The 62022-nt window shown below is 32.9% G+C and overlaps 3 protein-coding genes and 2 long non-coding RNA genes across 5 annotated transcripts; 1 reads left to right on the plus strand and 4 right to left on the minus strand.

The window, feature by feature from the left end:
* Nucleotides 1-1634: 1634 nt before the first annotated feature.
* On the minus strand, nt 1635-28325 carry LOC106120073 (uncharacterized). Its single transcript, XR_001227981.1, has 4 exons — nt 28247-28325; nt 26111-26152; nt 9595-9691; nt 1635-1693 (listed from the first exon to the last, which is right to left on the minus strand). It is a non-coding gene; the product is annotated as an uncharacterized LOC106120073 (long non-coding RNA).
* A 6661-nt stretch (nt 28326-34986) lies between these two features.
* Nucleotides 34987-36552, minus strand: LOC106120077 (uncharacterized). The gene is made up of 4 exons (XR_001227983.1): nt 36485-36552; nt 35916-35968; nt 35342-35423; nt 34987-35091 (listed from the first exon to the last, which is right to left on the minus strand). It is a non-coding gene; the product is annotated as an uncharacterized LOC106120077 (long non-coding RNA).
* Nucleotides 36553-54988: 18436 nt separating this feature from the next.
* On the minus strand, nt 54989-57478 carry LOC106119992 (JNK1/MAPK8-associated membrane protein). The gene is made up of 4 exons (XM_013315140.1): nt 57172-57478; nt 56776-56985; nt 56175-56344; nt 54989-55753 (listed from the first exon to the last, which is right to left on the minus strand). Exons 1-4 carry the CDS (start codon nt 57402-57404, stop codon nt 55473-55475), a joined length of 894 nt encoding a protein of 297 aa, XP_013170594.1. The 5' UTR covers nt 57405-57478; the 3' UTR covers nt 54989-55472.
* A 259-nt stretch (nt 57479-57737) lies between these two features.
* Nucleotides 57738-59884, minus strand: Ugt2 (uridine diphosphate glucosyltransferase 2). Its single transcript, XM_013315149.1, has 4 exons — nt 58961-59884; nt 58623-58845; nt 58248-58467; nt 57738-58117 (listed from the first exon to the last, which is right to left on the minus strand). The coding sequence occupies exons 1-4, from the start codon at nt 59777-59779 to the stop codon at nt 57817-57819; spliced, it is 1563 nt and encodes a 520-aa protein (XP_013170603.1). The 5' UTR covers nt 59780-59884; the 3' UTR covers nt 57738-57816.
* A 409-nt stretch (nt 59885-60293) lies between these two features.
* Nucleotides 60294-61855, plus strand: LOC106119917 (cyclin-dependent kinase 20). The gene is made up of 5 exons (XM_013315043.1): nt 60294-60558; nt 60739-60927; nt 61146-61267; nt 61355-61469; nt 61610-61855. The coding sequence occupies exons 1-5, from the start codon at nt 60325-60327 to the stop codon at nt 61853-61855; spliced, it is 906 nt and encodes a 301-aa protein (XP_013170497.1). The 5' UTR covers nt 60294-60324.
* The last annotated feature ends 167 nt before the right edge of the window (nt 61856-62022 follow it).

Below are 62022 nucleotides of genomic sequence, written 5' to 3' on the forward strand. Positions count from 1 at the left end.
GTTATTTATTTAAACATTTTATGTTTTAGACGCTTGTAATTTATGAATAAAAATATTTCAAACTTGTAAATCACAACGAAAATCTAAAATGAATGTGTTAATGATAATAATAAGCTTTTTAATACAATGTATCATATAAAGAATAAGACAATAACTGTAGGTTTCTGAGACCAAAATCATATAAAATATAAAACATATTTTCATTGTCCTTATCTTTGACGAATTAATTTTTTTAAAGGGAAGTTTGACCTTAGAAACCCACGGTAAATTGATGATTAAAAAAAATGAAGTAAGGGTAATGATTATTCTAACCAAATAATAGATGGAGTGACCGTGTCAACGTCATAAGGCATAATCTCGACGTTCGGGACCACGTCACTCGACCGTTTCGATTGCAATTAAATTTGGGGCTAAATTGAATCGAAGCGGATCCCGCGCGGGTCCAGAGTGTTTGACAAATAATCCGCCTCCAATTTATTTCATCGTACATAATGAGAAACCCAACGAGAATGCTTCGAATAAAGCTTTCAATTTCCGTTATGGTGTTTAATTGTGAAATAGGTTGATTGTAGATCCCAACCGCGGTCTAAATAAAAATGTTTTGTTTTGCTATTTCGTTTCAATCATTTTCTCCTTATTCTTCATTTTCTTTTCCTATTTGAACCTTGATATTTTACGTTAATAATTATTATTTTTCAATATTCTAATGTCCGAAAAGTCTTATTTTGTTGTACTGTCACGCGTTGAATTCTGGTTTGCGCTGATTATTTTTTTATTTTATTACTTTTCTAAATCTACATATTAATATAATAAGTCTGCTTAATACATCGATTTTTTCTGAGAAATTTAATCGAATGTAAGAGAATCGAAAAATCGTCTCCATTAAGCATTAGGGTTGTCGCAGAAAATTTTTGTTCTTGTTTAATTCTGCATTCGTCAAGTGGATATTACTTGCATTTGCAGTAGTCAGTCGAGGCGCAGAAATTATGTTGCACTACCGTAGGGTTGTCCCACCCCAAACTACGCGGAACTCGTTTAATTCCCGCGGCCGCACTCTTTATAATTCCAGCAATTATTTGAAGCCGTATTTTCCGCTGACAAAACGTTTTAATATTTCGTAAATGCGTTTAGTGTAATTGTTCTCGTTGTTGGTTGTTATAGGGATGGGGGAGGGGAGGGGATGGGGTAGAGGATTTTTGTTTTAGAGATGTTTATAAATAATTTGAATGATTAGCTTGTCACATAACTGCTAATTTGTGTAAAATACTTGCACTTCAAATCCTATTTTTAGTCATTATCGCGTTATGTAAGCTGAAAACCAGCTCAGGAACGGCCTTGACCATTGGTGAGCTTGCAGCTTTATGCCACAATTATAATTATTTACTAGCTGACGCCCGTGGCTACGTCTGCGCGGTATTAAATAAATATAAATAATATATAATAAACAAAATATATAAATAGATGTTGGTCGATTCTCAGACCTACTCAATATGCTCACAAAATTTCATGTGAATCGGTCAAGCCGTTTCGGAGGAGTATGGGAACGAAAATTGTGACACGAGAATTTTATATAGAAGATTAAATGTTTGTTTTATATTGAATTGGTCAAAAAAGTAAAAATGGCAAATCATACTTACTGAAATCGCCGAGCATTCTTTTACCAAATGTATTATCATTCTCCAACCAAAGACACCTGTAACAAATAAATAATTTAACCACTTTAATAACATAATTAAACTTAATTAAAATACTGTTTAGATTTGAAGAAATAAATGAATACTCGTAATACCAAAATTCTCAACGAAAGAACGGAAGAAATAAAACAAAAAACGTCAATGTAACACGGAATTCAATCCGACAAGATACAAATACCGAACGTATTTGCATGGAATTGGATTTTTAATTAAAAAGTAAGAACGTATGCAACGTGTAATCAGTTAATTTTGCAATTAACAACATGCTAATGAGTTAAATCGTTCCTGCTATCCAATTTAAAATCGGAAACCTAATTTTAATGCGGCTTTGTTGCAATCGTTCGAAAACCTTTTCATTTGCGGTACTCGTAAATATTTCCTTAAATTATTCTATTATATAAATAACGATAAAGATTTTCAAACAAAAAACATTTTGGCTAAATGATAAAAGACTTTATCATATAAATAAAATGTTCTTTCTGTTCTTATTCCAATTATTATCAAAAATTAAATTTTTTATACAAAAGTTAAGAAAGTTTGTAGCCTGTAGTACCAGGATAGCATAAATTGATAGGTACATCAATAAAGCCCTTATCGTATCAAAGTATCACTTTAAGAAAAAAGGCTCGAGTACACTTTACATACAATACATTCTCAGACAATGAGGGTATAGTGACATGCTTTTAGCAAACCATATTCAAGCACCTACTTCGATGTAACCACCCTGTCCTATAAAGACATTGTTCGCACTCAAGCGAACCTTTTATAGACACTGAACTTTCAGCGTATGTTTCAATATATTAAAGCGGAAGTTTAGGCATACTTGAAAAATTGCATTGAAAAGGTAATCATTACGAAACAGTTTTTTAATATCACCATTCGACCTAAAACGCAGAGCGGAAACGAAAGGAATAATAACTAAACAAGGAAAATATAGAGAAATGAACGCATTAGAATCTATTTAAAATATTTTAATAATTTAATTTAATTTAAAAATTGGTTAAAGGGCCCGATACAAAAGGCTGTAACTTTAGAAACCGCGCGCATTGTGAGAAGGTCCCTGTCTTTATAGCCCTGACTGGTGGTTTCCTGAGTCATGGGATTCCCCAGTCGGTGTACACAATTTTTTAAAGTGTAATATATAAAAATAAGTAAATAAATGAGTATGAGTTTTATGAAAAATATCCATAGATAGAGCGTCCATCCATAGAGCGTCGGTGGCTCAGTGGTCAAACACTTGACTTGCAATCTGCAGGTCCTGGGTTCGAATCCCGCCATGTACCAATGTGTTTTTCGATTTCCGATTTACATATGTACATTTATCCGACGTTCTTACGGTGAAGGAAAACATCGTGATGCAACCTGCACATATCTTAGAAGAAATTCAAAGATATGTGTGAAGTCAACCAACCCGCATTTGGCCAGCGTGGTTGACTATGGCCTAATGATCCTAAGTTAGGATAGGCTCCGAGCCCCTCGGTGGGGACGTATAGTGAGCTGATGATGATGATCCATAGATACTAAAAAAAATACGTAAATGTATGTATGAAGTAAGAAAATAAAATATAAAGTAATAAATTTATTCCATTTTGTCGAGTAGAAGTTCCATTTTATATCGTTGCTGGCACTTTACAATAAAACCTACGAAAGTGTATGCGGAAATATAAAATGATACAGCAAAGATGCAAACGCTACGAGCTTTCATTTTCAGGATTGCATGATTTTACATACAATGAATTCGCTTGCTGAAATTTTCGCCCGCTATGAACGGGGATGACTGAAAATATTCGAGTTTACGGAAATTAGTATAGCAAAGAGACTCTTTATTATAGTAGTTATAAGGTTTCATTTCCCACATTATATTCTTATAAAATAATACTGATCCATTTAATAGAAAAGAAATCAATATAACTTGTTTTTTAATTTATCAAAAATTGATGTTACGCGCGGAAAAAAAACTTGATTAATAGACGATGTGTTCTTCCAGATTGTGTTCTACATGTATGTCTAATTTTAGCGAGATCCATGCAGCCGTTCTGGTTGTTATAAACATCCATCCAACTAAACATTCGTTTTTATAAGATAATTGCACTAGATATATTTAACTTAACACATCACAGATTATCACTGCACTAAGTAATTAAGTTAGATATTAATAAATATGATCTACATTCCAGATTATATTTATGGGCACTTCGCAGCATGAGTTTTACGGCTTCTATTAACGAGGCTGTATTAAACGCTGAATATACCATACTAAACGACCACGTACAGGAACTATATTTGCTTATTACTGTCAGGAAGAAAATCCGACAATGTGTCGGTGTACTGGTGCAACACTAGCCTTACTAAAATTTCGAAGTTTATGTCCCCTTACTAATCATTCTGAAACTTGACTTAGTAACGAAAGTGCGCAATTCGCGCCAAATTATTCTAACTATAATACTTACCTACCATATCTTTAATTCTCTATACTATGCAAAATTCAAAACTCATTATGTACCTTTGTGTTTTTCCAGACTATGTTCTACATGCCAAAAGTGAGTGAGATCCAGGCAGGCGTTTCGGAGATAACTTCTAACAAACATCCATTCATCCATTCGCATTTATAATATTAGCAAGATAGCATAAATACCAAGATGCCTTCCTACTCTGTAACATGTATGTCGTCGAAACTTGAAAAATGTATTTTTTATCGAGTCGTTTTAGCGTATGTTGTAGCGCTCACCCGCAAGGCATCAAAAATGTATGCCAAAGATATTGGAAGCTTTTGTGTCGGACTCGATGATAGATGATATAGGGCGTGTGATCGCTAACTTATACCGATATATCAACACTCTGACTGCCGCACATATTTTTATAACAACCCTCTCGCTGCCACAGCTGCGGTTATGTTAAAATTGATACTGGAGTGTAGATTGGTTTGTTCGGAGTTTCCAATATTAAATGTAATTTGATTTAAAGTTTTGAAACAAAAAATACTGAGAATAGATGAGCTACAAATTTATTTTGCAATGTGCAAAGAGATGTTATAACTGTCAAGAACAGAATGTACAATGTTGGTCTTGAAAAATAAATTGTATAAAAATATTTTATAATAGTTTTTTTTTAAATATTCAGCCAAAGGGTCCATCGGACTTTAGGTCACAACTATGAAATGAGAATTGTTAAGGTTCATTTATGTGTCAAATCTCAAACCAATGTTTTCGATTTGCGATTTACATATGTACATTTAACCGACGTTCTTACGATGAAGGAAAACATCGTGATGCAACCTGTACATATCTGAGAAGAAATTCAAAGATATGTGTGAAGTCAACCAATCCGCACTGGGCCAGCGTGGTTGACTAAGGCCTAGTCACCCTTAACTTAGGGTAGGCCCCGAGCCCCTCAGTGGGGACGTGTAGTGAGCTGATGATGATGATGAAACCAAATTACATTTATAACAATTTACTTTTTTAATTGCGCAAACTAGTATAAGTCTTAGGACGATACAAATTACCCAACTGAATGTTTAAAATAAATAAATAAATAAATAAATAAAAATCGTTTATTTAGGCAACAAAAATTATGATAAAATTACATAGTAATAATACGCCTGACTAGGTTCTAGACCCGTATTATAGGAGCCAGGTCTCTTTCGTCTTAGTGCTATAGTTTAAGTAATATGTTAGTGACATTGTGAGATTGCTTGCCTTACTTAAGAATTACAAAAAAAGAGAAAAAATTATAATTAAAATAGCTTAATATTGCATGTAAATATTTGAGCGTGTTTATGTATGTACGAGTGGATGTATATGTTCGTGGGTGTATGTGTTTCTGAGAGAAAAATGCATGGGTTTAAAGGATTCTATATAATAAAATCAATGAGTTTTTCAGTATCTGCATAGTTTAGATTTACAAGTATATGGAATAATAAGTTTTTACATTTTAAGGAGGTAAGATTGAGTATTTTGTTTTCTTTGTGTATTTTGTTATATAGGCATGGGCCCAGGAAGTATGGAAATTTTCCAGAAAACATGATTCGTACTCTTGGAACTTCACATATGCTGTGTAAGGAGCGCTGCGTGGAGACTAAATCTTTATTGCATGTCATTAATGAGTGTTGATGCAGGATAAGAGTCTGTATGTATAATTGTCTTACTGTAAGAACTTTACATTCCCTATACAGATTAACTGTTGGGTATCTGTATGGACGGTTTGTACTACATTTTAGTATACCTTGTTGGGCTCTCTCTAAAGGCAGAAGATGCGTTTTATTTGTACCACCCCAAGATGAAATACAATAACATAGCACAGACTGGCACAGAGAGTAATATAATATTTTAGTGACGTCTTTATCTGCACAATCTCTGATGTTTTTAAAAACTGCTGTTAATTTTCTGATTCGCTGAGTTAATTGGTCTATATGCTCCGTGAAGGACAATTTTTTTATCAATAATTACGCCAAGGTATCTAATTGAATCAACTTTTTGCATGGTCTGACATTTACACGTGACACTCGAGAAGGACTTTTGACAGGTAGATGAGGTGTGTGCAAATAGGGGGAAGGACTCAAAAAACGGAGGGTTCTTAATGGAAAATGCTATATACTTTGTTTTTTCTATGTTTAATGTTAATTTATTATTTCTGAGCCATATCGAGACGTTGTTAAATGCTTCCTGGGCTGCTGCAATAGCATCAGGCCATGAGTCTCCATGGACTACTAAAGCTGTGTCGTCAGCGTAAGTTATAATAATTCCCCGACCAATTGGGAGGTTGCAAAGCTCGTTTATATAGATAAGAAAGAGGGTAGGCCCTAGTATACTGCCCTGCGGAACACCACAGCTAACAGTTGCGGGGTCACTTATATGAGGTCCTATCTTTACGCTCTGTGTCCTATTCGTAAGGTAATCTTTAAATAGGTTAAGTTGTGTACCTCTGATTCCAAGACCCTCTAATTTATTTAAAAGTATCGGGATTGACACCGTGTCAAATGCCTTTGCAAGATCTAAAAATAGAGCAATACTCTTCTTTCTAATATCAAGATTTTTGGCGACAAATTCAGTTAGGGTAAGTACAGCATGAGAAGTTGACTTATTTCTACGGAAACCAAATTGATTGGAGGAAAACATGCTGTTCTTTTCTAGATAATTGACCAATCTATTGTTAATTATCTTCTCAAAAACCTTAGATATAGATGTTAAAAGGGAAATGGGCTTGTAGTTACCAACAATCTTTTTATCACCACTTTTGTGTATAGGAATAATTATGGCATGTTTGAGAGATTTAGGAAAAACTCCAGTTTGTAAGGAAAGATTAACAATGTGTGTCAAGACAGGAGCAAGTAAGACACTATTCTGGCGAAGCACAGTAGAAGGAATATTATCCCAGCCCACCGAACTACCTGCTTTCAACGAGTTAATGGTGTTAAAAATTTCAGATATATTTGTATCTGTTAGGACAATAGAATTTACTGTTTTGTTGATTGACTGTGGACTATAGCTACCAATGTCAGGAATAATTTGATCTGAGAGAGCTTTACCTATATTAGCAAAATAACTATTCACGTCGTTGACTGCTTTTTTACAATTTACGCTATTTTGTATAAGATCTTGTGATACTTTGGGAATTGTTTTAAAGTGCGTTATTTCGTTTAATACTTTCCACGTCAATTTCATATTTCTCGTTTTACTAGCTTCCTTTAGACGTTCTCTTAAAATTGCACAATAAAATAAATAAACTAAAAACTAAAATATTCAATTCAATTTAAATATTTATAACAAAGACTAACCCGGAACATGTAAATAAAAGCAGTATCAATAGACTGCGTCATACAAACACGAAATTGGTCAAATTCACGGCTGGTATTTATGTACGTTGCAGCTGTATTTGTTAACTTCTAAACAGTAAATATTTAAATGAACGAATTAAATTAATATTGTAAGCCGTTGGTTCAATTTAACCATATCAGATGACGGTAATAAAAAGTGAGTATCTACGAATGACAAAATACTGTCCCTTACGCGTGCAACATTGTTACAATTGTAAAACTTACTGTCGCCCGTGACTCCGTCCGCGCGGAATTAAAAAAAAAACATAATAAGTAGCCTATGACAGATTATGTTCTTTATGGAAGCTAAATTTGATCAAGATCCGTTCAGCCGTTCTTGAGATATGTACCTTCAAACAAACATCTATCCATTCATCCAGCTAAACGTTTATAATAATAGTAAGATATTAATAAGTAACGTCACAATTATTTAAAAATCTGTTTCAATTGTAGTTTAAAAAATAGAGCGTATAATAGACCTAGTAAAACATATGACAAACAAAAATGAAATTTGCATCCCATTTCAGCTAAGTTTAAACAATGTAGTGGAGCTGTATTTACTCAACGCGCGTTGTGTTGCGCGTATTTACTCGACGCGCGTTGTGTCGAGTCCCGTGCGCATAGAAATTTGACGCGTGTTTTAAGCTGTAAATGGTTTTCAATTGATTTTACCGTATTATCGAAACTTCATTATCATCGGTGCGATGGAATATGTATTTCAAAATGTATTATCACGTTGTATAAGTTTGTGAGTAAGTGTGTAAACATATGTACTACCTAAATATTATATACGTATCTGAATATCGGTGCCCATGATACAGGCATTGCCTAGTGTGGGCATAATTAGATTATCCAAATTAACCATAAATGGTAACTTAAGTTTAATTTAATTTCTTCTTCTTCTGCTAACTCTACAGCCCTTTGTGGGCCTTGGCTTGGTCCAGCAACCTTTTCCACCTCGGTCTATCTCTGGCCACGGACTTCCAGTCATGCCATGCCAATTTAATTTCTTAGTTATGTGCAATTTTTATAATGTTAGTTATTGTTTTGTTGGTTTAATCTTTGTTACCTATAATAAAAACTTTTCTTTCTTTCTCTTTCAAATGAAAAGTTACAATTACATATGCATTATGTTTTCAAAGATTAATCGTTTTCCGAACATCGATTTTCACTTACATATTCAATTTGCAATAAATTCAAACAACTCGTTTTCATGACAATACGAAAGGGGATTTCAATTGATGTTAAATCGCATAGTTTCAAAACGTAAATGAAAATTCCTGAAACACTTTTTTTGTGTGATCCATTAAATTGTACGTACAAAAATAAAAATCAACATAACCATTCTTTATCCAACAAGGTTATGAAATTGTAGGAATAGCCGAATATCATTTTCATAAAGAATTCCCTGTATATTTCGTATCAAATGAAATTCCTCATAAAGTGTCAGGAATCCATCAACGAATACAGACGCAGGATAATCCTATAAATATGAATAAACGCATTATATATAATGTGATACTATTTGATGCCTTACTGCTTTAGTAATAAAGGTTATATTCCTATGCGATTCATTAATGTAAGGTGTGATGGTCTGGTGTAAAGATATTCATTTTCCGTTAACGCTTTTCCCAAATTGTTTTTACATGTCTTGTAAATGGTTACCTTTGTTTGTTATATATTTGCAAAAAACTATTTAAAAGTTACAAACTGTTAAGAAACTGCACTAATGATCAATTAGTATTTCAACGTTGGATTTTCAAATTTTTTTCAAAGTTCTGGACAAAATTTTTAATTTTTTTGTTCTCACCCGTATTATCGGGTTCTCTCTCTCTCCTAAATCTATTCCTGTCGGATGATGCAACAAAAATTATCTAGAGAACTTACATAATATGTGTAACGTAAACATATTTTGATATTCAGTTACGCATAATCGAATTGTCTACAAACTTTCACGAACGCAAAACCATTACGCTGCGACAAAAACAGAACATCGCCTTCCGGGCATTTATCTCCCACGAAGTGGTATAAAGGACATAAATAAAGCAAAACCTATAAGGCTTTAAAGCAACAATGAAAAATACGAACCGTTTTACGTGGAGCCGAGAGTTGGGGTTGGGCAGCGGCGTGGTGGTCGCGGGGGGCGCCCCCTGGCGGGAACAATGCCGCCCCGCCGGGAGCACTGCTGCAGAAACAAAAAAAACACATGAACAACCGCTCCAATTATTGACGTGGGCATGAGATGAGAACCTCGAGTTACACGCCTGTGTGTGCATTCTTTTAACTACGTACTACACTGTGTCGACTTTTTGCACCAGCAAATTGAAACTAACACGATTCTTTTTTTTTCGCGTCCGCTTACTCTTTTCGTTTGTGCCAGTAGTTGTTCGTTGTCATCCTGCAGTGTCGCATATAAATAAAAAGTCGCGTAGAGATAAAAATGTTAAGGCATTTTTCCTTTTGTTAAATATTTAGTTTCAGTTATGAACATTCCTGACTAAAGTAGAAATATGTTAGTGTGCTCTTTGTGTCAAAATGCGCGGAATATTCCTAGAAATAGCATACGTAGCAAAAACTGCTGGTCTGTTCAGCATTAAAATAAAGCGTAAAATATTATGGAGCAAAGAAAAATGGTAAAAATATCAGAAGTATAATTTCAAGAAAAAGATTCGATGCACTTTTGTGGAATGTACTAATTCAAATAAGAAATTATAATCATATAAAAACAGTGAATAATTTTTTTAAATAAAGTAGCAACATAGTTAACATATAAAGGAACGTCGGTTGTAATTTCTATCATCTAAATAATTGCGTAACAAAAAGTGACATAATGTAGCCTTACAGCACGATTACTCTTGCCATTGTTATTTTTTTTAAGAATCCTTAATCATGTCTTTTATTTGAATTTGATATTTAAGTTAAACTTTATTGTGTTCTATGGCTATTTTTTTTTTTATTTGGTCTAGCCTTGCGAATAAATACACACTTTAAAAGTCTTGATTGATAAGTTTCCAGACGCTACGGGAGCTCCTCCTGCTCGGTGTGAACATTTGCGCAGATTGGCGGTAGATTGATGGATTTAACCGGCTTTGTACAATGCTTTATGCAAGTGATGTAAGGGCAATATTCAATAATAGCCTCCACAAAATCTAGATAACTAGCTTGAATATAATCTTATTTTAATAAATGCGGATATTTGGATGGATGGATGTTTGTTGGGTATCTCCAGAATAGCTGTATGAATTACAATGAAACTTGGTATATGGATGTAGAACAGTCCGGAAGAACACATAGACTACATATGATCCGGGAAATGTGGACGGTTCCTTGAGATACGCTTGATTTCCATATTTACTATATATCTCCGCAACGGTTCAACACATCTTATTGAAATTTGGCAAAGATATAAAGCATAGTCTCAAGTAACACATGTGATTTAATCCTTTTTAGGGTTCCGTACGATAAAGGAAAAAATCCGAAAACCGTAAATTTTTAGTTCCATCGTATAAAAAAATATTTTAATTGCGTAAAGGGGTAGCGAGTCTGGCTCGCACTTGTCCAGTTTTTTTTTTACTTTACACTGCCGAAGCCGCAGGCAAAAGCTAGTTATACAACATGAAAAAATTTACATTGTTTATTTCCACATATATTACAGCTACCCATAGCAATGAGGAGTACAATGAAAATATGTTTTATGTTTTTGGTCTATTAGCATGTTTATGTAACACTAGGACTATACCAAACCAAAAAAACGGTTCCATTAGATAAAGCTATTTGTAATAATAATAATAATAATATACCAAAGATCACATGGAAAGTTGTAAAACAATTTTTGCAATAAGTAATAAACACAGTAATAATCTACAAAAGTATGTGAGGTCCGATCGAACAAGTCCATATTGGCTTTTGTTAATATACATTCCAACAGCGCTTGAAGGCAGAATATTCCGCATGCAAATCCACATTCAAGTGATGTATACAAAGCTGAATTGACTTTCTACGAAATACAATTTCGTAATTAACAATTTCATTAATTCCCGATATCGGAAATCGAAATCTATTAGAACTAACTAGAATTGGGACGGACTAATAAGTGTTAATAGGTCCGTTGAGTATTTTGGTCTGGATCACAAATCCTACCAATGATGGGAACAGCAACTTTAAATGATAGAGTCGAACTCTCTCGTAGTAACATAGTTTAACAAAAAAAAAAAAAGAAAAAAAACACGTCTTTTAGCTTCAGTATCTAGTCGTATGTAATGCAGTCTTATCACAACAGCAATGATGATTAGATTATTTGAAAAAAAAAGCAATTAAAACGAAGAAATAAAAAAAGTCTTAACTTAGCTATCGTCACAGTCCATGTTGCTAAGAAATAAAAACTCGTTGCTCGTTTGCCACCTTATGATATAAAATAAAACTGTTCTAGTATTGAATATCGGTAATCTTTTGAATTTTGTTCATCCATTTCGTAATATATTGTACGAAGCACGTACAATTCAAAGCAGGATGCAGACATTCGTAAAAATAGACATACAGTGCATAGTTCATTATGTAGGGGAATTTCTTTTGGAGCTTATCTCTCGCATCTCCGCTTGGCTCGCAATAAATCCCTATTGGATGCGAAAATCCTCTGTACAGAGGCACCTTAGTATACGAATGAAATCCTTTCACATTGAATCCTGACTTTAATTACAGAACACCGGGTCTTTTTTGGATAAGAATCTGATGAAGTGAATATATGAAGGACATAACTAAAGAAAATAGCGTCTATTAAAAACATTTTCCCCGACATCTCAAAACACCCATTAAAAAATCTTATTTCAATTCGTATGTAATTTTATTTCTATGAAATTGTGTAATACAAATATGTACTTATGTTAAAAATGTTGATCATCACAAGTGTATTTCGTTATTCCCCTATATAACAATGTGTTTACAATTCCAAAGACTCCACCGAGAGCACACAAGACCGTCGTTTTTTCTATTTTCCATATAGTAATGGACGAATATAGAAATCGATTTCCGGTCTCGAGTGATGTCAAAGTTACCTCGTTTATGTAACGTAGTTTGTACGACATTATTTCACGTAATATTTTTTTATTTTCTGACAACATCGTTGTCGTTGTTTTAGTTTGTAATCTTGAAATACAAGACTTAAGGATCAGTGTCTCTTTGAATGCCATAACAAAATATTAACTATGCTAAAATGTCTTCTTATTACGCAAATGTCTAAAATAAATCTGGGTAATTATTATAAACATCTTATATTGGCTACTTTACTTTTTAGAGGGATAAAGACAGGATGACTACCTTTCGTTTATACTTCAAATCACAAGGTCTTAACAAAATTTAAGCCCTTCGTATATAAGGGAACTTAAATCTTCGAAACTAATATTGTATGTATACTTGAGTTCCGAGCATCGCGTAGAGCGCGCTTCGTACATACAATGTCGAGTCGTCGACGCGAGTCGTCTACTCATTCAGTCGTATTGCGACTACAAGGTTAACACGAATTTACGAAATGTCAACTGTATAGAATTGTTCCACCATCTTGAAAATCACAGGGACTTTTTTCGCGATGATCGTTACAAACAGGTGACTTTGGTGACCAAATTTTAACAACGCGTGCCTGTTTACGAACATTTGTAGCATTGTATTGCGTTAATCGCTTAGCGGCTAAAATCGCCAAGATACAAGTTATAAGTCCTGTGTTTGAAAGGCGTGCCTTTCTACTCTTATACAACTGTAACATTAAAATATTGATGTTTTAAAAATATGTACAAATACGTATTCCATATGAGCGGGGACAACGAGCGAAAAAACGAACGACGAAATCCATTGGAAATCGGAGTGAGGGTGGCGAATGGAGGTTGGGGGTGCGAGCCACAGCCGGCAGGGGGCGCTACATCCGCCGGATATACAGTCTGCCCGGGATGCGGAGCCTCCTCAACATATTTCTTACTCATGTGTAAAAGTGACTTTAGTTGTATAGGGCGCACAGTAACACAAAATTACTGGCGATTTTCACAGCATTCACAAATAAATATTTATCATTTAAAAGATGACGAGAAAATATTTTGATGAAGTAACTTTTATATTTTTGTTGACAAAAAAAAAAGAATTTACAAAAAGAGTGAAAGCTGCACAAAATTAACACATTATGTGCCACCGACTTACCTTGCGTAACTGATACGTGAATCGCAATAGCATTGAATGTGTTAACACAATAAATGTTGCTGAGTGAAAATAAATTTAAATAGCAGAAAAAAGGGATACTTAGTCCAAAATACTGGTTTTACAAAGCACATCTATAACGCGTAAACACCTTACTTCGTTTATTCCAATAAAAGCAATTGAACAAACTCTAGTGAACTTTTTGCCCTCGCTCGCAAACATTGTAAAGCTTAATTTCTTTATTTTCAGCGATAATTGGCGTAATGCAAAACAATTGCACCAGCGGGAACGAGAAAACGGAACAAGTGCCTCTTCTCTTATTGTCTTGAATCGAGGTTAGCGTTATATCTTTTATTTTCTTTACAACTTTTATGTATTTAAAATCAAGTTACTATTCAGAAAACGAACTAATAAAAATTACAAATTGCGCAAATGTTTTTTTTTGTTTACATAATTATAATACACATACATAATTATAATTTTCATGAGCAGGCGAAACGAATTAAGAAAAGAAGAAAGACGACAAAGAAACTATGCTAGTGTTTTAGAAAAAGCACCTGATCGCTAATTAAAGTTTCCATTTTGGAGATTGCTCTGCTGATCGCCGAATTTCGAAAGGAGAAAATGATTACATTTTTTTTATATTGTTTTATTTACTGCATCATCTTATTCAGGAAGGCCACATAACATTTCATATGGAATTAGATGCATATATTTGTATTGTCGTGGTTTCAAGATACAAAGAGCTAATACGACAACATAAATTTTGTTTCTTGACTATTAGTTTAGCACATTGTAAGTATTTACTTACAATGTGCATCCTTTACATCATGTTGACTAAATCCGAAATACAGATAGATGTGATTATACAGCATTTGCACAAGTGTGTTTTTGTATATGTGTTTTGCACAACTGTGTTTTTGCATAAATGTGTTTCAACAGTAGCAATTGAACGTAAATCTGTCGTGCAGAAGTTCCAAAATGATTTTAAACCGTTAGTTTAGCGGCGTTGTAATCAATGAGCCAAACAAATGAGACTGCACGTCGGTAAATCAGCCTAGCCTTAGCTTAACGTGAAGCCTCAAATGACGACAACTGATGCTGTGTTCGTACAACGAATTTTCAAGTTAAACTAGATATTTTGGAAATTTTCAACTCTAATGTAAAATTTATAAAAAAGTACATGATGCCAAATTGTTTATTTATACTGATAAAATAAAAATTAAATTTTTATTATATTTTAATAAGAAAGCATCTTTATGAATAATATTATATGAAAAATAATGAAAGTATTAAACTAATTAATTAACAACAAACATAAAGTAAGGGTACATTTAAGCCCGACTTAGTAAAACAATTTGTAAACTGCGTTAAAATGGCGAGACCTTAAAGTATCAGTGATATAATAACTGAGTTTTAAGTGTTTCCACTCAGCGGGAAGTGCTACAAACTGTGTCGCTACGCGCTACGCCGGTGTACGGGCGACCTCTAGTGGCGCATTTTTGTCCTGCAATATTTACACACACACACGTATGCAATTTTGCGAGGTAAATTGAAATTGCTCAACGTTTATTGCGTTTTAAAATATTTAACAGTCAACATACAACGTAACTAAGTACATTTTTCTGGTATTGTTACGGTCAGTTTTAACTTTCATATTTGGCATTTTTTTATACGACGTTTAGTAATCACCAGCTGTCAGCCGCGACTATTTCCGGCCTTTAAAATAGATAGTAACCGATTTTCAGACTTATTGAATATGCATATAAAATTTCTTATGAATCCGTCAAGCAGTTTCGGAGTAGCATGGTAACTAACATTGTGACACGAGAATTTTATATGTAAGATACTGTCAAACTCTTTAATTGATTCTTAGTATTAATTGTACCTGTGTTATAATTAATAATAATATTAATAATAATGGATTAATAATTAAGAACAAATTTTTCACCCCTAACCGATCCGAGCCCCTCGGTAGTGACGAATAGTGAGCTGATGTAACATTTTTTAAAGCATTTTTCAGACTTTTATCTTCATCGACGTGATTACGATGATTTTAAAGAAACCGAGTTATTTTATTTAAAAATATTTCAGTTCGTGACATGAATTTTAGGAAAGGGGGGCTTCCATGTGCAGTGGAAACGGGGTTAAGAGGAGGAGGTCAAGAGTCAGGAGTAAGTCGGCGCTGATTTTAAAACAGGCTGCCGACACACGTACGAATTCTGCCATGACTATGTAATACACTCTTTTACATGCAAATTAGTAGCGCTGTGTAGTTGGTTAGTTATGCAGTTATGCTCGTAAGTACGGAAAAGATTTTTAATTAGAGTTGAATTATGCTCTAATGAGTCTAATATTCACACTTAAAATCTTTATATGAATATATTTTAAATTTACAAAAAATCTACAATATTATCGCTTATTCCGAAACAAAATTATCAAACAATACTTTTATTCGTAATTTTAAAGGTATGTAGCCTGTAGAGCACTTTATTTTCAATATTTAAAATATTAAAATCTAAGTTAATTTTCGCACGTTTTATTAATATAACAGTCAGAAAATAAACCTATCATCTCATATTGTTTAAGCCTATTTTAAAGCATATATTTATTTTAACGTCTATTTTGAATGTCAAAGTGCTTTTCGATTATAACACTTATGTATAAAATGTTTCTTTTGGATCAATCCTTGCCATTTTCCATCACACAATATATCGAGAGTCTTTTGATTTTTTGTATCGGTGTTATTAAAGCTATAAATAGCAACAATACATAAAAGACATTATGAAATGTCTTTGAAATAAGAAAACAAAGATTTGAACAATTAAATATATAAATCAAATTATTTATAGAATAATTATAAAAAAATACGAAATTGTACAGTAGTCTTATATTAATTTTAAGCCAAAAGCCAAGTAAAATATGAAAATTACATGTCTTTAATTTTATTTTATTCCAAAATTAAAAATATGTAACTATATCTACCGTTTCTTAAATGTTTTTGAGGTTAAAAATTTAAAAGGCTTTCGTCATTCATCCTTCTTTATACCCCAACTGAAATGACTTTATCATTGGCACGGCATCCTTATAAAAAGGGGTGACATCTTTTGTTGTCGATAAAACCCCTTTTAATAAAAAAAAATCTCTTTGACACTGATCTTAAAGATAATTAAATAACGTCAAATATTACTATAATATTGTGTTTTACTTCATAAAATCTTTATAATTTACCTTTTGATAGTCTGGTAAATGATAACAGTAATACAGCAAACTGGGTCAGTAATCAAAACGGTTCGCTGACTTAGAAAATTGAAAAGAGAAATATCTTACAAAACAAAAACCCCTCAATCACGTGTTTACACTCAGTATCAGATATATTCATTTCGAGCGACTGGAATCCGGTAATGCGTTGCGAATGGCACCGTTTGATAAGGAAAAACGGGTAAATAAGGAATCGTGAGGCGACCGGGACCGGAAAAGGTCAGGCGGGGCTTGTGGAGGTGGGGTACGCCGGATATACAGTCGTTTGGCTTGCCCGCTGTAATGCCGGGAGCTAAGAATCTGCCACCTCGTACAAATAACTTTCTAAGCATACCTATACTAAGCACTATCATAAACAAAGACCACGTTCCTTTATACAATATTAAATTCAATCTTTCAACACCTATTGTTGTGCTTACCACTAATAACATGAAAGTAATGACTCCGTCCCAACAAACGAGTTTGATTCGTGCCCGGTGCAGTCAAAGGAGCTTACCTCGCTACAAAAAGTGCAGAAAGAAAAGAAAGGAATAAAAAATTCACAGAAACACGCGGAGGTCGGAGTTTTTCCTGTCACCGGGCACAAACAATGCCTCCATTGTAGCGCCGCGGCCCCTGCCCCCGCCACGCCGCCCCGCCCCGCGGCGACCTCTGCTTCGGAACAGTAGAGGAAACGAGCATCTTTTGTTTCCATCCCCTCGCCCCCGCGTTAACGAGACTTTTGAACCCGTGGTCATCTGTTTACATCACGCCGACTGGAAGAAAAGGCTTCCGATTATTCGTTTCCCGATATTAACTTGCGAGTTTTCATGAAAATCGATTATAATAAACGATTTTTTTGCATATTTTTTCCAAACTAGAATCTTAGTAAGTAATTTAAAAAAAAAACTGCATTTAAAAAAACTATATTTCCATTTTCAATGAGTGCAACGCTAACCATTGTTTTTTTTTCTAATGCGCTTCGCATTGTATTTATTCAACTTTTTCCATTATTCTACAGATATTGTTTTTTAATATTAATCCATATTGTAGAAGTTATTTAGTGGATACCTGTTGTATTTTTGTAGAGTTAGTGATGCAACAAAAATCCAAACAAAACGTACAAATATTAATTTTCTGATTTAAAGTCGTGCATATCTCCGTTTCAATCCAAAGCCGAAATAAGGTAATCAGTGGAAGGTTAAATTCCATCATCATCGTCATCATCAGCTCACTATACGTCTTCACCGAGGGGCACGGAGCCTACCCTAAGTTAAGGGTGATTCAAATTCCATACGTGCAGGCTATTATAATCTTTGAACATTTCTAATTATTTTGTAAAAAATTTAAAACAAAGTAAACAGATATTGTAAAATGAGGCTACGAAATTGTGACCAAGTAAATACTGAACATAATTAATATTCTATACGTCGTCTTTTAACGTCTTGAAAATAATTTCTGTTTACTTTACATCATTTTCGTCTTTTAACAATTCTTCAAAACAATAAAACATACACGCGGAACAAACAACAGCAAGATATATATTCATTGTATTTTTATTCAGTCTTGGAATCGCAATGTATGTTTCGAGTTAAATTTACGGTTCGCTTGTTGTTTATAGAACCAGCAACATTGTACATATTCTGAGATTAATAATAAAACGTTTCAGGAACAATACTGCAAGACCTACGATACTGTAAGAAAAAGTGTTTTTTATGAAGAAAATAAGATTTTTTAATTGATCCTTGTAGTGATGTAAATTATGTTAACCTTATATCATTCTTAATTCTTTTAATAAATAAGAAGGGTTAGAAAATGATTCACTATTGTAATTAAACGGCAGATTCGAACCTATGATTATACAGCGTGTCCTAAAATTCAACTATAAAACGATAATATAATGATGTATAGCCAGGATAACCACATGGGGTTAAACACTAAAATATCCAACTCTTTTTGTTTAAAAGTTGCAATAACTTTTTATATTTTCTTATAATTTGATACCTTATACTATATGATTAGATTTGTGGCTACAATATGACCATGCTCTAATTTTTTTTGTGATACCTTTTGATCCACACTCTCTACTACCTAACCAAATGATTTTTCAAAGGTAGAGTCTTACGTTAATATGGAAACAAATTATAATACTATTACTATGTTAAGAAAAATCAATTAATAAACATCACTAACAAACTTTCACGAGATGCAACCAAACTCTATTATTACTGTTAAAGAAAAAAAACATTTGCACAAGCAAATAAAATCACTGGCCATAACAAACACCCGTCGAAATCGCAAACAAAATCAGAATCAGCTCCTCAAACAACGGTCGAAGATAAATATTTTTTAGCCGAAAACCCGACTCATCCGAATCCAATGTACCAAGTAATGTATAAGAAAGTTTTCATTCCGCACATCAATAATGTATAGGGGGGACCTTCCTACAATTTCAAATGAATAAAGGTTGAAGGTTGGACAGGTAATGTGTTTACTAAAGGACGAGGGAATAAATTTGACCATAGAAGAAAAGACTAGACAACGAATCGGCGTTCTACAAAATAGCTGCCAGTTTGAACACGGGAAAAAATAAAAATTACAATCAGAAATGTGCCAGATCTGTCTTAACAAATGCATACTGCATAATTAACACAAAATAAGGACATAAGCAAGTTTAGATCATACTGTTAGTTATATTTGGTTGGGGAGAATGCGCAAGCATGACAAGTCTTGTCATTTAAACGTCAAAGGGGAATATAATTTGGAATTTTTCCATTCCTCCTGTAGCTCATTTAGATATGAAAAAAAATAACGGTTGGAAGCTCGACGATGTGCTCAGAAGTAATCTTTTATTCATACGGTGTACAGTACTGACACTTTTGAGTTGTGCTATGACGGCACAAATGTTTGATCCAACTTTCTCTCGGTTGGTCATATTCGTTGGGCGTTGGTATTAAAAATTCTTTTGTTTAAGAACTAAGTCTGCATAATGGCCTGGATTTAAATCCGTCACATTAAATATTAAAGAGTTCGTTTTAAAATAGACACACAGAAGAATATTATGTCTACGTATGTAAGTATAATATAATAATAATAAAATATTTTATGCACAATTTTATAGCAACTATATTTTAACAAATATTAAATTAAATTACGTTACTTATTCTTTGTACGCATATCGGTATCTAAAATGATTGATTGAAAAAAGCAAAATATGCATTTTTTTACCGAAATATTTATCACTTGACACAATTTCATCCGATTTTAATTAGCGATGAAGTGGTAGAGTAGTATCGAACATTTCGATCAAAAAGAATTTAGTAGAGCAAACATTTTTTTTGGTTATTCATTAAATTTCAAATTTAATTCGAAATAACTTCTTACAAAATGTTTAGCACCTCTTCTATTATAATAAGAAAAATAAGATTTATTTATTTCATTTGCACGTCTGTTTTCTTATAATATAGTGTATGATTATACCATTCATTTGTTTTCTACAAAAAAAAAAGTTTAATAGTCGAAGGAACAAACTACATTATGATTGGAAATCTTTGTTTACGAATATCATTGAATTTTCACCTGCAACTTATTCCTTTATTGCACGTACAAATTGAATTATCTCGATGTAATTCGGCTTGGTGTAAATTAAGTTTGTGCTACACGAAACGAAATACATAAAGTAATAATTTTCTCCACGTGAATTTTTGTCGGAATGATACGGTGCGGTGTTACGCACCTTTATTGAATTACCTATTTACCGGAGAGATGATAGCGAGAGGAATATTTTCACTCGCGTGTGAATTCTTTTGTTATTTCTGGAAGTCTGTTTTTTTTTAATATGTTGAATTAAACATGGCTAGGATGAATGAAACTAACGAAGTAAGCTGTTCACATAACATTATAAGACAGCAGGGGTGACTAGGAAGAGAGACAGAGAGATGTTGAATTAGTACTCATCAGATCACTATTCGTCCCCGCAGAATGGCTCTACTTTAAGTCAGGGGTGATTAGGCCAAAATTAGAGCGTCGGTGGCCCAGGAGTCAAACACTTGACATATACTCTGCAGTTCGTGGGTTGGAATCCGGTTTTTTTCGATTAACGTATGTACATTATACAACCTGAACGTATCGGGTCTCGTACTGGGTCAGCGTGGTTGACTAATCACCCCTTACTAGGGGTAGGCTCCAAATTTCTATTGTAATAACTGAAAAATGTGAGCCTACAAGTAAAACAGTTTTGCAACTAGATTAAAAAAGTATAAGGTTTTACTAGCCACATTTATCAATACTTAATTGATTACCAATAATCTTTTATTAAACTTGGTCTCGATAAACATATATAAAGACATTAAGTTTGTACATTCGATTGATCGTAATGACTTTCATTTTATGATGAAAGATTTCAAATTTCATTTTCACAAACGATGTAAGAAGATACTACGAGTTACGTAATCATTTCTGACGTCGACTTGTGTACTCACATTTATTTTCATAATAAACGACGGTAAAGATATTCAACGAAGTCATTACGAATGGAAAAAAAACATTTATTTTGATAAAATATTGGTAAATATTGGTATAGAGTTATGAAATAAAAAGGGATAACAAATGCGAATATTTTAATTAATTTAAATAAAAGTTCCTGATGGTTTTTTTTTTTATAAATTGTGTTTTTTGGAAATTATATTTAAGCACGAATTACTAATAAAATGATGAAATATGAATAATATTTCTCAATCGTACCGATAGAAAAAGTTAAGTTTATGTTTAAGTTGATTATCGATAAAACACGAATAAAATATCATTTTCTAAAAATAATTCCTAGCTAGATTGAATTATCACCCCCGAAACCCCATATACACTAAATTTTATGAAGTCGTTGGAGCCGATTGATTTGCTTATTTAAAGATATAAGATAAGATAATTTAATAGATCAACAGATATGCCTCATAGAGTTTAAACGTTAAAACTTTTTGTCAATATTTTTACGATTTTTCATATTTAAGATGTTTTACGAACAAATTATATTAGACAAAATGTTTTTAGGGTAAATAACTTAAGCTAAACAATATTTTTCGATAGAAAAATCATAGTTTTAATTTAAACAAAATGATTAAAATAATAAAAAGCTCTATTCTCTTCTATTAATTTTCTGTTCATTGAAAACTAGGAAAGCTATAATAAAGTTCACGAACAATAGTAATAATACAATATAATGAACATTTCAATCGTTGATTGGGAGTATTTCAATAAAATTAACAATCGAAATGCGCGAATTTACCGTATTTGAGTAACCGGTAACAAAGGCTGTATTTGTGCTGAATATTGTTGTGTTTAGTAAACAGTTATTATCTTTCCATTAGAGAGCGGGGCTCCACTGTTCCATCAACTTGAACGTAATAGATGAATAAACGCCTACAACGAGGAATCGACACTGGAAGCAACATTAAGCACTTTGTTTATATCAAGCGTTTTACTTTTCTGACTTCAATTAAGTAGGTTGCTGCCACACAACATTGCAAATCGTAAATTGTTTTTTTGTTAAATAGATATTAATAATTTTGGGAATCATGTGTAAAGTCTTTGAGAGTAAAGGAAAGACGACCGTGTATATCCAATGTCTGTCGACGAATAAATAAATAATTCAATAAACATTATTTGTGCTCAAATTTCAAAAGTTATAGCAACCCAGATGTTTCTTTATTAAAGTAAACATAAAGTTCTTGAATCTGAATGAGCAAAAGGATCTTGCGTTTAAGCGAACGTAATAGTCGACGTAGCACCGTTATCAAATTTTTAAGAAGTTAGGATTACTTAGTCTTTGACACATATTTAGAATAAATATTCGTATAATGGGTATGGATATATCCATTCATACACATCCCTAAGACCAGATGGGATCGTGGTCTAGGACTAGTTTATCTTTATGTCTTTATATCAATGTCGGTCTGATTCGAATCGTTGAAAATTATAAATAAACGTATTGAACCGTATTTCTTTGTTGTATATACCTATGAATTATTTTGTTTAAAATAATTTTTTTTATAATACAATTACTTATAATCAGGATTTAAAAAGGCTTTTAACTAAAATACTTTAGCATTACCTAGACAATAAACACGAATAAAATTACGGATATAGACAGATATATGACGGATATGAAATATAGTGTTAAAATCTTACGTAAATTTTGGCTGCGCGGATGGAGTCGCGTGACAATTAGCTCCTCTATAAATATTCTGGACATTGATGATTAACACAAACACTACTATTAGGTTACCACCATGGTATAAGCATATTCTGCTATGAAAATAATCGACGTATGTAGTTAGCAACAGCCGTGTGCTAAAGACGGGGAAAAATAGCAAATTAGTTAAATGGCTTTCGAAACATGTAATGGCTGCTCTCGTCTAGTCGTTATTTCGAGCGTCGCAGCCAGCTGGCGAGATGCGAAGCGAAAAAACAAATGAACAAATAATAGGGGAACATTTTTGCGGAAAAAAGGCACGCGTGTGCTCCCCGTCGCCTAATTTGTGATAGACTACGAAATGTATTTTATCGCGAGTGAATCAAGGGAAGATTATTCATTTTATATTAACTAATAAATATAACAAAGCTTAAGAGTTTGAATACCATTAGAATTTTAAAATAGTACCTATTGTATTTACTCTCTCATTGATGAGCTAAATTGTTCCGATTACTGATATTAGAAGTATAATTCCTAGGACGGACAAAAACGGAATCATCCTGTATCTTACAAACCTAGACGTTTAAGAGTACTCCAAAAGTACGGAGATAACTTGTTTTAAAGATAAAGCACTCGATGAGTTAAATCAAACAAAAATAAATCTTTAACATAGATAGCAGTAATAGTTATTTTACGAATAAGTTAAATATAAAGTGTAGAAATTAAAAAAACTACCATATCCAGACTCTAAACTAAATCTATGATTAATAAACAATTAACGAACATTAATAAATAATAAATTTATGTACAATGTTTGTTTTTAATTACAGCCGCGGCTAAGTTAAATATATAATTAAGCAACTTAGCAATTGTGCTGTATTCCCTTTATACCATTTGGTCTTAGGTCCCCAGTGCAAAGAGCTGATTGAATCCTACAAAGCGGACAACCTTTGCCGCCATGTTTGCTCAAATAACAGCTACATTATAGAGAATTTCTGGAAGTGACATCTTTAAAACTCGGATAGGAACTCTAAGGTTTTCTAGACCAATTCAAAGGTTCAATTGAATCACGAAACTTATTTCTAAAGTGAATGTAGAAATATATTTTCTTTCATAAAATGTCCATAAATATCAAACACTGATAGACATTTGAAAGAATTAGTCAAAAAGTAAACTATGTGTGGGTAAACTAACGAAAGACGAGAATTCTTATGTTGACCATAGACACTTTTTTATGCTATCTGTACTTTTTTTACGAAAATTTTCCTAATATGTATATTAAAAACACATATTTATAAAAATCACTTACTGGTAAAAATATCTAAGATATTTTTCCGCTAATGTTATTTCCAGTTCCCGATACTCCAATGTTCCGGGGAGACAGCAAATAGCTTGCAGCGCCCTGCAACGGGTGACTTGATCAACATCGCCTTTGGCGGACTATAGGAAGATCGTCTCCGATTTCTTTTTTATTTCCTCTTCGATAATATTGAGTCAAAAGTATTAGTTCATTCTAATGATAGTAGGAAATTTAATATCTGCTAATATATTTAAATTAAGACAAGTAAAAATATGGTTGTAATTAAATATAATTAATTAAAATCTTTGATTGTTTTACTTCATATCACTCTTTTGTTTCTGCTGCTTTAATGCGGAAAGAAGCAGCCTACGTCCAGCGGTCAAGATGATGATGATGATGATGATAATGAAATAATGGTGACCATGATGGTGGTGATGGTTATGATATGACTTTATCAGGTATCACGTGCCAATACCCTACACATAAAATTTCATGTTTCAAGTACATTCTACGAAATCAATTCATCAGAAATGAATCAACGGTTTTGAATAAAGTTCGTGAACTTTAATTATATTTCTTGGAACTTAATTTACACCTAAACCCTAATATTATGTTACAATGGACATTGTCTAAGACATAAAGTCTCTTAGTCGATTTTGAACAGACATATGACGGAAGAAAGCCGAGATGCCGTCGTTTGCGGAAGATATATGATTATGTCGTACATGTTGCCGCAAACACGGAGACACAAGTTCCGTCATCGCTTATCTGATGTTACAATACGATAGGTAATAAGAATCTACATATTATGTATTCCAGTCACTGTCCTCTATACATGGAGATGCTATAAACCGTGGTATTTTGTGCCTATTTGATTTTCACCAATTTGACGCTGATTGATTCCGATTGATAGCAGTAGTGAACAACTGTCAGGAACTTCTACAGGCATGTTTAAGTAGGAACGAAGATAAAGCTGTCATTCCAAGCAATTACCTATCCATTTATAGAGATCATTATCAGTACACTTACTGTCTATTTGTACGAGAGTAATTGAAAAATATTGTATGCATTTCGAATAATATTTTGCTAAGACACAAAGTTAACAAGTAACTTTTAGGGACATAATTAAGGTTTGTCGAAAATTGTCTGCAATGAAGACATCATACCGTTATCATTATTAATCTTCATATAAAAAGGCGAGGTTAAATACATAAATTTAAAAATAAACAAAACAAGGTTTTGGTAAAATCCAATAAACTCACATTTACTGCTTCATTCCACACTGACTATATTGTGTTAAAGTTAATAATAATAAATTTATATGTACGTAAAACAATAATATTTAACGGGAAATCCGCTAACATTGTTATATGTCCTAAGTACACAACTGAAGAACAAATAAAAGTTTGTTCGTTAAAAATCAAGTCCTTGAAATTAGAAAAGGATCGGAAAAAATATAAGTTGTTGAAAGTACAATACAACGTTTAATATTATTAGTTTAAAAAGGAGAAGAAAAGAAAAGAAAAAGGTTTTACTAAACAAAAAAACCATAAAATTACACATAAAAATAAAAAATAAAAAGAACATTAAAAATACTTTTTAATTGCATATCCCTATTTTATGTAGGAGAAACTCAAATATAGTCCGTGAGATCTAGGACTCGTATTAAAAACTTATATACAAAATTAATTTGTACTTACCGAGTGTAAGGGCGAATATGATAGGCCACATTTCCAATGAACCTGTAACAATATCGAAATGTAAATTTAATTAAAAATATAGAGTCCATTCTTATGTGGTATAAAAAATAGTGGTGCTTTAGGTGGACTCGCGAAGCTTTCTACCTTGTCATTATCCTACTAATATTACAAATGCTAAATGTTTAGATGGATGGATGCTTCTTTGCAGGTATATCCGGAACGGCTAAACGGATTTTGATGACATTTTGCACAGATGTAGAACATAGTCTGGAAGAACAAATAGACTACTCATTAAGTTTTTTTTTTTAATTTGGGTGGCGGGTGACAGGTTGTTTGTATAATATAACTTTATAAATATACTAGCTGTCTCCCGAGACCCCGTCCGCGCGGTATTAAAAATAGATGTTGGCCGATTCTCAGACCTACTCAATATGCTCACAAAATTTCATGAGAATCGGTCAAGCCGTTACGGAGGAGTATGGGAACGGAAATTGTGACACGAGAATTTTATATATGTATAAGATCTTTAAATATACATACATATTGGTTTTATATTATAACTTTAAATAGTATAATATTAATACGATACATAACACATTTAGAAATAATTTAAGATTACTGTGCCAAAGCCTAAATCTAAATAAGTAATAGTTTCTTAATAAAATGTACCACAAAACTGTAAACATACGAGATAATAAAGGACTCAAAGAGAAAGGGATTCTATATAATAATATATCTATGAAATACATAGTACATCGAATGACAAGAAAATTAAATTCATAAGAAAAAATTTCAGTTTCACACAAACATAATTCAATTTGTATTTCGATATTTCAGTTCAAAGTTTGTCGTTACTTATTGAATAGGCTTCATCAGTAGCAATTGACCAGCTATTCCCTTTGCGTTATTGAATATATTATAGGATATCAAAACTCCGAAGGCAGGATTGTAAAAACCTTTTCATGATATTGTATTTTTAAGACCGCTGCGGCCTTTTTGGACAATAGACTCTTTGATTGTGTAAGTTTTTTTTATGTTATTATTTCATTCCATCCTCAACCAGGCATGAGAGCTATCGAGAAAGCCTTATTTTGTCTGTATTAATTTAAAAAATGAATTAACGAATGTCCAAGTTGAATAAAAACTGGCAAATGAGTAAAAAGTTTAAGCCATTATAAAGAAAATGCAATAAAACGTATGAAATGTAATTAAAACATTTTATTTGCAAAGATTTTTTAATGAATCTTTTGAATCTACGGAGAAAGCTATCGTAATGAAAAGTCAGAGTTTTATTTAACTGTAACATAAAACCTTTTAAATAATATTAAGTATCAAAAATTAATAGCTCATTTTTATTTTTCATAACTATTTTCAACTGTAGATATATATTTTTTCATTCTTCATCAAACACATTGTAATGTCTATTACTATATTAAATATTAGCCAAATATTTACAGAAGTCTCATTTATTTCCACACTTCGTTCTAATTTAACTGTCAGACGTAAATTGTTGGAGTAACAAATAGTTCGGCACTTATTGAGAGTGTTGTATTACTGATACTAAGGATTGATAAAAATTTTCTGTATATCTTACTGATAGCCATTGTTCACAATATTAGTTGAAAAAAGAACCTAGCAACTCAACGGGGTTTTTATAATTTTGTAATTGGTAATAATATTAAAAATAACAGTAGTTGTTTAGTTTGTTTAGTTAAGTTCTTTACATTACAAATTCAAATTCAAAAAACATTTAGTCGCTATATCATGCTTTATTTTTTAAATAAATGTAATACGAATATTTTACCAATCAATATTTTTTAACTATAATATACCAAAGCGAAAAATTATCACTTCTAGATATTTATTCTTTTTTCCACGGGAGGCAGAGTCCTAATGAATTGTTAAGTTATTTTGAAAAAAAAAACTAAATATTTGTAAAATTCAAAGCATGATTTCCGAAAATAAAGTTTTACCCAACTTAGTTTTGCTTTATTTCACATGCCTTAAGTGTGTATAAAAATTTATTTTACATGATAGCATTTTTTTTTAATTTTAAAGTTACCAGAACCTACTTGTGTAATATCAAAAAAGTTTTACACGTAAAAGTTTATCTAAATTGTAATTTGATTTCCTTACCAAGTTTCTTTAAATATAAAAGTCCAAAAGTAAAATATAACGTTCACAGTAACACAGTTCCATCAATAAAGTTTTAAGAAAAGTTTATGGCGGCACCACTGTTTGGAAAACATGATAACTCGTGTCAAAGTCCGCTCCGCGGCGCGGCGTCCGTCGCATGCGGGAGTGATGCTGGAAGGACCGCGAGAGACTGAGCCTCGGAGCTGAGCGCGCGCTCTCACCTATTTTATATAAACGCTTTATATACCGATTTATATATTTACCCGCACTCATACATATTTAACTTTTTTCCCATTTCACATCGTTTATTCGCCGTATGTGAGACTCGCGTGTGTGCGCCGGCCCGCTATTCCAAACGTGGAGTACGAAACGAACGCCCGACTCTTCTATTTACGTGTTTTTAGAAAGGGTGAAGCTTTTATACCTTTCCTTTCTACTATTCGGTCTACGCTGAACGCAACGCTCTGAATGCCGGACCGTGAAATATTTCTTTTCGATTTATGAGTTCCATTTTTTCACTCGAATCGTGTATTTTTTCGTTTGGAAACTTTTATCAATTTTTGCACAGCAATGGGGTGTAGAAAATGAGACAATTCTGAAATATCTGTAACGAAGAGGGTAAATAACATGACTATCATAAGATTTGTTGAATGCCGTTTCCTAGATTTTATTGTTTGTTTGCTTAAATAGGTTCCGAAACTTACCGATTTGGATAAATTCTTTCATTGTTGGAAAGCTACGCTATCCGCTAGTGCCATATACTAAACTGTTTACTATGATAGATTTTGTAATTCCCCGCAGACGAAGTCGCGGGCAACTGCTTGTTATTTATAAGTCACCTGATATGCATAAAGGAGTAAAGTTAAATGCATTTGGTTTTACCATATTATGTAAAATCTTAGGACACAATATACTCTATTAAATTGGTAGTGAACAATACCTAATCGTTTTCTTTTTATAAAAAACCATGTAAATTTTAGACATAAAATTACTAATTTCTAAAATCGTTCAGGTAACAAAGTAAGGTGAAGTGTTTCAAGTACTATTCAATTGTCTTCCATTGTTCTTTAAAAGTAAATCGAATATTTTGTATTCAAGAAGATCGAGGATTGTATATAAAGCGCACGTATATTTGTTTCCTTTTTAAAAAATGCCAGCAATCAAAGCAGCCATTGTAGAAGCGATTACTTTAAAAAATGCCGCGTCGCTATTTAAGCGTGCACCATTTGCAGCGAACGATGTGTGCCGAGTGGGATCGAGTGGAGCAGCTAAGAAAATCGAGTTGCCATCTATCATTATTTATAACGCCCGCCTCAGCGAAGCTCGCACCGACTGTCTGCTGAGAATCGATTATCGACACTATATTTAACAGCTTCATAAATGATATTCGACATCCATTTTGTATAACCCATTACGGATAACCCTCTTGGGTTATAAATGTGAATATGATGAATGTACATACGTACGTATTTAAAATGTGCAACACATATGAATATAGTCAATGTTATGTGATAACACAGATAATCTATTGCTTCCTATCGGAAATATTATCTATTTAGCGGTCGCCAGCTAGTCCGTCCGTAAAAATGAAAAAAAAAACTTCATTGGTAGGTTACGTGTTCTTCTAAATGATGTCATCTATTCTTCTACATCTATTCTAAATTTCTGTGAGAACCGTTTAGCTGTTAATAACAAATACCCTTCTATCCATCTAAATGTTCACATTTATAATATTAGTAAGATAAAACATATTTGTAAAAAAAAGTATAAAATATTCGCGGAATCTCAAACTCATATAGTAAAACAACGTAACAGCGTGAGAGTAATAAAAACTTAAGAAAAACTTTAAGAGCCAAAGACAATATCAACGTATTAGGAAAAATACTCTCAGGAAAGTGTCTTTCAAAAGTCCATTAGCTAAAAGGTAAGAAGGGAAAACTTCCTGATGGGCCGGAAAATTGATCTCAATTTTTATCATTTTCTTTTGATCCTGAGGCATATGTATAAATAAACTTTTATGATTTTGATAAGAAAACTTCATTGGTACTATAAAATAAATGAAAAAACAAGAAAAAAATAAAATTAACATTTAAACATTCAACATTATATAGAATATTTTTTTATCGTTTAACCCTTATTTTATTATTCAATATACATTTAAATTACTGCTATATATAGCAAAATTAAAACAATTAGATAATTTACTAGATGGCAAGACGTATACTTTAATGAATTCACTTAATAAGCAGTCTTCTAAGTTGTATTTTATTTACAAGACTTATGCAGTCTCCGTTTATTATTCACAAGGTACTACGTCAAATTATTCAACGTTTTGACGCCGTGTTTACTTTCGGCAATTACTTATCCCGCACCAAATTAAGTACAAACACACACAAACGTTTTAGGCATTTTGTTAGTATTATGTTTAAGTTGTTATTTTGCGTTAAGGTTTGTTTTATAACAAAAATTTTATACCACACTTGCTAAAAAGTTTACGAAATGAAATATGTTAAATAGGATAGTGCCGATTAGATATACTTAATCGCTATTAAATCCTGGATTTCATGATTGCTTATTTGCTTACTAAAGCCTAAAAATAAATATTCTAAAACATAAAGTATTCAAAGAAAAAAACATATTCATAAAGAATCAATAGAATATTCAATACATTATAGACGAATATACTTAAAAGGAAATGTTCAAATATATTTTCTTTGGCTTCCGCTGGGTACGTAAGGGAACCGCGACACGATTGAAATTATTCCGATGTGGTGGAATTAAGCTCGTAGAGCGAGCGTCTACGTCGCTTCTACGACGAGCTACGTAACGCTACGAAAGCTACGACATGCTACGGATGACTGAAGCCGCCACTTTTGTCGTATACGCTTATAAATTTAACTTTCGACAGAAATTTCAAAATTTTTAAAAGTGCTTGTCTTTTAGGAATATACTCTAACATTAAAAAAATAACTTTGGTACAAAAATTTATGTTTTATTTAAACTACATATGCCGGGACCAACTTAGTTTAGTCCAAGTTTCTCTTGTATTCGGTGTTGTATTGTGTGTATGTTTACGAGTATTGTACGAATAAGAATACAATATTCTGATAATGGGAAACACAATACCCTTCTGTCAATAGCCCTACTAGTAGTAGAAATATTCCATTGTCGTCTTAACATACATTACTCTAGTATTACATAATTCATAGAGCTAAAGTAAACGTTAAATAAGCAGAGCTCATGTAAATCATACTGACCCACTTCCCGCGCAATCGTAAAGTGTTCAGGTCGATATTCAATCACATTTGATTGAGTGACGTGTGTAATTAAGTTGTTATAAGCGCTTTAAAATTTCATATTACAATAAGGTTTTCATGACACGGTTTGTTAAAGAGACATTACATTGTCTCTTTATTTAATATAGCTTTTGCTCGCGAATTCGACCGCGTGGAATTTAAAAAAAATAGCCTATATTGCTCAGTGATAATGCACCTTTTTAATGACAAATGTATTTTTAAAATTGGTTTAGTAATTTGCAAGTTTATTCGTTACATGTAAAAATAAAAATAAAATTCTAATATGCAAATATTTGGATGTATGTATGTTTGTTTGTATTAAGGTATCTCGAGAACGGTTGTATAGATCTCGGTGATATTTCGCATAGATGTAGAACATAGCCTGGAAGAACACACAGGCCACAAATTAAGTTATTTTTTTATTACAGCGTGGACAGAATCACGGGGGAGAGCTAGTATTGATATAAAAGTTATATAGATAAGGAATGGAAAAATATGCTAAGTTCAATTGTTAAAAAGTACAAAAATGGCTCTTTCGTAGTGATTATTTTTAAGCGTCTGCGACTGGCATTCCAAATGAGCTTTTTATTCAAATGAATGTCATAAAGTATGAGTAGCATTCGCACTTACTTTCTGGTAAAAATAATATTTCACATTAATGCCTCGTTACCAACTAAATGTAGGTTAATCGATTCACTTATTTGACCTTGATTCCCTAATACCAGTTCCACTCACCCTGATGAAGGGCCTCCGATGGGCTCGGAACTAGTCGGTGCCGACACCGGACCAATATACGTGAGTGTTTAGCCGTGTTTATTATAATGTGTCACGAAAGTTTGAATAAACAGTAATCAAGTGAAAAACTGTCTTCAAGAGTTAAGTGAACTTTCTCTTAAATTAGTACGTACCATTTTTCGACCACAGAAACACTTATAATCAGAATTGTTGTCAAGCACTTGTTTATTCATTACTAACAGTCGCTTTCGACCTCGCCAGCGCTGAAATAAAAAGAAAGTAGTTGTCAAAGTTTCATCAAAATCTAATAGATTTCAAAGATTACCCGGAACAAACGCGGTTTGCAGAAGCAAACCAAAATTTGGAAAATCTATTTTCCCTTATCATCAACTCAAATGAATTACGTGTAGGAAATATGATTTTTTCTCGATATCACATATATAGACACTAAAATTTTATTTAAAAAAAAATTAAAAAAGAATATACCAGCTCTACGAAGCAGACAGCAGAGTCATATAAAAGCAATATATTTATAATTCTAAAATCGCGTAAAACTATGGAATATAGAAAGAACAATTGAAATCTTGATTTAGTTTTAGGAGAAATCCTAAAATGTTATTGGTGCAGTAGGAAGTTCTTGGATTAACTACTTGAAACATTTTTAACTTTTATCAATTCAATGGTTTATTAAAGAGAATCATTCAGTTTACAGAACAAATAATAAAAAATTATCTTACCAATATTATAAATGCCAATGTTTAGATGGATGAATGTTTGTTCGAAGGTATCTCCAAAACGGTTCATGGATCTCGCTGAAATTTGGCATAGATGTAGAGAATCTGGAAGAACACACAGGTTACTTATGAATTTTTTTTTCTTAATTCGGGGGTGACAGTTATTATATAATAAAGGAAAAATTACTTAATATTGCAATACTTAAATATTTTACCAATAATATCAAAGTAACATGTTTCGTTGTAATAAAAGTAGTTTAAAGTAATCAAAGCGGCCGCGGCGTAGCCAGTGCTTGTACTCGTAGCTGTAGCTTCGAAAGCATTTCTAGGTTTATTTTCACAGCAGCCAGCGGCCGATCGTTTTTCGAATTTTACTGCGCACTATTTCAGCAAATAATCCGATCGTGAGAGAAAATCTCTCTGCGTATATACGATTCTACAAACATTGCCCACTCTTTATTTATTATAAGCTCTTCGAAGGCTTTGGTAAATAAATAGTAGTGTATAAAATTGTGGTTTGATTATTAATTGTCTCGTCATAGTTTTCTCATATGAAATAGACTTTGATATCATATATAATTGAGTTTGATGTAAACAGTTCATTAAAACCTTTACGTAAAGAGAGAAATGATTTCTTCTGTAAATAAAGGGAGAAGAAATCTCGGTTTCTCTTTATTCGGTGGGATAAAGCAAAATTAGCATTTACCACGTCAGTATTAGTAAGTTCGTATTTGAAAGACGTTTATTTTATTTTCCCAAATGTAGTTAGTACATGTTCTGCGATTTTATTGCACGATTTCTACAAATAATCAGATCGAGAATAGAGCTCATCGAGCACGCGCAGCGCCCTCACTTCCGATTCGGAACATTTTTCAATCGCGCCATTGATTTGCTACTTTCCTAACTTATTTCTTCAATTGTAAAAACTTTGTAATACTTGTACAGTACTGTTGTCTCTGTTATTTCAAAAAGAGTAAAAGAGATGACAATATGGAACACTACAAGAGGAATTTACAGCAGTCTAAAACCACTATAATTTCACTTGTTTATTATAAAAAATTGATAAAATGTGTAAACTTATTAAGAAGAATTCAACCTGTGAATTCAATGTAGGTCGTTTAGTACTCGTGTACCTTGCACTTTAGCGATAGTAAGACAAACATCGTCCGCAAGTCTGGTGTAAATTAAAAGTAAACTCGGATCTCCCCGGACGCCGCACTGCAGCGAGCTTTTGTTGACTTGTCTAGCTTTAAATGTTTTTCTCAGTGTTTCTTCTGTTGTATATGTATTTATTTTATATAATGTTTACTCTTAATTTATTTACATTACATTTTAGTGATAAAATTATAGTGTACGATTGAGAATTTTTTTAAGACAATTTTAAAAATAATTATAATTGCAATATGTCTACGATTGTGTAGTCGTAGACATTGACGTAGACGAAGGTATCTTTGTCTACGTCTTAATTTATGTCTACGAGTAATGAGATACGGTTCCCGTGATATTCATTTTTTTAACTTTTTACAAAATTGCTCATTATAAATATTTTTTATTAGAAGTCGCAGGAAACAGAATAAATTTCAAATTGGCTAGAATATTGGCGGGTGACGTTATTAAAACACATGTATGTTTGCCGCGCCGCGTTACTGGACTCGCTGCGAGCCAAGCTGTCCAGATTAAACGTGAATACTTATCTGGCGCACTTCCATTGCACAAATATATATACTTTTATATTACAAAGAATTTACAACAAATATACCAATGAGAAATATACTATTAGTAGTACAGCGTCGGTGGCTCAGGGGTTAAGTACGTGACTTGTAATCTTGCTGGTCCTGGATTCCAATCCCGCCATTTACCAATATGTTATTTGAAGTACACGTGTACATTTATCCGACGTTCTTACGGTGAAAGAAAACTTCGTTATGCAAATGTGAAGTCAACCTGTACTAGGCATCAGAATACTTACACAGATTGTAATGTAAGACGTGCCCCTTGTAAATCTGAGATCCGGAACAGGGTGAGTCCATGCTGCACGTAATTATCGACTGCCCACTGTATGCTGCGTATAGGGTAAATACTGAAAGAAAAAGAAATGAAGGAGAAAATAAATATGGAAAATACATGTAAATTAATAAGAAATAGGAATACTAAAGATGTCTTTATTAAATACTGTATATATAGATAGTAAGGTAATTCATAGGAACATAGCCTCACCATAACCCTAGTCATTTTACTTGTCATTTTAGTCATATTAACTGTAATCTAGTCACCTTATTTTATTTAGTAATTATATTAAGTCTAGTCCCACTAAGGAGCTCAGAGCCTACCTTAAGTCAGGGTTAACTAGACCATTGTCAACCTGGTCTAACGAGGGTTAGTTGACTAGCTCACTTGTAGCACGATATAATCCTGCACAATAGGAATGTCGGATAAATTTAATGGATAAATGTAAATGTACGACCAATATTTAATTAACAATTTAAATGTAAATGTTAATGACATTTTTAATTTACCACTAGTAATATAATTTATGAGCTTGAAAATTATTCTTAGTGGACGTAAAATTGAAAAATAAATTGACGCTTCGGCAATACAGCTCTGGATTTAAGCGAATTGCCCGCTCGATCGGATTATTTGTCGAAATAGTGCAGGATAAAAAATTTAAATCGATCAGCCAGACGGCTTGCCGCTTGATAGCTGATCTTAGTTGGAAAAAACAGCAAATGAAAATGAAAAATACTATTTATGGGGTGTAATTGACAAAATAACTGACTTAAGAGATACTAAATAAAACATACGTAATTAATTTTTAGTTATTTTGCACAAAAATACTGGGTTATATACTTAATATCTTAAATATTAAGCCTACGAGATGCTATTAAAGATTTTTAAACTAATTACCATTCTATATCCCTCTCAGCAGATAAACATTCTTCTTGTTTCCTCATTAAGCGCTGCACAAATAATATATGAGAAGTATTAATTAAAATTCACGAATTTTTCAAGCAACAAATTCAAACAACTCTGACATTTCTTAATTCTTAATTAAGTATATGCATTTTGAAATTACTCAGGTATTTTCAAAAGGATATGAATCCATTTATAATACAAATTATCTTTTGAGACTACCTTGATTACATTCTACGCAACATTTTAAACTTAAATTTTTATATCAATGATATTTTTAATTATTTTTTTCTAAATTTAAAAAAATAGATATGCATAAATAACAACACGTTTTTTCCACGATGAAAACACAAATTTGATCAAACATTTAGTTGTTATACAGGCGAAAGTAGCGCACAATATGGTGCAATGGCTTACTGTATAGTACGTTAGCATCGATTTTCCAACACTTTTTTTTCAGGCCATAAACTGTCTGCACCGCCCTGGTGCGCCATTGAGTATTGCAGTGAATTTAGTCCTTTAATTGACAAGATGTATAAAAGAAAGTAGTAAAATTTACTTACCTCGGCCACGTGCTCAGGCACGACAGATACAATTTGATCCAACTCATCTTGCTGGGTAAAGTTCCCGGAGTTTTGATCGCAGGAAAGAATCCTGGTTGCGCAACATCCGAGAGTGGACAGGGGTTGCGAGTGCCGCCCAACTATTTCGCCTCGCAAGAGACAATAGAAAATATGGAGAACTGATCGCCAACCTTCGTTAATCCGGAGAGGCACCTCAATAAGAAGAAAATTTAGTCTTTTCTAAGTTCCAAACCTCAAGATATCCGTCAAATTAATTCGACGTATTGAATAATTATTATTATCAAACTTTTCCTCGAATAGATAAAATGATTGACCTGTATTTGGCAGACGAGATTGTTCTCCGTATGCCGTATACGTACATATGTGAACATTATGTGTCTTAAGAGCTATGTTTGTATAGATATAATGTCACATTCTGTATCTTCTTTTTGCGGTTGAATTTGACAAAAATATATTTTTACTAAAACATTTTTGTAGAAACGCATTACACAAAGCTTTCAGTAAAGCGAAATAAGGGTTGGTACAGACCCGGATAAATTTATTCACCGTCGCAAAATTGAATTCTCAGGTGGCCCTTGTGACAGCTCAACTCTCGGGTGACCAATCTAACTTGACCTGTTTCATTTCCTATTCACTTCCCGACGTAAGCCGCGACAGGAAGGTATACGAAACAATGGTAGTTTTTAACGGTCTGGTCTTTAAAAACCTTGGATTTTTATTCTGAATCGCCTTACTTGGTGATATGTACACCTTTGTTATTTAAATAGGCCACAACTTATAATATTGAATATCTATTTCGAGCGAGATTTCTATTACAATAAAAATGTAATCTAATACGTTAAGACTTATGAAGTAAATTAAAATTTAACTTTACTATTCTACTTTTACAGACTCCGTGTAATTGACGTGTTTAAGCAACATAACTGTAAAAAGTTCTAAGTTTTATTAAAGACATTAAAATCTCCTAAATATATGTAATAGGGAAATGGATTTGGCGGAGGACGGGACCCATAGGCAGGGGAAATAGCCTCTATCACTGCGTCAGTTCCCGTGTACAGTCATAGGCAATAGGTAGATCGCTAAAACAAATTTTTGTTGTTTTTAGGTTAAAACATCAGCAGTTTCCAATCTGCGGGGTTAGACAAAGTGCATTCGCTCCGAAGCGATTCCATTACGAACTTATGACGAACGAATGTACTTTGTCTAACTCCCCTGTATAAAAATACATAAAGAAATGTTTTCTAATCGCTACATGCTGTCATAATACGTTATGTAATACAAGACTTTATTAACTGTCGGAGACGCAGCAGTACGCGAATGGAATTCATTTATGACGTCATTCCTCGCAGCTCTCAGCCGCTGAATAAGCCAATAACCTGTCTATCAAAACTCTCATATTCCTCCCGCTGAATATTACTCACACAAATACGCTTCTATGTTTCCAATTTTCGGAAAATGATTAACACATAGCCACCGACTCACGGCGAGTTCACTTTCGTACGGCACTGAACGTGTTAAACAAGGAATATCATCTTCAGCATAAAGTATGAATAAGTATTACAGCGGTATTTCCAAACAGTTACGACTTAGGGGCCTTCAAGAAAAGAGTACACCTTCCTTAAAGGCCGGCAAAGCATCTGCGGTTCCTCTGGCGTTGCGGATGTCCATGGGCGTCGGATCAAATAATATTAGGCGATTGCTCGTTTGCCCCCTTCTCCTATAAAATAAAAGTAATAATGAACTTTTTTGGTGTGCGGTTTGTACTATATTTACTTGTTTATATTATTAGAATAAAGTCATTGGTGATAACCAACCGTGTTTTTAATTTTACGAAAACAGTTTCGAGATGTTGAAAATTTAAAAAATGTCTAAAATTAACAAAAGTTAACGTGAATTGAAAAATAAATTGCTACGCCGCTGATAGAACTCTTGATTGAAGGATGTTGCTGCACTGAATTGGATTTTTCGCAGGAAGCTGAGTTGATTTCGAAAGCCTTTTTACTAAGCTAAACGAAAGCGTGCAACTGTTTTACGAAAAAAATCTGAAAAGCTGACAAGTATTTTAGTCTGACAACTAATGTAAGTCGTGTTTCTAAAATAAAACAAATAACAAAGTACTGTATATTTTCATGCAAATCTTACTAATATTATAAATGCGAATGTTTGGATGGATGGAGGTTTATTTGTCAGAAGGTATCTCCAAAACTGCTCAACGAATCTTGATGAAATTTGGAATAGATGTAGAATATAGTCTGGAAGAACGCATAGGCTACTTATCAAGTTTTTTTTAATTCAACTATCACATTCCAAAAAATGCTGTCTATATTAACGTTCTGCAAAAATATTTATTTGAAAAGGATAGATATTTAAACTTATCTAAAAAGTTTCAGCCGCAGCTCAGAAGTATTCCATAGACTACATCTTATAATGGAACTAGTTAGTACACTCGCACAATGCACTATTGAAAACTTTCCTCACAGCTCCCACACTTCTTTAGATCGTAAGCCTTAAAATATAAAATTTCCAATAAATTTAACTTTAAAAAATGTGAATATAAAACGCACTTATATAAGCTAGAATATTTATAATTACTAATTTCACATTAGATTCGATTAAATTAACAAAACTAAAGTTGACTCAATCTTACTAATATTATGTTTAAATGGATGGATGTTTGTTTGAAGGTATCGCCGGAACGGCTGCATGAATCTCCCTGAAATTTGGCATAGATGTAGAACATAGTCTGAACCTATAGGCTACTTATTACGTGTGGTTTTTAATTCCGGGCAGGGTCACGGGCGACAGCTAGTAGACCATAAATTAATTAAACAGTTTTATACCATCCTTTACAAAATATTTTTATATACATCATATTACTAATCATCATTATCATGCACAGCTTTTATTTACTCACTGCTGGGCATAGACCTTTCTCAATGCCTTCCATAGTAGCGGACCTCGCTTTCCGCATCCAATATTACTTATATAGGCGATACTTGAAAATTTAATTCCAATTTTTTTAGCTCACAATTTCCTCAATAATGGGTCAATAATAATCCTATCTGGAGCAAAGCTTTCCATCAACTCCAGCCATGTTGATGCAAAATGAACTTATATTTAAATAATTATTTACGTTTAATAAATCGAATATTAAAATCAAATAATTAAATTTCCTTCATATGAAAATGACAAAAAACAGTAACAGACAAAAATTAAAGAAACCTTATTTTAAAATTAATAATTAATTAGTTTTCAAGTTCTCGTTAAATTCTAAGTCGAAGTATAAAAGTTAAGGATTAATTAATTCTTGAAACTCCATTCATATAATCCGAGATGCATTTCTAAAATCGCAATAATTTGAGCAAGTTACAAAATAAAATATTTAAATGAAAAATTTCTTTTGAAACGCAACGCAGTAAATTACAAGCTCTTAGTTCGCTTTTGAGACTTTATTTAAGCAAAGTAAAAAGCAAGCCAGAAGTTGCCGACTCCTTTAACGGTTAAGTACTTCATAATACCGAGATCCCGCTGACTTAATTAATATTTACACGAAATACTCTTATAGAATAAAATTGCGTTTAATACATAACTTTACTCCTGACTTATCTTACTAATATTGTAAATACCAATGTTTGGATGGATGGAAGGATGTTTATTAGAAGGTATCTTCAGAACTACTGATTTGACCTCACTTTTATTTAAAATTTAGCTTAGATTTAGATCGTAGCCTCTAAGAACACAGGCTACTATTTTTTTTAATTCCGCGCAGACGAAGTCACGTGCGACAGCTAGTGGAGCACAAAGCCAAATCGAATCATACGGTAATCTTAAACAAAATATGTATGTGTTATTACACATTACACGCAAACATTTTATTATTTCAGTTGTTTAAAATTAGAGAACATCTATTCTGGATTATGATCAAATTGACAATAACTAAAATTTCAAATTTGACTAAAATAACGAAACATGTTCAGTAGAGCTTAAAATTACAACGGACTAAAATATTCAAGTGCCTTGAGTACAAGAATTGGACTTTCTAAAGTAAAATGGAATAGCAAAATATCGAAGAAATAAATAACTTCAAAAGATTTACGCCATAAAATATCCTTTATGTGTTTGGAGTATTTCTTTATGTACTTATAACACGGACTCTTGAAAGGCTTTTAATGTTGAAAACTAAAACTTTGATAAAAAACAATTTAGATTTAGTTATATTAAGGTTTTCTATTGTTTTAACATTAGTCGTACGTAAATAAGACGATTGAATGAAAACGCGAATAAACAAAAATAGTGTCTAATTTTATCAATTTATGTATTTCTAACACCAAATAACTAACACGAAGTATATAATATACATTTATGAATACTATTTTTGTAACAAAATCTACCTTTTAGCCGATAGTCTAGGGTTCCGTTAGGATGTACGTATATTGAAGTTTTCATAGCATGTCGCCTTATCCCGTGTCTAGGTGCTCGCAAGGGAAATAAGAGGACTGCAAAAACATATTCAATATGAGGCAGACGTGTGCGAAGCGAGAGACGTATATAATACTTTTATTTTGTGTTATACAAAGAAAATGATATTTATATTGCTTACTTTGGGTTTATGTTATATTAAGTAGTTCCATACAAAATGTCATATTATTAAATTATTCAAACTTTCGTGAGACATTATACTAAACTGATATATAAACACGGCTAAACACTCACGTATATTCGTTCGGTGGCGGCACCGACTAATTTCGAGCCCATCGGGGGCCCTTCATCAGGATGAGTGTGACTAGTATTATTTCGCGGACGCGGCGCTCACTGAGTGACGGGCCTCGAAACTAGGCGGTGCCACCATCGGACGTGAGTGTTTAGCCGTGTTTATATATCAGTCATAATATTACTATCTCGGTAATCTTACAGATGGATGTTTAGATGGATGGATGAATGTTTGTTGAAGATATCCCCGGGCTCAAGGGATTTTGATGAAATTTGGTACACATGTAGAACATAGTCTACAACAGAGAATACAAAGGCTACTAATTAGGTTATTTTTAAAGCAGCGCGGACGATGTCACGGGTAACAACTAGTAATCATATAAAGATTAGACTAGAAAATGAGAGAAATTAAAGACAGTGATTGCGTAAATGTTCTTAGCTAACGACAGGGCACATTTTTTTGAATCACCGATAGACTTAACAGTTTCAAGTAGTATGAACTTGTTCCAAAAAATGTTCTTTCTGTACAACAGGATCACTGTATATTCAGATACATTTGAAACTACTTATTTGTATTTACATACGAACTCAATTTTCTTTTGTAGTGCTCAACAAATACGCCGAATAAATCAACAATTCTGTTAGCTTGTATTGACTTTGATGCAGATTTTTTTTAGGTTTACAAGTAAAATAAAAATTTTATTTTAGTTATTGCTTTGTTTTTTTCGTTACATCGTCTGTCTGTTAGCTTTAACAATAGCTAAGTTATTTAAAGAGCAGTCGCATACAATAATTGTAATATTATAATTTTATAGCTCTGAATAATACACAATTGATGTTTGAATTAACAATAATATTTCGTAAGGAGTAGTGTAGTATCACATTTTCTACATTTGCGGTGACGATTTTATATTTAATTACTTACGTGAATAGTTTGAAATAAAAATTGAATATTTCTAAATTACGTGGCATTTTTTTCTTTAATTTTAACCGGTTGAATACATTGAAAGGATGCAAAACAGCGTTGATTGCCGAATGATTGAATCCCAGTTAAAAGCCTCTCGAGCCTCGGCCGCAATTAAATCTGGTATATTTTATTTATTCGCTGCAAAACTGTGCAATTTCATGAATACTCGCAATGGCCGTTGGTGCAAATTAGCGCTTTGTGAGGAAACCTACTCTACTGTATTATGACTTCAACATTTTTAAAACCAGTTTATATAAGTGCAAAGTTCAGCCGTTCCCGAATGTTTGGATGGATAGATGGATCGATGGATGATTGATTAAATGTATCTCCGGAACGGTTCAATGGATATTACTGATATTTGGCATAGATGTAGATCATAGGAAGGAAAAACACATAAACTACTTATGTTTTTTTAACTCCGTGCGGACGGAGTCGAGGTCGACAGCTACTTTATGATATTAATAATCGTAAAATATTTAATGTAAACACACACACACACATATGTGTATGTGTATTTTTTGATATTATAATATTACTGTTTATTTATTGTTAACGATATAAGCGATTAACTTTACCTGGACGCTTGCCAAACGTCATTGTGTTAAATTCTGATTGCACTTACTGGCCACTTATATTTTATATATAAAAAAAAACAAATACTTAGGTAATCACGTGATCTAGCTTCGCTCAAAATATTGTAATATTCCTGAAAAGCTAATATAGTAAATAGTCTTTTAATTAGGTCCGCATATTATTATAGTATAACACATTTTTGTCAATTTACTAACATTTCTTAAGTCGAATAGTCAGATTCGAACCTACGACGTCTCAATTGGTAATCTGTACCTTTGACCATTTGGCTAATTAAAATTGGTTGCTGCTTTTAATTACATAAAAACACAAATTATTAAAATTGGTAATATCTGAACATAATCGTATTTTACGCTCTTGTTTTTGCATATAAACGAATCATACAAATTTTCCAAGGCCTGTAAAAGTCCGTGAATAACGCAAAATGTATGTTAATTTGAATATGGTCCAAAATATGTTACCGTCCTTAAAAATAATGTTCGTTCATTAAGTAGTCGGATTAAATCGCGCCATAATGAGCAGCTTTAATGGATAATTATTTTTAATTACAGAACGAAAGACTGAAATTTACAAGCTCCGGCTACAATTTGGCTAAACTGTTTAAATAATTATTAAATCATAGCTTTTTTAAACACTCCATAACAACGACGTAAATAATACACATGTATATAAAATTCAAATTAACTTTTAAGATTAATTTTTAAAATTTAAATTGAAATAACAAATGATACGTGACTAAAACTTTTTAACGTGAAAAAAAACGCAATAAAAGTCCGCGAAAGACCCGGACGATAAATAAGACTGCTTTGGCAAATCTCATAGATTTTCTATAAAATTTTACATTCTGCCACACAGGAAATGAAGCCTACTAGGCACCACGAGTTACCCTATTTGATCATAGAAAATACTTTCGGAAATACACTTATTTGAATATAAATAAAAACATGCAAATAATATCATTTCAGTCTAGAACACGCTCTATGTATTCCAAATAAAGAATATATATAATTTAAAGTGTATTCTTATTTACTGCAAAATGATTATCACAATGCTTATGCGTATTTAAATATTTTCATGATGCGTATTTAAAATCAGTGGCAATTTAATTGTAATGGTTTTTATTAAATAAAACCACGCATTCGCCGCACAAAATTGCGACATTGGAAATGCAATAGCGATAAAACAGCGAGAACAGAATTAAAGGAGGCTGAATAAAACGCCTCCGCAATTATGCTGCTATGTTTTATTTTATCCAAATTATACCCGCATTGTAGTGGAGGTGATTAATTAATTACGAATTCTCGTAGCTGTTTCATACTTTTATATTATACTAACTGTCGCACACAACACTGTCCGCGCGGAATTAAAAATAAACTTTATTAGTAGCCTATGTGTTCTTCCAGACTATGTTCTACATCTATGACAAATATCAACGAGATCCAAGCAGCCGCTTTGGAGATACTTTCAAACAAACATCAATCCATCCAACTAAACATTCACCTTTATTTTATTAGTAAAATAAGATAAAGAGTAGGGAGCACATGACCAATTCAACACCAATGTGTTCATCGACTACCATGGACATCTGCAAGACCAGAGGAACCGCAGATGCGTTACCGGCTTTTGAGATGACGATACGCTCGCTTCTTATACTTACTAAGTTAATGTAATAAACCCTAAGCTGCTAACCGCCGTCAGTTTGTATCCAGTCATTAACCCGAAAAAGAAAATAAACCTTTGTGTTATAATGGAAAATTTCAATTAAACAAAATATGGTAATAGGTATGTGATAAAGACATTAGCTGTCTTGATTCAAACGTGAATTTTAACACTAACAAACTAAAAATAAAAAATAAACATAGTTTCATAGTAACGAAAATATTTGCACAACATACGGCGGTTAAACATGAAAGGGGACAAAGGACACGCCGTTAGTGCACGCATCGGACCGCATGCTCGAATTATGCACAAATTGCACAAACCTAAAACGTTCGCTACGCGCCAACAGATAACTTATACGTACAAAATTATACTGTTTAAATATTATTTGAAGAAATACAATTATTATAGATATTTTAACTTTTATTTTGTGTAGCTAAAATTGAAAGTAAACATGCGCCTATTTATTTGAAATGAATTGCCTACGTATTACTAAAATATTTGTAGTAATGAAGCATTTGTACTTTGTAGTAAAATTACTAATTTTCATTTCGTCGCTGTCAGAAGATAGTTAATTTAACACTTTAATTTTTCAAAGTTGTTAAGAAATTGTACTTATAATCAAATTCAATGAAAATATTGATAATTTAATTTATTGTCTGTGGTATTTTTCAGTGAAATTTTAATGTTAAATTAATGATGTTAACATGTCTGTTTTTAATAAGTCTGTGATTGTAGCGTTATAAAAATATATTTGTTTAGATAGGTTTGTCATAATTCTTCATTTTCGTTAAATAAAATTAAAATATAACATTAGTAAACTAAGCAAAAGTTATTAGAGACATATCAATTTCATTGTTTCCGCACACTTTTATATCTTATTTATAATTATTTTTATCAAAACTTGTACTTCGAAGTTGTATACTTTAATACTCTATACTCGAACAAAGATATTAATTTAAAATCTCATTTCTTAGAGTCACGTATCTCATAAGAAGTTAATCTTACATCCCACACCTGCTTTCTTCAGTTTCCCGCTTTACTTTGTGGAATTTAATCAGCACAAGAACTGAAATATTACTACATTTTGGAATATTGCTTTATCACTATATTTAACGTCTTTGACTCAGGGATTAAGACTTGTAATCTGCAGGTCCTGGTTTCGAATTCCCTCAATCCGAAGTTCTTACGGTAAAGGAAAACAAAATAAATACTTTCTATTTGATATTTAATTACGTCTTGAGGTTAAATTAAAGTTAATATGACAAAACTTAAGTTAAAAATGTGTATAAATAAAGAAAATTTCACTTACATAAAAATTACTTACGAATTTTTCAATAATACATTTCAATTGAGATATTTGTATGTCTGGATTGGAATATTTATCTGCTACATTTCTATTTGCTACGTTAAATCTTCTGAAATTCGTTGGAAAATCAAATTCGTTTTCATATCGAGTTTTCATATCGATATTACGCTCTCACTGCGAAGAGATTTCATAATATTGAACTTGTGAAATATACTTCTGTATTTATTTATCAGATAATATCTGTTTATTGCACAAAAAATGTCTAATACATAAAGAACATAGAGAAGGCAATGATAACCTCGACTAATGAGTGTGTTTTATAAATTTAACCATAGTCGCTAGGTGGCGTTGCTGTATTTAATATGTTTTAATAAGATTTTATGGTGTTTTTACATCATGATAGCTTTCTTTAAGACGCGGTTATAAAATGCAACATCAACTAGATCCCCATAAATATAAAATATTCAAAAAACAGCTAAATTTACTACATAAATTGTTATCTAAAAAAAGCTTCGAAACATTTTGAGAGAATCAAATAAAGTAACATTTATTGCAGACAAAGTGGAAAGTTATCTCTGGAGTGTCGCCAAGCAGACAAGATATTTATAACGTAAATCTAAATTCAAAATGATTTAAATTGTATATTATACGAATGTATGGAGATTCATTTTCGAGAGTATGTTTCGTTTGATACGACTCAAAAAATACGTTGAATTTTGCTCTTTGAATTTCATACTTTGATTTTAACGTGCAAGAACCCTTTCAAACACAGTTTTCTGAAGCAGAAATATCGCTTTATAATTGACTATTGACACCGTCCGCGCGGAATTAAGAAAACTTAATAAGTAACCTGAGTGTCCACACTATGTTCTACGTGTGTGCCAAATTTCATTAGAATTCTTTGAGCCGTTCCGGAGATACCTTCACTCAAACATCCATCTAAACTTTCGCATTTATAATATTAGTAAGATAGTAAGATTTTGTAATTGTCAGGACAATTTTAGTACTAGTCTTAAGGTAAGCTACACTCCGCTACGATTGGCTACGATATGCTACGCCAAAGAAACAATAATTACCGATCCGTATGAAATATTGAATACAGACTTGTTTTGTCAAAAAAAAGGTCCAAAAATTCAACAAAGGTTTGGAAGGTTGTCGAACCTTTGCACACTGACGGTTAAAAACATAGCTCATGATAATGAAAGGACTTTCGCATACTCATTACAAAGCAAAATATTCGGCAATGAAAACCCCGTTAACAATAGCCGTGTAGTTGATTGGAGGCGCACTTTACAGGATCGCGCCCAAATATCCAGTATATTGCCCCCGCAGCGAAACTATTCAGTCTTTTAGTGAACAAACATGGCGGAATAGTCTGCAAAATGAAAGCCCATTCACATACCCCAAATATAAAGGCTTCGACTTTTATTGACCGGGACAAAGTTGGATGGGAAAAAAATAAAATCTGGATTAGATTCATTAACAAATAGTAAGTATAATTAATGTTATGATTGTTTTCACTAAATACTATTTCAAACTGTGGCTTTAAATTCAAATTCCGATGGTTACGTACATAAAGACAAACATAACCAGTATGCGTTACGGAGGCATCATTTTAATTCTCTATCCATTTGGAATGGAGAAATATTGCCTTACTAAGAGTCTCCTGCACCATTGATTAAATGTAGGCAGCGCATCTCCGATTACGAATGTATAGACATTGCTCATAGAGGCAGCAGCCGATTCGCCACTTCGGCGAATTCGGGTGGTCGCTTGCTCATTTTCCACCTTTTAATATAAAAAAATCAAGTACAAACAAACCCTGAACTTCGAATCAAACAGAAATTTGTAAGTACGAATTTATTTTGAAGAATGCTAAAAGTAATTTGCAAAACCTTATAAAAATAGTACCACACACCCAATGTAATAGATTTCATTATTTATCGTTTCCCCATGTCGTTGTTTTCCTAAATCGAATGCAATAAAACGTGAGGGAAGATCAAATGTAGCGAGACTTCATGTATTTATATGTAAAAGTTCCGAAAACTTTTTTGACTATTTCGTCTTTATTTTATTAGTCTTTATGATTTGATATTGAATTTACTAATTTCAATATTCCACTCAATCATATCGAGTCAGATATCTGAATTTCAATATTTTTTCGCATCTTTAAAACAGCGCCAAGTAAAATTTATGCCTTTTAATTTTGATCAAAATTTAGAGGACACTCGATAAAAATGGCAGTAAAGTTAGATACGCCAATGAAAACGTTCCGGTAAACTCCATTACTTCAGTATTCATATACCTTGAAAATAGTCTGGTAAATTGTAGACATAATAAATACATGGTGTTAATTTCTTCTAAAAGAAAATAGTTTTTTTTATTCACGATTCTTACTATAATACTATTATAAATGCGAATGTCTAGATGGATTTTTGTTTAAAGGTATCTCCGGAACAGCAGAATTAATCTCGCTAAAATTTGGCATAGATATAAAACATAGTCTGGAAGAACGCATAGGTTAATAAGTTTTTTTTTAAATTCCGCGTTGACGGAGTCACGGGCGACAACTAGTATTACTATAAACATGAAACAAATGGGTCCCTTTACCACAAAATAGTTCCATTCAATTTATTCGTATAACCAATAATCATAAATAAAGCTCCGAATCGTGCCAATAACGAATCTATTTCATATACGGAATAAGTATTTATTTATTAGCGAAAGCAATATAAAATGTGTACGTGAGCCGACGAACTATTCCCAAGTAATCAGTTAGGAAATAAACGCCCTTATTATTTTTATACTAGCAACCGCCCGCGACTTAATCTGCGCGGGATAAAATAAAACTTGTTAGGTGGCCTATTCATCCAGTGTTCGAAATCTATACCAAATTTCATCCAGATATGTTAAGCAAACATATATCGCATTCGCATTTATAATATTGGTAATAAAAGAAGTAACATTTCCTTTATATGTATTATATACTAGAAGTAAATCTTAAATGTCAAAGGATTCGTTCGAAATATTGTCATCCCTCTCATACTCCTTCAAAAAACAGTGATAACGATATTTCCTCTTGCACATAATTCCCGAAGGTGTAATAAATCATGTTACATAAAGAGTAACAATATGGGTCTTGCTAAATACTTCTTCATGTTCTTGCAAGTCATTGAAACAAATTAAGTTGTAAAATGATAACGTATCACATGTAGGATCACCTTTAACTTACAGCTTATAATATACGCATCTAGGAAATCTTAAAGGTTAACACGTACTTGTCCACTCCTCGTCAAACCGACGGCACCACACCGCCACGCGAACGCACAATCGCCTCGCGGACCGCGCATCTTTTACCTGTGCGAGGATAACGTATCTTTTTGCTATCTTTTTTTCCCACTCAATCGGCGACGTGACGAGTCCGAGTTAACCTTTATTACATTTATTCAACTGTGGTTTTCCTCTGTACCAAACCCCCGTGCAAAATAATTATGTATTCTCTTTTTAAACCTACATAATGAGAGGGATAACAATATATTTTATAGACAGTGAAAATCCACGGTAATATTATAGTTATTTTTTGGAAATATTAGACATTATTAGAGGAATTATCTAATCTTTCCACTTTTTATATTGGTTTGTTTCTTTTTACTTCAACAATATTTTATGGTAAAATATAAAATGCTACGTTCTTTGTTATTTGCTATACGCTTCTAATACACTATAAATTCGGCACAATTCTAAGTCGGGATCACGCTGAGTTTATTGGCTTATTTCGTATAAATATACTGCTTTCAGGTACGGTGTATTTTGATCGTAAAATTGTAGTTACCTTATTTTACGACTATGTACAAAGAATTCTATTCACACTATTAAATTACACGGAATAGAATCAATATCGATATGAACCAACTCCCCTTCCTAGGGAGATGAACTAGGGAGAGCGAGGTCTACAATTTCATCTGAACACTGGCGGTATTTATTAAAAACAAATGCTAGTTATAATTACAATATTAATTATTTGACATATAAAAATTGACTTGCATAAGAATTATTTATCTTAAAAAGTTGTATAGTGTAAGCCAACTAATAAGCAGGTCTTGTAATGGCTATAAAAGAGAAATTATAAGCCCCAGTAACTACCAAATTTCTCTCAGGATGTTTCTCACGACTTGCTAATATTTTTCTACTTTAACAAACTCATTGTAAGAGACTTCATTTATTCCTCGAAAAAGTTTTACACATTTCTTTTCCCACGTAATCTTCAGCTCTACTTTATGAGGTTACGAAATCACTTCGCCGTGTGATGGCAACCTTAGGAATTACCTCTAGGTATCTTAAAATGTGACAAAGAAGAATTCCAGGAAATTTCGGAATATGTACGGAACGTTGAAATGTGGCATTTTTACCTTTAAGTTCTTGGAAAAAGATTTTCTCATATATTTTAAACTTGTTTTAAAAGCACATAACATCTGCAAGACATTAATGTATTTGGATGAAATGGATTACCTTCAACATGATCGTATCTTCGAAAAGATTTTGTTCTAAACTGTTAAGTATTTAACTTACTCAAATCCCAAATGCGTAACTTTTTAGCACTTCAGAATATATGCAAATCCCATCATAGCCGATTTATTTCTTAAACAGGCTTTTCGTGAGAAATACCTTCAACCCAAAAAGTAGTTTCGTTTTACGCCTGCAGCTTTTTGCTCATAAAACGTACTTATTTACGTATTCCTTACATGAGATCGTAAACAAAGGAAATAACTTTAGAAAAACCTTAAAAGAAAACAAAGTATACTCTGGTAATCATACTTATTTGCAAAAAAACAACAACTTGTGGTAAAAAGTACATGTAGTCAAATATTTCGAAACATAGTTTAAATAAACAACCAAATACAAATGAAAAAAGTAAAATAAAAAAACTGGCCATCAACGTATAATATTAGATAAACACCACAAGAGTGTTGCGGCATCGCGATGATATGGCTACAGAGCGTTACAAAACAAACCAAAGCGAGTTAAAACTTTAGAATAATATACCAGTGGTAGATATCAAAAAACAAATTTAATAGTAGTCATGGAATCATATTGGGCTAAGATAGTAAATTGAACATCTTTATTACATGTTTGTATAGGACATGTTTCCTCCATCTAGCAAACAGTTTCAACTACTTTATTTCCCCCGAGAATGCCCTAAGATACGTTCAAAGCTACATATATGTTCTGAGAAACACAATATTTTGTCGTGACTCGTGATGTAATCTTTCATTTTGTTCTAAACGTTACAGTACCCACTGATATTTAAATCCGTCAATTTACAATCTTACTAGACACATTACGAATGTACATATCTTTTTAATACTTTAATTATTGTTTAATTATTATTAATTACTTTGTTGAATCTAAAATGTCTAGAAGCAAAACTAAAATAAATAAAAAACCTTTTGCATATCATATCAAGTACCTTTATGCATTTTAAATAAGAAAATAATTGAATTCCTCAAGATGACTTCTACATATTACTTTATTTATTCAGCATCCAGTAAATAAAAATGTCAACATAGATATTTCAACTCGTCAGTTCACAAAAGCCTCCACGTCCTACATGTCAAGTGCAATATAAAATAACAACTATAAAACAAAGGAATTATATTTTGCATTGTCATGTTTTAAAGATGGCGGCCATTGTTATAACAATTTTGTGAGTATAAATTTTGAATGTAAGTTTAAATAGAATTGTTTAATTGAGAGAAAGGGTAACCCTTAAGTCGAGTATTCAATCTTATACTAAGAGAACCCTTTGTCTGGATGTAAACATTTCCTAATTTGTAATATGTACCCTAAGAAGAGGGTAGACAAATATATCTAACATTAACGAATTAAAAGAAAAAGGTTTTCAATTGAATAAGAGAATAACATGTCTAGATTTCCTAAAAAAAGTGATCGTGGTTTGACTACATTAATAACTCATTTCATGATGTAATGTAACACAAATTATAGGATAAACACAAATACGTATCCAAACAAAAAGGTACGTTTCCCCAGGGAAGCTAATTTTGATGCTCATTTGTCAAAGTCACGTTCGAGACACTGAAGCACTCCTTCCATAAATATGTTTTTAAGCTACTATTTTTTTAAATAGAATATTACAATAAAAACTTATGTTAATTCATTAGGGACAATGTTTTTAAAAAACCAAAACTCCCGCCTCCCTCTTGTGCTTAATCAGTAGAGTAAAAATAGACTAGATACCGAGTACCCTTTATTATTCGATAAGATTCGTACAAAAGGTTTAAGAGTCAATCGGTTTTATTAAAAAGAAAGATAATAAAAACTATTATGTACGTAGATATTCAGTGGTTTTTATATAAAATGTCAAGCAATTGGCAGACAAAATTGTCGCTAAACTAATCAAGCAACCAGTCGAAATAATTCAAACTAAATAATGTCATGAAAATTGTGAACAACGAATCGGATACGTCGCACTAACGTGATCTACATTTTACCAATATATTTCACGATTTCATTTCCCCTAAGAAGCCCAACGTTATTCCGAAGAGATTTGAATATTTTCCGCCGCTGTAATTTCATGAGATGCCACTGAGCCTATTTCAGTTATATTACGTACATTTAATATTATGATCACAGTATTTATATTGTAAATTGTAGAATGTATTTGTGCCCAATGAGTTTTATTATAAAATATAATTACTATTATTTTTCACATATAATAATAGTAACTATATTTTTATTTTTATTATTCTTTGACTAGCCGGCTGAAAACAAAAACGATGACAATAAGTTTTCAAAAAAGATTAAGAAAAAAATGTAACGTGTTTCGTTGTCTATAGCATTGTCTCGAGATGGCATAGAGTCGTGAATTAAATCCGTTTACCGGAGCGCGGCGGTATTGAGCCGTGCGAAGGATATTAATTTAAAAACTCATCTTTCAAAGTCACGTAACTCGTGAGCCGTCTATCTCACATCCTCTACACTCGAGAGCTGCTTCATGCAATTTAATTACGATACAATATTTTCTCGACGTTCGAGTGACGCCTTATATTCACTTTCGAACATTAATCTACATACTTTTACACAACATTAAGATTTCCCTACGTGGTATATTTATAGCTGAGTTTAAGATGTAGCTTGTATTCTCAACCGGAACTCAAATAATACGAATTACTAATTCATCAGACTTACATAAAGTGGAATAAGACGAGGGGATGATGATGATGACAGATGTAATACCAAGATGTCTTATAAAAAATTATCATTAATATATTACGAATTTCTTGATAGTTTCGTTCTAAAATATAAGAAAAAATCAGGGCTCCGTCGAATCGACTACCACCATCAGAACAATACTACAAGCCGGCATTACGTTGAGAATAAACACGCTAGCGCCACATTTATAGTCTTGTTTATAATATTTCATTTCCATAACTGTTTGGAATAATAAAAATAATAATATGTTGCAGGGGATGGCGTAATATTGTAAATATCTTAAGTGGCACTTACCAACTTGATGCTCCGTTCACCGCCTGCAGATGCCTGGTCACTCTGTCGATGTCAATCGAGTCAAGTACTCACTGCCAATATTCTAAAGGCACCAGCGATGATACCCTCCTAATGCAGCGCTTCCTGAAAGCACGCTATACGTCTGTAGTCGCGACCATGTAGTAACCGACACGTCCGATGTGTATCTCTTTCCGTCTAACTTCCACCGACTTCCGATGTTAACCCACAAATGGGTCGACTCACTGCCTTCCCCGCACAAACACTCGCAGGAGCCGCGTCCGTCCGTAGCGGTGAAGATTTTCTAACTACCTACTTGTGGAGGAGAATAAAAATGTCGAACTACCTACATAAAATTATACCGATGCTGATCCGCTAAATTTAAAACTATAGTTCGTCACGACGTCGACTTCTCCGATGTATAAAGTTACACGTTAACAGATAAAGTTACATCTTACATATAACTTTGTAAACGATGTAACTTTATTCGCCGGTTGCGTCGATATGTTTTTAATTTTAGTTAGATACTGGTTAAAAGAAATGAAACTTCAATTAAATTTAATATTTTCAAAATCCTGGTTTTAAAGTTAAAACTAATGGTCGTATAGAGCAATTGGCAATATGAATAAATGCGAACTAACCCAAAGGCTAGCTCCCGGGGTTTGGAGTGGCCGGTGTGAGTCCCTCCACTGCCACAGATCACAGTTCATTGACCCCGACCCCCACATTTATCGCGGCCGGAGCGCTGTAAAATAAAAACGCCCGCCGACCACTGGCCGTAAAAAATACGCTGCCCGAAAATATTTGTTCTTTTTAAAATGTACGGGCACAGCGCTACGCCTTTCAACAGCGCAATTCCAGGAAAGACGATTAAATGTTAAATTTTCCTGCAAACTCAAAGCTAGAGTACTACCGACAACAGCACTATATGTTTATATTTATAAACATATAGTGCTGTTTAGTGTTTTGTACCATAAGAATGACGAAATTTTCTTGTCGTATTTTAGTAAATTAACTTTCTTAAGGGTAATACAACCCTGAAATACAAAACTAATTGCTTTTTAGAATGCAAAGGAGTTTTAAGTTTGTTATATATATATATTTTTATATCAAAAGGCGGCAAACGAACAAGCGGCCACCTGAAATCGCTGAAATAGCGAAGTGCCCGTTGCCCATAGACATACGCAATTGCATATGGGTTGCCTACCTTGAATCGACGGAGGAGAGGATGCACAAAAAGAAAATATCTTCCCTTTCCATGCATCCTCTCATCCGGAAAGTCCACTTCCCATTCTTTCCTCATAAAGAAAAGGATGGGAAGGGAAAGAGGACTAAATTAGGCCTCCGGGACGCACACTCATCAGACGAAGCGCGGAATTGCTTCCACTTGACGCCTGTCTTCTGTGTGGTCGTGGTATTTCACCGAGCGAGCCGGGCCGATTCGTGCGATGATGTTAAAGCGGGCTCTACCACTGTTAAACCACTGTTATATATTTATTTAGCAGTTAATAAGAATTACGAAATTAGTTTAAGATTTTATTATAGTAAAATACTTTTAGTTCTAATTTGATGAAATGTAATGATAGAAGACAAGAAAGGGAATAAAGGTAATTCATAATTCATTTATTTACATTCCAAATAATACTTAAACACTAAATAATAATCATTTAACACAATAATTTATAATATTTTGCTTAACTTTAATTACGCTATATAATTATATGTACACAATTTTATTATTTTTAGAATAGTAACAAAAATAAACAATGTACCATAAAAATTAGCTCAAAATCTCCTCTTAAGACACTGCAATATTTCTAGATCTTACAAACCACAAAACTAGAATGAAAATAAATAGGCAGATCAGGCAAAAATACAGAATTTCCTACATACTTTAAATCAAATACAATATAACTTGAATAAGCGGGACACCTCTATAAGTGTTGTACCTAAAAGACAACTTCCAAAAGCGAGAAACTCAGGTTAGAGGAAAACATCTAAAAGCAAGGAAAATATCTAATCTCTTGGACTCTCGCTTAACCTGGTTCAATTGTACAGGTATAAGTCACCTTAACATCACAACATCACATGAATGGTTGTGTAGAATGCAATTCTGAACTGCGCAGTCGATGACCTTATGCCGTGTGAAAAATTGAATCCTATAGTATATGTCAGTTCAATATTGGCTTTACATATGAGCACTGTATCTGTCAATCATTGTGTAACTTCATAGGGTCAGTGAACTGAGCTGTTAGGATATAAAATAATGCCGGAGCTGGTACAAGAGATAAATACCATAATTCCTTGAAACCAGTTAGAGATAATATACCGTAAGCGTGTACCAGCCAGTGTCCGATTAATATGACAAGGTTTCTAGTATTAGAAATTGATGATTTTAGTAATGCAGGTGCTGATTGGTCCAGTTTGATTGAGAAATGAGATGCGGATGTCATCATAGATATTATAATCACTATGTAAGGGAAGGAACAATCTGGAATTAATAAAAATAAAACAATATTGTTTATGCTTGTTGATGGCTCTACTTTCAATTCTAGTCAGTAATAAATGATGCTACATTTTGAAAAAAAAAATCTTAATTAAAAGCAATTTTAGGGTTCCATACCTCGAAAAGAAAAACAGGAACTCTTATAGGATCACTTTGTTGTCCATCCGTCTGTCTGTCAAGACCCTTTATATTATATAACTAACTGTCGCCCGTGACTCGGTCCGCACAGAATTTAAAAAATCTTAATAAGTAGCCTATTTGTTCTTCCAGACTATGTTCTATATTTATGCGAAATTTCTGCTAGATTTATTGAGCCGTTCCAGAGATACCGTCAAAGAAACATCCATCTATCCTTCCATCTATCCATATTTAAACATCACAATTATAATATTAGTAAGATACTTACATATTAAACCAGCAGCAACTGTGTGTATGAGAACAAGTATTGGGTAAAAATATAAAGCGCAGTAAATAGCTTTCTTTCCTGGATTCAAAGTGTACCAAGTTAAAATCCACGGCCTTAATAAAATTGTCATCAATAAACTGAATGCGTATATCAGTAAAACTATTGTGTACCTGAAAATAAGACAAATCATGATTTGAATCAAAACTTTCCATAACTTTCCTAACAAAGCTAAAAAATAAAAATTAAATAAACTTTCTCTTGCCTGAAATTAACATCAAATCTATTAAGGACATAGATTTTCTTAAAGATACAGTGTGATTAATCTTTATTTACAATAATTGCAAGTACAACTTTAAATGTTTTAATTATTACACCATGGTTTTTTTTTAGAAAAAATGTGTCTGTGCCAATGGATTGTGTGTGCGTGCCAGTGCCATTGGCACAAGATTAAAAATAAGATATTTAGTAGCCACATGTTCTTCAAGACTATGATTTATATGTATGCTAAATTTCATTGAGATCCTTTCAACCATTCTAGATATACCTTCAAGGAAACATCTATCCATCTAAACATTCACATTTATATTATTAAACTACTTACAAAGGATAAACTGCCTCTTGTGTACAATGCAGGGTTTCCTTATAATCAGGTTGTGGATTGTGGAGAAGAGTGTACCAATCAGAGAGTGCTTTAGGAGTGCATACAAACAATGCTATTGAGCCCGTTGGAGGTAGTACCAGCAATGCTGCTAGGGTGCCCGTCACAACCTCAGTGAATGCACAGACATGCTGTGCTATTACACCGGTTTTACTGAAAGTTAAATATTTGTTTTATTTTTCTGTTTTTGTGCACTACTCGGTTGAATTAAATCTAGCACTACAAACTGTACAATTTAAAAAATTATGGAAGATGAATGCTTTCAATTATTTTTTTAATTCCTTAACTCTTTGAAGAGATTAATAACAAGTAACCAAACATAGAAATGGTAAATATTACCTTTTGCCGATCGCTACCATATCAATAAAGAACCAGTGCAATACCAAAGGTAAAAGCACCATGAATCCTAAATACTGCCAATCGTAAAGGGAGGGTTCTTCCGTACATGGAGTACAGTAACTGGTGTCATTTGTACGAAACCCTCGGGGGCAAGCACCACATTCACTCCACACACCATTTCCCATATCAGTCCGCCCACAATACAAACCAGGGCAAGTTTTCACCACCGACATTCCGAATAATTTTATTTATGTATTCCGTATTTGAAAAATCAAAACAAACATTTGACAACTTTTTGTGACAGAAGTTTGACAATTTGACTTTTCTTTAAATATTTTTTGACGTTTACGTTATTCGGATACTTTTATAAACTTGTGCTGTGAAGTATGAAAATGGTATTTGATACAGAACTGAATTGTTTTTTAACAATAATTGTTAACAACAGTTATTTATGTTTAATTTTTATTTTCGTTTTGGGTTCTTGCACATCATCTACTAGATTTCTGGATATACAAAAATATATCACGCAATTACTATTTGTAAAATAGATCAATAAAATACCCTTGAATAAAATAATGATTTTATTACATTTACTTTCATAATAAAAGCATTAACGTTTTAACAACGCGAAAAGTAATGACCAATTCACAGTGCTTTATATTTTCCACCTGCAATAGGTTTTCGAAGAATTCGCAAGCGCAGGAGCCTCATGACATAACAAAGACTTTTGTACGCTAAATAAATTCCTATACAAATGATAATTAATAAAAGACTGACTATGTCTAGCATGTAATATTTGAAGAAGGATATTTCAGCCGCGGGAGCTCGAAGCATCCGAGCGCCACCATTTCGAATAACATATTCAGTCCACATAACAGCAGCTTCGGGACCTGATAAAAACGAATCATATGCCGCGCTCTTCAACTTTGCCATGGCTTTTTTGTACCTGTAAAAACGACCACATACTTTGATTTATTATTCGTAGTAATATTATCAGTAATTAAAGAGTAAACTGCCATTGTTCAGTATAGTTTAGACTAAAATGTTTATATTTTATCAATAGAATAAAACCTTACATATCATTCTGAGCAACGGCCATAATCGTTGACTTGAGGGCTTCCTTTTCTAAATAATATGGGTCTACTGTTTCCCCAGTGCCATGTCGGGTAACTTCGTTTATAAATACTTTTGAAGACTTTACGATCGGAAAACCAACAATGGGGACTTCGTAGAATACTGCCTCTTCCAAAGAACGTAGTCCGCCGTGCGTTATGAACGCTTTCATATTGGGATGCGCTAAAAAATCAAATTCAATAAATTAAATTAAATCCTTCAGCTGAAATATAAAGAAATATCTGAAATTTTCGCTATACCAGTGTTTCTTCTTAAGTCGCAAGAAACCAATTTTTGGAGTAGCAAATTAGAAATTAGACAATAAATAAAAAACGTACCCAATACTTCTTGTTGAGGGAACCACATTTGTGCAATCACATTATCCGGTTTGTTTATGATAGTCGTATTTCCCAATTTCCACAGCACCAAGAACGGGAGTTCTCTAAACGTATCCGCTAAAACTTCTAAGATTTTAGGCTCCAATTGTTCTGATTCGTGCAATGTTCCTAAACTGAAGTATATAACACCATTTTTAGCCGAATCTAATACAGCTTTTAAGTCCTGAAATAAACAACATGTATACAAATAATACAATTATGAATACTCTTATCTTCTGATCTTTAGACAGTTATTAATATAGGTTGGAAACATAAAGGATGTTAAATAATTAAATTACCGGTGGTAATAGCAATCCTGGTTTGATGTGCAATCGATCTGTATAAACTGTTGCTGGTGAAGTCGGTCGATTACCTATTAATACAGGATTTCCAGCAACGAACAGGAGATCAATGTCGTATTCTACGTCTAGAAGACTTCTCTTCAATCCGAGGATTTTCTTTGCAGCAATATCACATAACGGTAGGAAGTTGTAGAAATATTCATTCTTTGAATGATATTGACGGTTTACTTCGAACAGTTTTTGCCAGCTGCTTATATCTCTATGATAAATCGTGTTAACATCTGGATATAAAATCGGGTGTATCGGATTACCTTTAGCTTCGTACTGATGAAGTTTACCACTGCCAGCTGTGATCGTTATATGTGGTGCTTTATACTTATCTGCTGCTGCGTATAATATTGGCATATCCGCTTCGGTGATTACCAAATCAAATTTCACATTAGGATTCATAAATAGAGATGTCATCTGTTTGGACATAAGCTGGGCTATCGCTACTTTTATCGACAACTCATTCAAAGCTTTTAAACGTGGATAATAGTCATCGGTATTGGTCATTAATATTTTATATTCCTCCCACAACGATGCTGATTCTGGTCCGACGTTTAATTCGACTATCTTCTCGACTTCTGGAAACTGGAAGTGGCCAGGGTAAGGAGTCATAACAACGATGGAATGTCCATTCTGTGCTAGCAACGAGATATAACCTCGGTATACAATATGATCCGTAAATGATAAAGAACTAAACAATGCTAGGATACTTGCTGACTCTACATGATAGATTAGTAAGAACACCATGTACACCGATTTTAACCACATTTTGGTAAAATGTTACGTTGGAACACAACGTGTCTGAACTGCAATATTCTCTGAAGTGTATTGCACACCATGAAGTAACATAATATGTGTATGACCCAGCTGAACAAATAACCTATAAACTTATGTAAACAATAAGACGTTATAGCAAGGCCATAACCATTATAAATGTTTGTACCTTAATATTGAATACAAAATGATATAATTTACCTAGCATAGAAAAGAAAGGTAATATCAAAAGATTTCTTTCTATACCACAGGGCAACTGAAGCGAATGTTATTTGGCCGAAAGAATGTTTGTCGGTTTAAACAGATTCTGCTACGACTGCTCATGAAAATTTAATATTTTCATTAATCTTAAAGAAATATAAACAATATAAAATGGTACACACAATATTTATAATTTTTGGGCAAAAGAATCATTCCGTTTCACAAAAAAAGCATTCAATATCGTAAAAAAAAGCACATGTCAAGACGTAACTATAGCAACTTGTTCACAACAAATTGTATTGCTCTGGTACACTTTACAAATTTCTAAATAAATTTATATGAATATATTAGAAGTTCTCAAAACGGGTTCGATAATGGATAGAGATGTAGCTAACTACTCAGTTGAAGGTAGAATTGGTGAAGGTGCCCACGGTCTTGTGTTCAAAGCAAGACATATACCTACAGGGCGCGAAGTCGCGTTAAAAAAGATTTTAATAAAAAACCTAGAAGATGGTATACCTATAAATGTTATGCGTGAAATTAAAGCTCTACAACTACTGCGATGTAAATATGTTAGTATCTTCATAAAAGTAAAAATTCATAATAGTTTTGAGGGTTCCGTACCTCGTAGGAAAAAAACGGAACCCTTATCACGGATCACTTTGTTGTCCGTCCGTCTGTCTGTCAAGACCCTTTTTTACTATATGTTGCGAAAAACACATATACTTTAAAGTTTCTTTATATATTTCCAGATAATAAAATTATACGAAATGTTTCCAAGGGGTATGAGTTTGGTCTTAGTACTTGAGTATATGTGCTCAGGTCTATGGGAGATGTTGCATCACAACCAACAGGAACTAACAGTTCCGCGCGTAAAAACATACTCACAGATGTTGCTTAAAGGGACGCGATATATGCATGCACATTATGTTATGCATAGGGTAATTTTACCGTTATAATATATATCAATAGCCCTGGTGACACTTGTCAGTTGCAAAGTCCATTGGAAAAATAGATGATAATAATTGACTGTTCTTGGAGATTCCAAGATCTGGAATATCTTCATCTTACTGAAACAGTAGACACCATTTTGTTCTTGCTGATAAATGCCAAAAATCGTAGTGGCAATGGATCTCTAGTCTAGCATTTGTTTTTTAAGGACTTGAAGCCTGCGAACTTGCTTATAAATCACGAAGGTATTTTGAAGATAGCGGATCTTGGACTAGCTCGATTGTACTGGCCTGATGGAGGAAGACCGTACTCACATCAAGTAGCTACACGGTCAGTTTGTACACGAACTAGTGAAAAATTTATATCTCCTAACAGATAAATAATAGTTTTTATTAAATAAATAAAATCCGTTTTCAGATGGTACCGTGCTCCGGAGCTATTGTACGGTGCTAGATTCTACAGTGAAAAGATTGATTTGTGGTCTGTTGGCTGTATTATAGCAGAGATGATTACGAAGAAACCACTTTTTGCGGTAAAACAATCAAATAACAATGCTGTACAACAGTTTTATTGCTATTTTAAATCATAAGTTAACGCATTTAATATCAGTGCGAGTCTTCATTCTAATCAAAAGAAAAATACTATTTTAATTTTCTTATTTTGTACCTACAGGGAGAATCTGACATTGAACAGCTGGCGATAGTACTCCAACACTTAGGTACCCCGACTGAGGAAACATGGCCTGGACATTCCAAGCTACCTGATTACCATAAAATCACCTTCCCGGACTCCACGCCAACGCCCTGGTCTGATCTCCTACCTGGCGTCGAATCTGAAGCAATCGATCTTATCAAATCATTCGTATTGTATAATGCCGATAGAAGAATATCCGCTAAAGAGGTTAGTACGAATCTCTGAACAAATAAAATTATTTTTTATACGACTGATTGATTTTCGTATCAGTAGCAAGCATAAAAAGACTTGAAAACAAAAATTAAACCTTATTTCAATTGTGTAAAGTTCAATATTATTTGCAATCAAAAATATTTGCTCTCGGCCCTAGTCTGTTTGAACTGACCCTTATT

This window comes from Papilio xuthus, unplaced genomic scaffold (assembly GCF_000836235.2).
Source record: "Papilio xuthus unplaced genomic scaffold, Pxut_1.1 DF826961.1, whole genome shotgun sequence".
Taxonomy (NCBI): Eukaryota; Metazoa; Arthropoda; class Insecta; order Lepidoptera; family Papilionidae; genus Papilio; species Papilio xuthus.

Excerpts from the sequence above, each read along its gene's own strand:
- LOC106119992 (XM_013315140.1), bottom strand. The coding sequence starts at position 57,404 with ATGTCGGTGGTGAAAACTTGCCCTGGTTTGTATTGTGGGCGGACTGAT. Across the intron at positions 56,986-57,171 it reads ATGGTAGCGATCGGCAAAAG|TAAAACCGGTGTAATAGCAC; the intron begins GTAATATTTACC and ends TTTAACTTTCAG. Across the intron at positions 55,754-56,174 it reads AGTTGCTGCTGGTTTAATAT|ATTGTTCCTTCCCTTACATA; the intron begins GTAAGTATCTTA and ends TATTAATTCCAG.
- Ugt2 (XM_013315149.1), bottom strand. The coding sequence starts at position 59,779 with ATGTGGTTAAAATCGGTGTACATGGTGTTCTTACTAATCTATCATGTA. Across the intron at positions 58,468-58,622 it reads CCCTCAACAAGAAGTATTGG|CGCATCCCAATATGAAAGCG; the intron begins GTACGTTTTTTA and ends TTGATTTTTTAG. Across the intron at positions 58,118-58,247 it reads GCCGTTGCTCAGAATGATAT|GTACAAAAAAGCCATGGCAA; the intron begins GTAAGGTTTTAT and ends TCGTTTTTACAG.
- LOC106119917 (XM_013315043.1), top strand. The coding sequence starts at position 60,325 with ATGAATATATTAGAAGTTCTCAAAACGGGTTCGATAATGGATAGAGAT. Across the intron at positions 61,268-61,354 it reads TCACATCAAGTAGCTACACG|ATGGTACCGTGCTCCGGAGC; the intron begins GTCAGTTTGTAC and ends ATCCGTTTTCAG. Across the intron at positions 61,470-61,609 it reads CGAAGAAACCACTTTTTGCG|GGAGAATCTGACATTGAACA; the intron begins GTAAAACAATCA and ends TTGTACCTACAG.